Here is a 60,948-nt window from a genome sequence, read left to right as displayed (position 1 = left end):
AGAAAGAGAGAAAAAAAAAACAAAGTCACAAAAATTATAAAAAATATATATATGAAGTTTGCTTTTAAAAAAATAGGGTCTTTATTTTTGCAAAGTAATAGTAGGTTATAAAAGTGAAAATTAAAGGAGTAATAGAGGACTTAAATTTTTTTTTCATTAAAAAAAATAAAGAATGATCGTAAAAATAGTAAAAATATATCTAGGACTTACTTTGGTGTTGTTGTGGGTATTGTGGGGTCAGTTCATTTTCGGCTAGTTTCTTGGTCCGGCTTATATTTCTTAAGATCTATAGGCCCCTTCCTATGTAGTCAGGAGAAGGCAATGGCACCCCACTCCAGTGTTCTTGCCTGGAGAATCCCAGGGACAGGGGAGCCTGGTGGGCTGCTGTCTATGGGGTCGCACAGAGTTGGACACGACTGAAGTGACTTAGCAGTAGCAGTAGCAGTCCTATGTAGTCAGTACTAACCATAGGGTTAATCTATTGCACCTGTCGCTTCCAAGGCGGTTCCCTCTGTTTTAGCTTCTTCTGTTTGCTGGTCTCTTTAGTGTCTGATTCCCGCCCTGACACAAAGCGGGCGGTGGTGGACACTTGTTTTGTTTTGTTTTTTTAGGCTCACTTGTTCGGTCGCACTGTGGGGAGGGAGGGATGCTGCAAACAAATAACACTGGCGTGTGCTCACAATGCCTCAGCCACACTGGGCCTGCCCCTACTCACGGCACATGTGCCCTCCCTGCCCACACTGCTCAGGCTCTAGGTTGCTCTACCAGGAACCATCCGAGGCCGGCCCTGGGCTGCATGCACATCCCAGGTCTAAGCCACTCAGGTTCAGGCACTCGGGTAGTCCTCAGAGGTGCAAACTCGGTTGGGCCTGCGTTTTGTGCCCTTCCCAGATCCAAGCAGCTCAGGTGATGAGGTGTTTGGCGAGTGCAGTCGCTGCAACTTATCGCCTCCCTGCCACTCAGATTTCTGGGTGTACAACCGGCGCACCTTCTCAGGTGGATGTTGACCGTCCAGAACCCCAAGAAGTCTTAGTTAGCAAAGAAGCCTGCTTACAGTTTTGTAGATAATGTCTCTCTGGGGCTGTGATTGCCCCCTTCCGGCTCTGGCTGCCTGTCACCAGAGGGGGATGGTCTGCAGCCAGCTATCTCTGTTCAGTCCTTTGCTCTGTGCGCGGGCCTGGTGGTGTCTTAGGTTAGGGCTGGCTTTTCGTGTGGTAGTTACCCAAAGTCGCTAGCCCAAGTTAGTTCGCTCAGATAGTGCTCAGGGCTTCAGGCCAGATCCTTACTCTCAGCGTTGCAGCCTGCGCCTCCCTGCCCAGCCCCCGCTGGCTAGTGGCGGGTGCAGGCGTCTGCGCTGCTTCTCTGCTGGGGGAGTTATCGTTGGGCTCGTAATCTGTGGATTTTAATTGTTTATTTATTTTTCCTGCCTGTTATGTTGTCCTCTGTGCTTCCAAGACTTGGCAGTGAGAGTGCTTCCTGGTGTTTGGAAACTTCTCTCTTTTTAAGACACCCTTCCCAGGATGGAGCTCCGTCTCTCCCTCTTTTGTCTCTTTTTTTGTCTTTTATATTTTTTCCTACCTCCTTTCGAAGACAATGGGCTGCTTTCTGGGTGCCTGATGTCCTCTGCCGGCATTCAGAAGTTGTTTTGTGGAATTTACTCAGTGTTTAAATGTTCTTTTGATGAATTTGTGGGGGAGAAAGTGGTCTCCCCATTCTATTCCTCTGCCATCTTAGCTCCTCCAAGACTTATTTTTAAATAAATGCATACATCAAACTCCCATTGGCTGTTTATTTTACATATGGTAATGTACATGTTTCAATGTCAGTCTCTCAAATCATCCCACCCTCTCCTCCCACTTGTCCACAAGTCTATTCTTTATGCCTGTGTCTCCTTTGCTGCCCTGAACATAGGATCATTGGTACCATCTTCCTAGATTCCATATACATGCATTAATATATGATATTTGTCTTTCTCTTTCTAACTTACTTCACTCTGTATAAAAGGCTCTAGGTTCATCCACGTCATTAGGACTGACTCAAATGCATTCTTTTTATAGCAAAGTAATATTGCATTGTGTATATGTACCACAACTTCCTTATTCATTGGATGGGGAGGGAGGTGGGAGCCCCTGGTGTTCAGGAGGGAAGGGATACATATATGCCTACGGACGATTCATGTTGATGTATGTCAAAAGCCATCACAATATTGTAAAAAATTTTCATCCAATAAAATAAATTAAAACAAAAAAAGCATAAATTCATATTTGGAACACTTTAAATACATCAAGGAAGCTTTTTAAAAATTGAGAGGTATTATGTAACAATCTAAATGGGAAAAGAGCTTCAGAAAAAAATAGGTACATGTGTATGTATAACTGAATCCCTTTGCTGCACACCAGAAATGAACACAACATTGTTAATAAACTACACTGCAAAAGAAATTGAGATATAATTGACGTATAACATTGTGTAAGTTTAAGGTATACAATGTGCTGATTTGATCTATTTATATATTGCAGTATGGTTACCACTTCTTAGGGAAATTAAATGAATAGTCTTGTTTAGGCTTCAGAGACAACACAGAGCAGGCTTCTGACCTTGCTTCTAACCTGCCTGGACACTGGCCTGACTGGGAGTGATGGTGATGATGATGATGATGATGAGCCTGCTGTGAGTGCAAGACTTGCACACCTTAGATAAGGCGAGGAAGAAATCTCAAGGTTGTTGAGCCCTTGGAGAGGGCCTGGCCAACCAAGCCCCAGGCTTGGCAGCATCCCAAGTTTTACACAACAAAACAAACAGCATTAACATGAAACCAGAGCCTTCATTTGGTCACAGATTGACGATGATATCAGTTTTTGACCATCCTGGGATTATAAGCAGGAAACCACCCCACACCACCACCACCACAACTGCAATCTTGGAGATCTCAACCATGGAGCGGACATGCTGCCTGGGACCCTTTCCCAATTGGGATTCCAAATGTGCTGTGACACAGGGCTTCCCAGCGCTATTTAAGTCTGGATGTTGGTCAGAACCCAATTTGGTGATTCTCTGCTCTTTCTATTTCTCTTTTCGAAAGTTATCAAGATAATTCTCTAAGAAATATTTATGTTATTTATTTGTATATAAGAGTGGCTTATTTTGTTAACAAATCCTTAGACCTGAGATGAAAGTGAAACCTTTTGGCAAAACACCACTGTAGTGTTTGCTAATAACACCTCTATTGTATCACGTAATTTCCTCTTTTTTTTTTTTTTTTTTTTTTGTAGTGGGAATAGTGTCTTAACAACTCTGAAGTTTATAATAGTATTACTGCCTATAACCACTATGCTGCAATAAACATTATCTTGTTCATCTACTGGTTGTGTTACCGATCCAGGTTCTTGGACCAATTGAATTGAAATTCATTCAGTTGTGTCTGACACTTTTGTGACCCCGTGGAATTCCAGGCCAGAATACTGGAGTGGGTAGCCTTTCCCTTCTCCAGGGGATCTTCCCAACCCAGGGATCGAACCCAGGTCTCCCACATTTCAGGAAGATTTTTTTACCAGCTGAGCCACAAGGGAAGACCAAGAATACTGGAGTGGGTCATTAGAAACTGAGAAGAGGTCAGACAAAATATTCAGGCAAGGCTTTATTGGGACTCGTGCTGCAGCATTACTCAGTCATAAAAAAGGAACAAAACTGGGTCATTTGTAAAGACTTGATTGGAATGAGAGTCTATCATACAGACTGAAGTAAGTCAGAAAGAAAAACCTTGCATATTAATGCATATATGTAGACTCTAGGAAAATGGTACAGATGAACCTATTTGTGGGGCAGGAATAGAGAAGCAGATGTAGAGAACAGATGAGTGGACATGGAGGTGGGAAGGATGTTGTTGTTCACTCGCTAAGTCGTGTCCAATTCTTTGTGACCCTATGGACTGCAGCACACCAGGCTCCTCTGTCTTCCACCGTCTCCTGGAGTTTTCTCAAATTGATGTCCATTGAGTCAGTGATGCTATCTAACCATCTCATCCTCTGTTACCCCCTTCTCCTTTGGCCTTCAATTTTTCCCAGCATCAGAGTATTTTTCAGTGAGTCAGCTCTTTGCATCACGTGGTGAAAGTATTGGAGCTTCAAGCTTCAGCATCATTCCTTCCAATGAATATTTAGGATTGATTTTCCTTTAGGATTGACTGGTTTCATCTCCTTGCTGTCCAAGGGACTCTCAAGAGTAACCTTAAATCCCCCTTAGTGCAAATGGGAATATTTAAACTGATGTGACCACGAGACATACCTTCATTTTGGGCTCTGCACTCACTATTGTGAGTCAACAAAGAGTTCCCCCTGGTGGCTGTGCCACTTCACACTCTTACCACGGCAGGCAATTTCTCATGATGGGACTTTTTCCCTTGAACTAATTATACAGACTTCTCTGTCTCTCTGCAGCTGCTTGAGATTCACACTTGAAACATGGAGATTTCCTCAACTTTTTCTGAATCTACACATTGGTGGTGGTTGATGCTCAGTCATCATGTCCAACTCTTTGCAACCCTCCATTGACTATAGACTGCCAGGCTCCTCTGTCCATGAAATTTTCCAGGCTAGAATGCTGGAGTGGTTGCCATTTCCTCCTCCGGGGATCTTCCCCACCTAGGGATCCATGGAACCTGAGTATCTTGTGTCTCCTGAATTGCAGGTGGATTCTTTACCACTAGTGCCACCTGCATATTATCATTGCCAACTGCAACTGCACAGATCACCAACGCTCAAATTTAGACTGCTTCGCTTTCCTCTGCTGTAATCTGGTTTAGTCTGCCATAGTCTCAAAATCGGAGAAGGCAATGGCACCCCACTCCAGTACTCTTGCCTGGAAAATCCCATGGATAGAGGAGCCTGGTAGGCTGCAGTCCATGGGGTCGAGAAGAGTCGGACACGACTGAGCGATTTCACTTTCACTTTTCACTTTCATGCATTGGAGCAGGAAATGGCAACCCACTCCAGTGTTCTTGCCTGGAGAATCCCAGGGATGGGGGAGCCTGGTGGGTTGCCATCTATGGGGTCGCACAGAGTCGGCCACGACTGAAGTGACTTAGTAGCAGTAGCAGTAGCAGTCTCAAAACACTTGTGATGTAGCTACCTGTTGCTGCCTACAAGATGGTGGAGACCTGACATCTTCCATTTCTCTTGGCACTATGGGTTTATGGTGATGGGAGTAATTACACCACCCTGCTTTCTCACAGGAGAACAAATTCCAAGTTTAATGGTACCTGACAAAGTGCTCTGAAACAGATAAGAAATCAATGAATCTGACTTTCTGTGTATTATCATCTCATACATCTTTCCACCCTGCATATATGCATGACACTGTTTAACCATTTTTGCAAACACATAGATATAGCCTACAAATGTCCCTGTAAACCATAAAGCATCAGACAAACACAGGTTATTACATGCTTACAGGTGCCATCTCTGATGGTAGCATCAGGTAATCCAGTTTGGTCAGTTCCAAGGAAGTCCTCCCAGATAATCACATTATTTTTCTGGCTAGAGTTTGCTGAGGAAGGTCTTCTTCATGGCTTCCTTCAGCTCCTTGTTCCTGAGACTGAAAATGATGGGGCTCAGGAAGGGAGTGAGGGCCGTGTAGGTGATGCCCATCAGCGTGTCTCCTTCCAGAGACTGGGGACCCTTGGGCTTGAGGTAGATGACAGAGGCAAAACCATAGTGCACGACCACCATGGTGAGGTGGCACGCACACGTGGAGAAGGCTTTGTGCCGGCCCTCGGCTGAAGGGATCCTCAAGATGGTGGCAACGATGAAGGCGTAAGAGTGCAGGATGAGGAGACAGCAGCCCAGCAGGGTGGCGATACACACCAGGCCCACGCCCTTGGCCACAGTAGAGACGTTGTCCCCACAGGCCAACTTGAAGAGAGGCAGCACATGGCAGCCAAAATAGCGAATCTCATTAGACCCACAGAAAGTGAGTTGGAAAATGGAAGATGTCACCACTAGCCCAACGACTAAGCCTCCAGTCCAGGACCAGACAACCAGGCAGGCGCAGCCTCGGGGGCTCATGAGCACGTTGTAGCGCAGGGGGTGGCAGATGGCCACGTAGCGGTCGTAGCCCATGACGGTGAGCAGGAAGGAGTGGGTGAAGCCGGGCGTGAAGGAGAACATCTGGCTGGCACAGGCCACAAAGGAGATGGAGAGGTCGGTGGAGAGCAGGTCGGCCAGCATGCGCGGGATGATGGCGAAGGTGTAGAGGATCTCAGAGATGGAGAGGGCGCACAGGAAGAGGTACATGGGGGTGTGGAGGCTGCACTCGCTCCAAACGGTGGCCATGATGAGCAGGTTCCCCAGCAGCGCGAACAGGTACACAAGCAGGAACAGCAGGAAGAACATCAGCTGTAGGTGGGGGAAGGAGGAGAAGCCGATGAGGATGAATTCAGTCACTGCTGAGAAGTTGGCGTCCTGCGTGGAGGCTGTACCTGAAGTGACATGTGATGTGGAGAGGTCAGCTACTGGATGGAGGGAGGTGATCAGCTTCCATCACTCCTGGCTCTGCCCCAGGGGCTGCTCCTGATAAATGACAGGTGACATTGGCTGAGTTCCTACTCTGTGCCTCCTACAATTTAATCTTCTCATCAATGTAGTGAGGGAGGTGCTGTTTTGATCACTCTCTTGAGTATCTTGAGACTACCTGTTGAGAAAATTGGAAACGGTCTAAGAAACTTGTTTATGGTAAAGCTTTCAAAATGCCAGAACCCGTGACTGGCTGTCCCCAAAGTTGCTACCTTTCTATCCCTCTAGGTTGCCTCCAAAAATCAAAATGTTCCTTCACCAGAGCTTCCTTCCACCGCTGCTCTGCCCTTCTGCTTCCTTCTGATAAATTCTGTTCTTCCCAGAGCTTCAGAAATCACAAGATCCCTACCACATGGCTACAACACTTGGGACCAGTGGGCTTCTTTAACTTAACATGCACCAATCAGATTCTTCCTCTGGAGTTATCTGTGCAAGGCACCTGAGGCAAGACACTGTGTAGAAATAATGTTGTGGTTGTTTTCCTGATTCCATGAGGACCATCTATGTGTTCTGAGGCAATGCAACATAGTCATCTGACAAATGGATGAGAGAGTCGGCTGATAGACTTCAAATCCCTGCTCTGCCCACACTGTGTGAAACTGAGCAATTTCTTCACCTCTTTGCACCTCCATTTCTCTCCACCTGGCTCAAAGAGCTATTATGAGAATTAAATGAATTATTCTTGAACTGTGATCTGGAAAACAATAGGAGCTATCTATGATAAGTGAGAAAATGTAACTGGTCTGTGCTCAGTAAAACTTCAGTTTAATGAGCTTTCAATGTCTTTTTATAAATAATTTGCCTGTTTTTACATGATCTTTTAAAATTAGGAATGTCAAGTTTAAAAGGCAGTAAACCACTAATCTACTTTTTGTGTCTATAGATTTGCCTGCTCTAGGCAAGTCATCTAAATGCAATCATACATTATGTGGACTTTGGGATCTGGTGTCTTTTACTCACCATGTTGTTTTAAAGGTTCATCCATGTTGCAGCATGTATAAAAACTTCATTCTTTTGTAAGGCCAAATAATATCCTTTTATGGACAAACATGAAGAAGGGCATGGCACCCCACTCCAGTATTCTTGCCTGGAGAATCCCATAGACAGAGGAACCTGGCAGTCTACAGTCTGTGGGGTCACAAAGAGCTGGACACAACCGAAGTGACTTAGCACACATGCACACATGGATAAACAAGATTTTTTTTCTGCCCATTCGCCCACTGATGAACATTTAGATTGTTTTCATTTTTGCACTCTTGTACATAGTGTTGCTATGAACCTTTATGTAGGAGTTTAAAACATACCAGTGGTTCTAGAGGCTGTGGGGAGGGGAGAATGGAGAGTGACTGCTAATGGACATGGGGTCTCCTTTGTGGGTTCTGAGAAGATTCTGAAACTAGTTACAAGAGGTGGTCGCACAATACTGTGAATGTACTAAATGCCACTGAATTGTATGCTATAAAATGGAGACATGGTAAGTTTTATGTTATGTGTATTTTACCAAAATGAAAAAAATAGGAAAATGTAATGAATGTTCTCTCTATTCAGTGGGCTCATGCCCTAAATGAAACCCTGATGGTCTGAGAGCAAACCAAACTGGGGGAACCAGACACTTGGGTGAATGGAGGCTGGACTCCCCCAAACATCCCTGGTTTCCAGGGTTTCTCAGCCTCCCTTCCTTGGAGTCCTGTGCATCTTTCCCTCAATTTTGGGTCAGCACCTGCTGTATGCCCCCAGGATGGTAGCCGTAACAGTCCCACTCAGTCCTGATACTCTGAGATCACAGAGCGGGTGGGTCAAGGTCAATGATTAGAAACAAGAGCCTCCAAGAAGAGACTGAATGCATGAGACTGGGATCATGTGGGCTGTGCCCTCAACTTCCTGAAGCTCTCCAACAGCTAGTGCGAGGTTTCTCAATATTTGGTGCCAGATCGTCCGTTGCTTTGGGGTCGGGGGGCTCTCCTGTGCACTGTAAGGTGTGTAGCAGCACCCCTGACCTCCACCAGCTGGATGCCAGTAGCCCCGCTCAGGAGTGACAACCAAAATTATCTCCAGACATTGCCAATGTCCCCATGGGGAAGGGGGCAAAGTCATCCCAAGTTGAGAACCAATGATCTAGACAGCACAGTTGTAATTCCTTAACCACTCTTTCTGCCAAATTGAGGTTCTTCTCCTTCTCCAACTGACCAACATTTGTCCATTTTTAAGACTCAGCTTAAGTGTCACCTTCTCTGTGTAGCCTTCCTGGATATCTCTTTCCAAAACAGATCTAGTAATTCATTCCTGGGTGCTTCCAAAACAACTCCTGAGTGAGTCTTAAAATCCTTGCTTCTGACTTTTTCATGGCCATCATTATAGTGTGTCGTCTTAGAGATTCAAATGTCTCTGGCACTGGATTTTGAGTGATTGCTGAGAATAGCTACTCTTTATGGGATGTTGGCACCTGTGCTCATGTGTGTCTTATTAAACCATTATCCTAATACTATGAGGCACCTGCTTTGATCCCTGTTTTACAGAAATGGTTCAGTTGGTAAAGAATCTGCCTGCAATGCAGGAGACTCGGGTTCAATCCCTGGGTCGGGAAGATCCCCTGGAGAAGGAAATGACAACCCACACCAGTATTCTTGCCTGGAGAATTCCATGGACAGAGGAGCCTGGCAGGTTATAGTCCATGGCATTGCAAAGGGTCAGACACAACTGTGTGACTACCTTTCACTTTACAGATGTGGCAGCTGTATCCACAGAGGATACATAGCTTTGCCAAGGGACCATGGCTCCTGAGTGGGGGAGCCTGGATCTGAACCGACATCTGAATGACCCCAAAACCTATCTTCTGCTCACTTCTCTGTTATGCTTATCACTTACTGGTGGCTGCTAATGAATGTTAGAGCTACTCCCCAGGACCGGGGAGTTTTTAGCTTCACCATACCAGACCATCCACAGACTCCCTCTGTTTATTAATTAAGATCCACAGTCATGAAGGCAGAAAGAGAGGAACTATAAGAAGAGAAGAGCTCACCACATCCTGGGGAGGTGGCCCAAGACTTAATATACACCTTCTGGGATGACAGGGATACAGAACACAGCTAAGATTGGTTTCTGTTCATTCTAGGAAAAGGGAGACAGTAAAGAGACTGGTGGTTGTCAGGGACTCGGGGGGAGAGAGGAAGGGATGAAACTCCAATTCCATTAGGTGGAACTCCATTTTTTTTAAGCTGATGAAATAATTCTGTATGATACTATGGTGAATATATGACATTTCCCCTTTGTCAAAACTCATAGGTTGAACAGCACCAAGAGTGAACCCTAAGGTAAACTGCGGGCTTTAGTTAATAATAATGTGTCAGTATTGGTTCAGCAACTGTAACCCAGTCACTTACTAATGCAGGGTGTTAATAACAGGGGAAACTGAGTTTAGGGGGAGAGAGGGTATGTGGAAATCCTCTGCACCATCTGCTCAGTGTTCTGTGAACCTAAAACTGCTCCAAGAAGTAAAGTCTCCTAATTTTTTAAAGCAAAACAAAAAGCCTTAGAACCCTGATGGGTTTGAGTTCAGGATGGCAGAGAGGTGGACTGACATCTCTTGGCATTGATCTACCAGGAGAACATTTAGGGGCTCCTCTGCAATTAAACTGAACAACCCCAGAGAAGGAGTGTGACCCGGGACTTAAAAGAACTCACAGAGGGGCCAGTCCCCTCTCAGAACTCAGAGGTCAAACCCACCTGTGGACAAACCCTGTCTACATGTACCACTGCAGCAGGGTTTTCCAACTTAGCATCAGGAACATTAGGGGCTGATCATTTTCTATGGTTGGCGGCTGCTCTGGGCATTAGAAGATATTGAGCAGCATCCCTGTCACTCTTTAGATGCCAGTAGCATCTCCAACTATGACAATCAAAGGTATCTCAGGTATTGCACAGTGTCCCCTGGGGAGGAGAACCGCCCCTGGTGGAGAACCACAGGCTAGGTCTGTTTGTCTCCAACTTGCCTTACCTGTCTGCCCCCATCCTGGCTCTCTCTGCTCATGAAGCTGTTTGTGTTCCCCTTTCTGCATCCCCTCCTTCCCATCTCAGCCACCTGCTGCCTCCCTTTATCCTCCCTATTTTCATCCTTGACTCCTTACCATCACAGCACCTGTCCACCCTGGTGCCTCCCTAATACTTTACAATCACAGGGGGTGACTGGATCCTAAATCAGTTTTTCTCTTTTCTTTGCCTCCCTGCAATCAATTCACCATTGGTTTTTGGCTAGAACAGAGAGGGAAATATATTGCATGAATATAATATGCTAAAGTTAATACATTGACTGTTGACACACTGTTGGGCATTTACTCTTCTTATAACTAAAAGTTTGTAGCCTTTGACTAACAGCACTATTCAACACACACACACACACACACACACAATCATTCTAAGAATAGAACAAGTGATGTATTAAGTAGTTCTTAAGGCAGTCTCTTTCTATTGACTATTTCACATCCAGAGATAAAATTGCCCTCTATCTCCATCTCTTCCTCCTCCTTCCTTCCTTCTCTCCTAACCTACACACAGCTGCTGCTGCTAAGTCTCTTCAGTCGTATCCAACTCTGTGCGACCCCATAGTCGGCAGCCCACGAGGCTCCCCCATCCCTGGGATTCTCAAGGCAAGAACACTGGAGTGGGTTGCCATTTCCCTCTCCAATGCATGAAAGTGAAAAGTGAAAGTGAAGTCGCTCAGTCGTGTCCAACCCTATGGACTGCAGCCTTCCAGGCTCATCCTTCCATGGGATTTTCCAGGCAAGAGTACTAGAGTAGGGTGCCATTGCCTTCTCCAAACATCATCTTTAAAAAGGAATATCCTTCAATATCAAATCTCTTCAAGATGGTAGGGAGTCATAAAATGCAAACTACTCTTCTTTATTACAAGTAGCTTTTCCTATGAAACCAGATATGTTAGAATCAAAATGGAAAGTTATATAAAGCATGAACATATTAGATACTCCATATGCAGTGGCTGTCATTATTGGAGGCCAAAAACCCATTATCTGGGCTTCCCTGGTAGCTCAGTTAGTAAAGAATCAACTTGCAATGCAGGAGATCCTGGTTAGATTCCTGAGTCAGGAAAATCCACTGGAAAAGGGATAGGCTACCCACTCCAGTATTCTTGGGCTTCCCTTATGGCTCAGCTGGTAAAGAATCCACCTGCAGTGCTGGAGACCAGGGTTTGATCCCTGGGTTGGGAAGATCCCCTGGAGAAGGGAAAGGCTACCCACTCCAGTATTCTTGCCTGGAGAATTCCGTGGACTGTATTCCATGAGGTCACAAAGAGTAGGATATGACTGAGTGACTTTCACTTTCACTCCATTATCTGACTGCCACATGCTGCCCAGTGGACACTGAAGGGCAGACACTCACTGGTGGAGCCCATATGGTTTCAGTTCTTGGTTCTACTCCCTTCTTTGAGCCTCATTCTTCTTGGTGAAACAGAATAATTTGGGTCCTCATCAGATAATACAGCTCTAATGACAGAAAGTGAAGAGGAACTAAAGAGCCTCTTCATGAGGGTGAAAGAAGACAGTGAAAAAAGCTGGCCTGAAACTCAATATTAAAAAAAAAAAAAAAAAAAAAAGTCATGGCATCCAGTGTTATCACTGTATGGAAATAGAAGGGGAAAAAGTGGAAGCAGATTTTATTTTCCTAGGCTCCAAAATCACTGCAGATGGTGACTGCAGCCATGAAATTAAAAACACTTGCACTATCAGCAATTACATGCCAATAAAATGGACAACGTGGAAGAAATGGACAAATTCTTAGAAAAGTACAACTTTCCAAAACTGGACGAGGAAGAAATAGAAAATCTTAACATACCCATCACAAGCACAGAAATTGAAATTGTATTCAGAAATCTTCCAGCAAACAAAAGACCAGGTCCAGACAGCTTCACAGCTGAATTCTACCAAAAATTTAGAGAAGAGCTAACACCTATCCTATGCAGGATCCTTTAATATCTGCATATCAATCAATGTAATACACAACATTAACAAATTGAAAAATAAAAACCGTATGATTATCTCAATAGATGCAGAGAAACCCTTTGACAAAATTCAACATCCATTTATGATAAAAACTCTCAGGAAAGCAGGAATAGAAGGAACATACCTCAACATAATAAAAGCTATATATGACAAACCCACAGCAAACATTATCCTCAATGGTAAAAAAATTGAAAGCATTTCCCCTAAAGTCAGGAACAAGACAAGGGTGCCCACTTTCACCATTACTATTCAACATAGTTTTGGAAGTTTTGGCCACAGCAATCAGAGCAGAAAAAGAAATAAAAGGAATCCAAATTGGAAAAGAAGAAGTAAAACCCTCAGTGTTTGCAGATGACATGATCCTCTACATAGAAAACCCTAAAGACTCCACCAGAAAATTACTAGAACTAATCAATGAATATAGTAAAGTTGAAGGATATAAAATCAACACACAGAAATCCCTTGCATTCCTATACACCAATAATGAGAAAATAGAAAGAAAAATTAAGGAAACAATTCCATTCACCATTGCAATGAAAAGAATAAAATACTTAGGAATATATCTACCTAAAAAAACTAAAGACCTATATATAAAAAACTATAAAACACTGGTGAAAGAAATCAAAGAGGACACTAATAGATGGAGAAATATACCATGTTCATGGATTGGAAGAATCAATATAGTGAAAATGAGTATACTACCCAAAGCAATCTATAGATTCAGTGCAATCCCTATCAAGCTACCAATGGTATTCTTCACAGAGCTAGAACAAATAATTTCATAATTTATATGGAAATACAAAAACCTCGAATAGCCAAAGCAATCTTGAGAAAGAAGAATCAACTTGCCTGACTTCAGGATCTAACTACAAAGCCACAGTCATCAAGAGAGTATGGTACTGGCACAAACAGAAATATAGATCAATGGAACAAAATAGAAAGCCCAGAGATAAATCCATGCACCTATGGACACCTTATCTTTGACAAAGGAGGCAAGAATATACAATAGGTTAAAGACAATCTCTTTAACAAGTGGTGCTGGGAAATCTGGTCAACCACTTGTAAAAGAATGAAACTAGAACACTTTCTAACACCATACACAAAAATAAACTCAAAATGGATTAAAGATCTAAATGTAAGACCAGAAACTATAAAACTCCTAGAGAAGAACATAGGCAAAACACTCTCCAACATACATCACAGCAGAATCCTCTATGACCTACCTCCCAGAATATTGGAAATAAAAGCAAAAATAAACAAATGGGACCTAATTCAACTTAAAAGCTTCTGCACAACAAAGGAAACTATAAGCAAGGTGAAAGACAGCCTTCAGAATAGGAGAAAATAATAGCAAATGAAGCAACTGACAAACAACTATTCTCAAAAATATACAAGCAACACCTACAGCTCAATTCCAGAAAAATAAATGACCCAATCAAAAAATGGGTCAAACAACTAAACAGACATTTCTCCAAAGAAGACATACAGATGGCTAACAAACACATGAAAAGATGCTCAACATCACTCATTATCAGAGAAATGCAAATCAAAACCACTATGAGGTACCATTTCATGCCAATCAGAATGGCTGCAATCCAAAAGTCTACAAGCAGTAAATGCTGGAGAGGGAGTAGAGAAAAGGGAACCCTCTTACACTGTTGGTGGGAATGCAAACTAGTACAGCCACTCTGGAGAACAGTGTGGAGATTCCTTAAAAAACTGGAAATAGAACTGCCTTATGATCCAGCAATCCCACTGCTGGGCATACACACTGAGGAAACCAGAATTGAAAGAGACACATGTACCCCAATGTCCATCGCAGCACTGTTTATAATAGCCAGGACATGGAAGCAACCTAGATGTCCATCAGCAGAAGAATGGATAAGAAAGCAGTGGTACATATACACAATGGAGTATTAGCCATTAAAAAGAATACATTTGAGTCAGTTCTAATAAGGTGGATGAACCTGGAGCCTATTATACAGAGTGAAGTAAGCCAGAAAGAAAAACACCAATACAGTATACTAACGCATATATATGGAATTTAGAAAGATGGTAACAATAACCCTGTGTACGAGACAGCAAAAGAAACACTGATGTATAGATCAGTCTTATGGACTCTGCAGGAGAGGGAGAGGGTGGGGAGATTTGGGAGAATGGCATTGAAACATGTATAATATCATGTATGAAACGAGTCGCCAGTCCAGGTTCGATGCACGATACTGGATGCTTGGGGCTGGTGCACTGGGACGACCCAGAGGGAGGGTATGGGGAGGGAGGAGGGAGGAGGGTTCAGGATGGGGAACACAGGTATACCTGTGGCGAATTCATTTCGATATTTGGCAAAACTAATACAATATTGTAAAGTTTAAAAATAAAATAAAATTTAAGAAAAAAGAAAAACACCAATACAGTATACTAATGCATATATATGGAATTTAGAAAGATGGTAACAATAACCCTGTATACGAGACAGCAAAAGAGACACTGATGTATAGTAAAGTCTTTTGGACTCTCTGGGAGAGAGAGAGGGTGGGATGATTTGGGAGAATGGCATTGAAACATGTACAATATCATATATGAAACGAGTTGCCAGTCCAGGTTCAATGCACAATACTGAATGCTTGGGGCTGGTGCACTGGGACAACCTAGAGGGATGGTACTGGGAGGGAGGAGGGAAGAGGGTTCAGCATGGGGAACACGTGTATACCTGTGGTGGATTCATGTTGATATATGGCAAAACCAATATAATATTGTAAAGTTAAAAAATAAAATAAATTTTTAAAAAAATTTTTAAAAATAAAAGACACTTGCTCCTTGGAAGGAAAACTATGACAAACCTAGACAGCATATTAAAAAGCAGAAACATCACTTTGCCAACAAAGGTCCATATAGTCAAAGCTACATTTTTTTTCAGTAGTCATGTACAGATGTGAGAATTAGACCATAAAGAAGGCTGAGCCCTGAAGAATTGATGTTTTCAAATTATGGTGTTGGAGAAGACTCTTGAGAGTCCCTTGGACTGCAAGAAGATCAAACCAGTCAATCCTAAAGGAATCAGCCCTGAATATCGGATGGATTGATACTGAAGCTGAAGCTCTAATAGTTTGGCCACCTGATCCAAAGAGCCAACTGATTGGAAAGTACCCTGATGCTGGGAAAGACTGAAGGCAAAAGGAGAAGGGGGCTGCTGAAATGATTGGATAACATCACCAACTCAATGGACATGAATCTGATCAAACTCTGGGAGATAGTGGAGGACAGAGGAGGCTGGTGTGCTGCCTCATAGGGTTTAGCTACCATGGGGTTGCTAAAGAGTCAGACAAGACTTTACAACTGAACAACAATAACCATTTGGATACTTTTGTATGGTGGGCTCCGTGATGAATTAGAAAGAGTCATGTGCGAGATTTATGGAGGCAAGGTGGTGTAGTCAGTGATTCCAAAGGTTGAGTAGATTCTCCCAGAATAATGCTGTGGTAATAGGGCAGCTCAGACTCCAGAGTAGAGCTGCTACTAGGCTGTCTTATGCTCAAAACCTAGAATGAGTTTGCAGAGATGCAGCCCAGTCTTCTACTAAGGCTTCATGAAGCTAGTGAGGTGAAATCTAAGGCCAGGAGCTCTCTCAAACATTCACAAAGGCTAAATCTGGTTTATCTCTCAGCTCTGAACATGAGGAAAGGGAAAGGGAAGCTTAGGGACCCATCTCCCTCAAGACCTCTCCTCTTATTCCTTGAGCCCATACTCTGCACTCTCATACCTTTTTACTTTTATTCAGAGTTCTCCTTGGTGGCTTGATTTTTTATTCATTCTCTTGGAGAACCCCTACTGATTCCTTATGCTGCCAATAAAATACCCCTCCTTCATTATTTTTCAACATCTCCTAGCACACCACCCTTAGTGTGGTTTTATTCTCATGGGTCTGGTCCTCTGACAAAGTGGGAGTGTATGAAAAGAAAAAATGGCACCTAATTCATCTCTGTGGTCCTGTGACTATTCCAGAGCCTGGTCCTCAAGATGTGTTGAAGGCTAGATATATTCCCCTGGAAAGGAAGACAGAGTACAATGCCCTGTTATCATACTCCTAGAACCCCTTCTGTGAGTATTTCCTAAGTGTCAGGCATTGTTCACACATTAACTCCTTGAATCCTCACAACAAACTATGAGGTACAGTCCTATTTTTACCACTGTGTTCCACCGAAGGAAACTGAGGTTAGGTAAATTCCATAATGTGCAAGGTCACACAGCTGGAGCTAGTCTAAAATGCGTGTGTGTGTGTCTACGGTGAGAGCACTCAACTCTTACTGGAGGTTTTCATAAGTTATCACATCTCCCCAAAGAGTCTTGGTGCCCTGGACTTGACAGACCAAGGACCTAATACATCCTATGTATTGTACATGCACAGGACTTTCTGTCCTTACAGATTGGTCTTTCACCAAAGGGAAAATTGAAGTTCAGCAAAAACAAGTCACTTGTCCAGCTTCACAAAGCTGGGTCCAGGATTTAGTTTCAGGCTGTTGCAGACAATTAAGGGGATTGCACCACACACACCAGAAGAAAGACAACCATAAGCTGGGCATTCAGAGGAGGCACCATGACAGACTGCATGATGAAACAGCAGGACCTACACCAGGTTACTTCCTCTTTCTGAGTCCCAGTTTCTTCTGAAGAGCTAGTGAGGTTGACAAATTGGCTGCTCTGAGATGTGCTATGAGTTGAGGATTCCTTTTTGAATCTTAGTTACCAAAGAGACCAGAATTTTGCTTTGATGGAACAAAATCATATCTGTAATCCTGGAGTCAAGAAGGGAATTTTTTTTTTCCTGCCTACAGTTATCTGTGTCTTTTCAGAGATGTGTTAACATTGTGAACAAACAACACCTAAGAATCTGAAGATTGCATCAAGATGCTCCATCATAGTCACTAGGATTACTTCCTGTAGAACAGTCATCTGGACAAGGGGATCTGCGAGAAGAAGCAGAGCCCCTGCCCCTGACCTATCTCTTCTCCATCCCTGAGATTGTATGATATGTTCCTTTCTTCTCTGACTTCTGGGTACCAGAGACATCAATGAAGAATGAGTTCATGAACCCCAGCAATTCTTTTGTTGACAGAATGTATGGCCCTCTCCCAGCTCCTTTCTGATTTTTGTTGAGCTGAGGAAACCTGATATCAATGTACATATGTGAGCCATGTCATATTCTCCATAATTTCTTAGATCCAGGACAACGTGTATTACCTGGAGCTTAGGTGAAATGGATGGCCATGTTGCAGGAAGTGGGATCCCTTCCAGGGTCCAAAAGTGGAATTTTGTCTAACACTCAAAAATGAATTGTCTGCAGATTCATTTTGATATTTGGCAAAACTAATACAATTATGTAAAGTTTAAAAATAAAATAAAATTAGAAAAAAAAATGAATTGTCTGAGGAGACTTACATGCTGACAAAGACTTTATTGGGAAGGGGCGCCTAGGCAGAGGGCAGTAGGGTAAGGGAACCCAGGAAAACTGCTCTGCCACATGGCTCACAGCCTTGGATTTTATGGTGCCAGGACTAGTTTCCAGGTTGTCTTTGGCCAATCATTCCGATTCAAGACTCCTTCCTGGTGGCTCACATATCGCTCAGCCAAGATGGGTGCCATTGAGGAGTCTCCTGGGAGATGATCAGACATATGGTGTCTCCCTTTGACCTTTCCCAAACTCTTCTGGGTAGTGGTGGCTTATTAGTTCCGTGTTCCTTACTAGGACCTCCTTTCATACACAACTCATGCAGATGGTTACTATGGTGCTGGCCAAGATGGGCCTTTTCAGTCCCTATGCTTCCCGTAAAAACCATGTAGGGATCTAATTCTACCTTCTAGCTGTCTATACCTTTTACCTGCTTCTTTGTGGGAGCCAGAGCAATTATTCTTTGTGGCCCTTCAAGCCACTGGTAATCTCTCTCCTTCCATGCTCAGCACACCTGCATGCCTTTGCTCAAACTATTCCTTCTGCTTTAAATGCTATCAGAACATTGCTTGGGGATCTCTTCCTTGTCCATCAAAATTCTCCAGTTGAAATGACCAAGAAGATGACAGACTAATGTGTCATTAAAACCATTCTATGGAGTCTGGATGCCAGGTTCTTTTATAGATTAGAGATGAGCAGAGGGAAGGAAACAAAGTAAAAAGGCCATTAATCTTGCAAACATCTCCTACAATGGCAAGCCTCAGGTAAGGGGTGTGCTAATATCTTCCTTCCTGCCATCTACAGGTGGACAGGATTCTGAACAAAGGCACTTTAACAGTCAGGCATAGGGCAGGATTCACTGAGGCAGGTCATTGCATATGATTATAATAACAAAGGCAATGAAAAGCAAGTCAAAGAAACAGTTCCAACATAAAGTCAGAATTTGCTTTTCTTTGCAACACTTACAGCACTTGCCGTTATTTATATAGTCACAAAAGCTTATTAAATAAGTATTTAATGTGGAAACATTTTAGGCACTCAGTTCAGTTCAGTTCAGTCGCTCAGTCGTGCCTGACTCTTTGCGACCCCATGAATCACAGCACGCCAGGCTTCCCTGTCCATCACCAACTCCTGGAGTTCACCCAGACCCACGTCCATCGGGTCAGTGATGCCATCCAGCCATCTCATCCTCTGTTGCCCCCTTCTCCTCCTGCCCCCAATCCCTCCTAGCATCAGAGTCTTTTCCAATGAGTCAACTCTTCGCATGAGGTGGCCAAAGTACTGGAGTTTCAGCTTCAGCATCATTCCCTCCAAAGAAATCCCAGGGCTGATCTCCATCAGAATGGACTGCTTGGATCTCCTTGCAGTTCAAGGGACTCTCAAGAGTCTTCTCCAACACCACAGCTCAAAAGCATCAATTCTTCGGCGCTCAGCCTTCTTCACAGTCCAACTCTCACATCCATACATGACCACTGGAAAAACCATAGCCTTGACTAGACGGACCTTTGTGGGCAAAGTAATGTCTCTGCTTTTGAATATGCTATGTAGGTTGGTCATAACTTTCCTTCCAAGGAGTAAGCGTCTTTTAATTTCATGGCTGCAGTCACCATCTACAGTGATTTTGGAGCCCCAAAAAATAAAGTCTGACACTGTTTCCACTGTTTCCCCATCTATTTTCCATGAAGTGATGGGACTGGATGCCATGATCTTCGTTTTCTGAATGTTGAGCTTTAAGCCAACTTTTTCACTTTCCACTTTCACTTTCATCAAGAGGCTTTTTAGTTCTTCTTCACTCTGCCGTAAGAGTTGTGTCATCTGCATATCTGAGGTGATTGATATTTCTCCCGGCAATCTTGATTCCAGCTTGTGTTTCTTCCAGTCCAGCGTTTCTCATGATGTACTCTGCATAGAAGTTAAATAAGCAGGGTGATAATATACAGCCTTGACGTACTCCTTTTCCTATTTGGAACCAGTCTGTTGTTCCATGTCCAGTTCTAACTGTTGCTTCCTGACCTGCATACAGGTTTCTCAAGAGGCAGGTCAGGTGGTCTGGTATTCCCATCTCTTGAAGAGTTTTCCACAGTTTATTGTGATCTACACAGACAAAGGCTTTGGCATAGTCAATAAAGCAGAAATAGATGTTTTTCTGGAACTCTCTTGCTTTTTCCATGATCCAGCGAATGTTGGCAATTTGATGTCTGGTTCCTCTGCCTTTTCTAAAACCAGCTTGAACCTCAGGAAGTTCACAGTTCACGTATTGCTGAAGCCTGGCCTGGAGAATTTTGAGCATTACTTTACTAGCCTGTGAGAGGAGTGCAGTTGTGCGGTAGTAGTATCCAGCAATAACCAAGGACAGAGCTGACCTGATGACTCAGATGGCAAAGAATCCACCTGCAATGCAAGAGACCAGGGTTGGATCCCTGGATTGGGAAGATCCCAATCTGGAGGAGGAAATACAACCCATGCCAGTATTCTCGCCTGGGAAATCCCATGGACAGAGGAGCCTGGAGTGCTATGGTCCACGGAGTCACAGAGTCAGACACGACTGAGTCACTAGCACTTTAACTTTCAACACTCATCTTCTTATGCCCCAGTGGGGAAGCTGTCATGTAACCAAAGGTGACAACACAGAGTGGCCCAAGGTGCGATGAGGAAAGCCTAAGAGCCTGTGAGAGCTAACAGTAGATCAGAGACTGGTCTGTGGCTTAACAAAGACCAGTTGTTAAGACATCACTTCTGGATGGGAGTGATGTCTCAAGTGAGACCTGAAGGGTAAAGAGGTGTGATCCAGGTGAGGTACACAGATGGGAGAGGACTTTCTAGGAAGAAGAGACAGCAAGCACAAAGGTAAATTAATTTATTTATTTTACTTGGAGGCTAATTACTTCACAATATTGTAGTGATTTTTGCCACACATTGACATGAATCCGCCACAGGTGTACATGTGTTCCCCATCCTGAACCCCCCTCCCACCTCCCTTCCCATCCCACCCCTCTGCGTCATCCCAGTGCACCAGCCCTGAGCACCCTGTCTCATGCATCAAACCTGGACTGGCAAACCATTTCACATATGATAATATACATGTTTCAATGCTATTCTCTCAAATCACCCCACCCTCGCCTTCTCCCACAGAGTCCAAAAGCCTGTTCTTTACATCTCTGTCTCTTTTGCTGTCTTGCATATAGGATCATCATTACCATCTTTCTAAATTCCATATATATATATATATATATATATATATATATTAATATACTGTATTGGTGGTTTGTTTTTTTCTGACTTACTTCACTCTGTATAATAGGCTCCAGTTTCATCCACCTCATTAGAAAGGATTCAAATGCCTTCTTTTTAATAGCTGAGTAATATTCCATTGTGTATATGTACCACAGCTTTCTTTTTTGTTTTTGTTTTTTTTTTTTTTGGTCCTAAAACATTTAATGTTACATTGATAAAATCAGCATTTAATCCCAAATTCTATTATTACACAAGCTAAAGTATAGTTTGGTGGCTAGGATACAATATTTTTGTTACCTAACTTTATTATCAATATTCTGTAAGATGTGCTAAACAATGATTAACTGTTATTTTTGTGATTAAAAGATCTTAAAATCAAAGATTATACATTTTGTGCATACTTTTTGTTATCTTAAACAGCAAGAGGGATGCTTACACCTTTCCAGAACTTGCCATTAATCTCATTGGCCCTACAATTTGAGGGCAACAGTAACAGCTAGTTCAATGTAGCAATAAGTGTATTTTTATTTATTTATTTTAATTGGAGGCTAATTACTTTACAATATTGTAGTGGTTTTGCCATACATTGACATAAATCAGCCATGGGTGTACATGTGTTCCCCTTCCTGAACCCCCCTCCCTTCTCCCTCCCCATCCCATCCCTCTGGGTCATCCCAGTGCACCAGACCTGAGCACCCTGCCTCATGCTGGCCATCTGTGAACTTTAAATGTTTACATGAATAGTGGTCTTTCCTCATCTCAGCTGCTCTGAGAAATGAGAATCAAATCAGGTACACGTGAGAAGTAAGCTTAGATGCTCTGCTTTCTAATAAACAGAGTAGTCTCACTATACCGTTTAATACTAGAAATTTAAGTAATTGGTAATTCAAAGACTATGTGTTGCGTGTGCTGTGCTCAGTCACTCAGCCGTGTCCCACTCCTTGTGGCCCCATGGACCAGGGGGTCTCCACCAGGCTCCTTTATCAGAATTTTTCAGGCAAGGATGCTGGAGTGCATTGCCATTTCTTTCTCCAGAGGATCTTTCCTATCCAGGGATCAAACCCATGTCTCTTGCATCTCCTGCACTGGTAAGTATATTCTTTCCTGCTAGTGCCATCTGGGAAGCCCAGTGGATTACAAAGCGTGTGGAGAGGCTAAAAGAAAATATAAAGAGATAACATATGGTAACTGAAATGGTAGGGACCTAACAGAAGCAGAAGATATTAAGAAGAGGTGGCAAGTATATACAGAAGAACTTTACAAAAAAGATCTTCAGGACCCAGATAATCACGATGGTGTGATCACTCACCTAGAGCCAGACATCCTGGAATGTGAAGTCAAATGGGCCTTAAGAAGCATCACTCTGAACAAAGCTAGTGGAGGTGATGGAATTCCAGTTGAGCTATTCCAAATCCTGAAAGCTGATGCTGTGAAAGCACTGCACTCAATATGCCAGCAAATTTGGAAAACTCAGCAGTGGCCACAGGACTGGAAAAGGTCAATTTTCATTCCAATCCCTAAGAAAGGCAATGCCAAAGAATACTCAAACTACCACACAATTGTACTCATCTCACACGCTAGTAAAGGAATGCTCAAAATTCTCCAAGCCAGGCTTCAGCAATATGTGAACTGTGAACTTCCTGAGGTTCAAGCTGGTTTTAGAAAAGGCAGAGGAACCAGACATCAAATTGCTAACATCCACTGGATCACCGAAAAAGCAAGAGAGTTCCAGAAAAACATCTATTTCTGCTATTGATTATGCCAAAGCCTTTGTCTGTGCAGATCACAATAAATTGTGGAAAATTCTTCAAGAGATGGGAATACCAGACCACCTGACCTGCCTCTTGAGAAACCTGTATGCAGGTCAGGAAGCAACAGTTAGAACTGGACATGGAACAACAGACTGGTTCCAAATAGGAAAAGGAATATGTCAAAGCTGTATATTGTCATCCTACTTATTTAACTTCTATGCAGAGTACATCATGAGAAATGCTGGGCTGGAGGAAGCACAAGTTGGAATCAAGAGATAGATGGAGAGGAAGGTGAGACTTTCCAGTGTGGCTAGAAGACATTGAGCACTTACCTTGTGCAAGAGAAACCACTCCCTAGGAGCCAGCTCCAAAGTACCCTTGTTCTGGACAGCTTTCCAACTGGCCTTACCCAAGGGCACAGCCATGGATTCTTACTCTGGGCTCCTTCAGTTCCTGACTTCCCTCTGACGCTTTCTTTACCCACAAGGGGTCGAGGGCATCTGTATCCAGCCCTGTATCCCCCAAGACTGAGAGCTCAGCCCTCAGCAGCAGCTGCCATCACACTGGGCAGAGGGAGGCAGTAGGGAATCTCTGTTGTGTGTGAATAGCTGAGACTGAAGATCCCAGAAGCTCCCCCTGAGGTCCCGCTCAGCCTCTCCAGACCCTGAGGACTGCCCTTGCAGTTGGTTCCATGAAGATGCTCTTGGGAACAGCCTGCTGGAGGCTGCAGCAGGGATAAAGCACACTGTATATCAGGTCATTTGGGAAATTCTAGATCTCACTCCACCTGCCTGGGGGTGCTGCTGACAGCAACAAGCAGGAGAGCTTCTGCTTACCCCGACTGACCATTTCTGGAAGAGGCAGCCCAGGCAGAGGGAAACCAGGACAGAAAGCTACGGAGGCAGAACCTACCATTGTGAGCAGTGCTTCTCAGCCTGGGGATGAGACCGGGGCTGGGGAAAAGAGTAGTAAGAGAGAAGCTTGGTCTTGGAAAGCTGCTCGGGGTCTTCTCATTTTGCCCACTCTGGGTCCTTTCTTCTCATTTAGCTTAAGTGTCCTTTGCAGCTTCTAGGTCAGCAGTTGTCAACCCAGGATGATTCTGCCCCATGGTGGACATCTGGACAAATCTGAAGCTTTTTGGTCATCAGAATTTATGGTGGGGAGAGGATGCTGCAGGCCTCTGGTGAATTGAAGCCAGTGAAAGAAAAAGTGAAAGTGTTAGTTGCTCAATTGTGTCCAACTCTATGACCCCATAGCCCGCCAGGCTTCTCTGTCCATGGAATTCTCCAGGTAAGAATACTGGAGTGTGTAGCCATTTCCTTCTTCAGGGGATCTTCCCAACCAGGGGACTGAACCTGGGTCTCCCATACTGTGGGCTGATTCTTTACCATCTAAACCACCAAGGAAGCTCTTGGGGGAGAATGGAAACATGTATATGCATGGCTAAATTCATTCGCTGTTCCCCTGAAACTACCACAACATTGTTAATTGTCTATACCCCAATACAAAATAAAAAGTTTAAAGTTTGCAAAACAGAAACAAACATCACTAATGCTGAAGCTGAGAAATCCTGTTCTAGGTTATCTTGTCTTTGTTGCTCTGTCCTGCTCTGGCCCAGCTAACCTGGAGGGGAGGCTCCGGAGGAGACAGAAGTGTGAGCAGGCTTCACTCCTGTGATGTGTCTGATGTTTGCTCAGCACTGGTGCACAAGCACTCCTTCATGAGACCAAAGGAGACAAAATTCTGTCCACCTATTAGAGAAGATGGGAGAGGCCAGCCTTAATAATCATGGTGTTCCACCATGCAGGACGTGGAAAGGTAGACTGCAGGGGTGAGGTAGGGGCTGGAGAAGAGAGTGGAGGTTGAATCAGTTTCCTGGGGGGAACTGTGTTGTGTGGTTACCAGAGAGTCTAAGTCCTCTGGGGTCAGAGACCACAAGTTTAGAATGGGGTCAGCTGGTGATGTATCAAGTACAGAAGGATGACAACAAACCAGATCAGAAGAAGGAACACAGTCTCTCAGTCAGTGACAACTACATTTCTTAGGTAAACTTTAAGCCCTTATGTGGACTTCCCACTGGCTTAGCAGGTAAAGAAGCTGCCTGTGATTCAGGAGCCTCAGGAGACATGGGTTCGATTCCTGGGTGGAGAAGATCCCCTGGAGAAGGAAATGGCAACCCACTCCAGTATTCTTGCCTGAAAAATCCCATGGAAGGAGGAGCCTGGCAGGCTACAGTCCAAACGTTGCAAAGAGTTGGACACAACTGAGCACAAGCACCTAAGCCCTTGGGTGAATTTCATGGATCCACTGAAGGCAGTCCTCTGTGTGCTCTTGGTTGGGGAGAGGGTGGATCAACACTGCAAAGTTCTTTGATTTTGAACCCTGCACCTAATGACTGCAGACCCTGTGCATATTTCAGAAAATTCACTCTAGGAGTCAGAGTAGAATGGGACCAGAGAAGGGTACATGGGAGGAACCTGGGGCAGTCATCTAGGAAAAAGGAGATGGAGCCATAAGGATGCAAGGGAGCTGGAACTACTTGGTAGGGAAAGAGAATGCTGAGTGAAGGGAGGGATGAAGCATGGAAGGCAGCTGATGCCAGTGTCTTGGCTTCTGCGTGGGGAGCTTAATTAGGTGGTCAGAGGACGTGTTTTTCAGGTCCAAAATGCAATCTTCCTCACTCTAAAGAGCACCCCCAACTCCTGCCAAGTTCCTCACTGTCCAGATGATTCTGTGTCCTCCAAGTTCCAAATGACTGCTACTGTGGGGGATTCTTAGAGACGATGTCCTAACGAAATGGCTAGGGGTCGTTACGTCAGGGATGGGAGGGCTGTCTCAGAGCCAGGAGTTCAGGAGCTCTGGATAGCAATGTGGCTCAAATTATTCATAGAATTTTCTTCTAATTTTATGACGGAGTTCAGGTGCAGAGGTTTGAGCAATGATATCTCCAGTTTATGGCTTTTGATCACCATTGGTTTGTGCGAGGTCCTCCTCATATTTCATTAATTAATTCCCTTTCTTTCATCCCATTGTCTTTTTGTTTCAACAAACACTTAAAATTCTTCATGTGTACCCTTTGATTTATATACGTTTTGACAAGTTTGTATAAATCCTTTAAATTAATGTTTTAATTTCTTAAATGAATAGGCTTCATTTTATTATAGGAGTTTTAGGTTTATAGAAATACTGATCAGATAGTATAGCAGGTTCCCACTTAACCTCCTCTGCCAGCTCAGTTTTCTCTATTTTCACATCTTGCATCATGTGGTCCATTTGTTACCATTGATCAACCAATAGAGATATGTCATAATTAACCAAAGTCCACATTAAGCTTCACTCTTTCTCTGTACATTTGATGGCTTTGACAAGTATGTAATGACATGCATTCACTGTTCTGGTTTGATACAGAGTAGTTTCATGTACTAAATTTTTAATGTGCCCAAAAGGGATTATGGTAGAGAGTTCATCCTGGCCTTTGCTTCATTCACTCAATATTATTTTTTAAATCCCTTTATACTGCTATGTGTATATCTAACACCTGTTTGAGGCTCCAATGTTTGCATCCAATCCTTCTTACCTCCCCTCCCCCCAATTCCTCCACTACAACAATGCTGCAAGAAGCAAACTCTTAAATGCTCCCCTATAAATAGGTTTGAGAAATCAAGACAAGCCCTTAGGTCCAAATTTGCTGGTGTACATAGCATGTATATTCTGAATTCTCATCATTCTACATTCTCACCAGCATTGCAAGAGTATTCCTTTCTCCCCATAATCCAGCCAACACAATGTTTTCTAATTTGGGGAACTGAGTAGTTATACGATGAAATTCCATCACCCTTCCCTCTCTTCCTACCTTCCTCCTTCCCCATGTTCCTTTTTACCAGGCATCTTTCCATTTGCCTGTGTAACTCTTTCCATGATTTCTCCGCTTGTTACCTGTACTGAGATTCTTACTCTTTGTTCGTTTTTCTGGATAGCATTCCATCGACAGTCTCCCACAGTGATAATTATTCTTCATAAAGTTTCATCTGCCTGATAACTGTACCTATAATTTCCTTTGTGGAACAAAAGTCCTTCATGTTGATGTTTCCGTGTCTTTCTTTTAAAATATCACCTTAAATTTTGTGCTTTTTAAAATCAAAAAAAGTAACTCTCCTGAGTGCGTGCATGCTCAGTCGCTTCAGTCCTGTCTGACTCTTTCCAACCCCAAGGACTGCAGTCACCAGGCTCCTCTGTCCATAGGATTCTCCAAGCAAGAATACGGCAAGAATACTGGAGTGGGTTACCATGCCTACAAGAGCATTGAGGAGGGCATGGTAACCCACTCCAGTCTTGAATCTATCTGGATTCCACTTTTGCATGTGTTCTTGGGCAGATATTCAGATTTACTTTGCTTCCTAAAATGAACATTTTCCCCCACCAGAAAGTAGCAGGCAATCTTATATTCTCCCGTTGATTTGTGCTCCCACCTTTATATACTTTAAGTTTTGAACCATACAGGGGTATTTTCTGAGACATAGAATCAATTTAATCAGTGCCCATTTAATCCAGGATCACACTATAAGAAATGACTATGACTCTATAATGTGTCTCATTATCCAGGAGGATATACCTCTCCTGTTTACTCAATTTTTAAAAGTTTGTTATAGTTTTATATTGATTCAGTTCTCAGAAGAAATTTTAGGCAAGTTTCATCACATTCACAATCAATTCCCTGGAATTGCTAGTGCAACATAATTTAGGAAAACTTGACATCATGATAATATTAGCTCAACTCATTCAGGGGAGTAGACTGTTTTCAAGTATTCAGATCACCTTCTACATTGTTATTAATGCTTTAAAGTCTTTAGATGTATTGCATATTTTGTGTTAATTTCTAGATATTGTAATTACAGTGCTTTTCAAAGCAAGGTGAGAATCCCTAGGGGTCCCAGAGACATTACCTGGGGTCTTTAGGTCATTAGGTCCTTATTTAACTAATTACATGTGTGGATGTGTTTTAATCATATACTTCAACTAAAACACTACAAGGCTCCTCTTTCCATGGAATTCTCCAGGCAAGAATACTGGAGCGGGTAGCCATCTCCTTCTCCAGGGGGATCTTCCCAACCCAGGGATCCAACCCAGGTCTCCTGCACTGCAGGCAGATTTTTTCCCTGTCTGAACCATCAGGGAAGCCCAAAACAATATGTTACCACAGACTAAATGAAGAAATAGATATGAGCATTAGGATGTTTTCTATCAAGGCAGACATTAGATATATTTTCAAACACATAATAAAAGACAACTCTTCTCACTAAATGTTTTTGAACAATGTAATCAATCTTCTATAAATATCTTACTAATGTTAACATGTAATAGATTTATTATTGTTTCTAAAGTGTACTAATTACTGAATGCAGACAAAGATCCGTCTAGTCAAATTTATGGTTTTTCCAGTAGTCATGTATGGATGTGAGAATTGGACTATAAAGAAAGCTGAGCGCTGAAGAATTGATGCTTTTGGACTGTGGTGTTGAGAAGACTCTTAAGAGTCCCTTGGACTGCAAAGAGATCCAACCAGTTCATCCTAAAGGAAATCAGTTGTGAATATTCATTGGAAGGACTGATGCTGAAGCTGAAACTGCAATACTTTGGCCACCTGATGTGAAGAACTGACTCATTGGAAAAGACCCTGATGCTGGGAAAGATTGAAGGCGGGAGGAGAAGGAGATGACAGAGGATGAGATGTTTGGATGGCATCACCGACTCGAAGGACATGAGTTTGAATAAACTCCGGGAGTTGGTCATGGACAGGGAAGCCTGGTGTGCTGCAGTCTATGGGGTTGCAAAGAGTTGGACGTGACTGAGCAACTGAACTGAACTGAATTACTGAATATTTTTAAAGATTCTAGCTTTAATATATAATACAGTAAAAACTGATAGTTACATTCCACCTAAACAAATACCTTTTAGGAGCCTCAATAATTTTTTAGTACGAAGGCATCCTGAGGCCAAAATGCTTGAGAACTCTTCCTATACCATCTGTGTCACTTGAGACTGTTGTCTTACTTTTTACTTAAAAACTAAATTTTTATGATAACTACTGATTTAAGGGCACAAGAAATGACTGTGGTTTTGGGAAGTTAATCTTGCCTTCTGCATCACTGCACTCTCCTATGGTTCTAACGTATTACATCTTGATTCTCTAATCTTTCCAGACAGGTGATCAGTTCTCATCACTTCAATCCTTCTGTATCTCCTTCCTCTCTTTCCTTGTAGCCCCACTCATGACTTTCAGTTCCATGTTAAAGACCAGCAGAGACAGTGAGTATCCTTGGCTTCTTCCTGATTATAAAATAATGTATGTAAAGGTCCCTACATAGTATACTATTTGCTAGTTTTCTGGGATGTATTCTTTATCTAGCTAAGAAAGTCCCCTTCAATTTCATGTTGCAAAGGGGCTTTTAAAAATCATAAATAGACAAACATATGTGAAATCATTATGTTGTACACCTAAAGTAAGGTAAGGAAGTGTTAGTTGCTCAATCCTGTCTGGCTCTTAGCGACTCCATGGACTGTACAGCCTGTTAGGTTCCTCTGTCCATAGGATTCTCCAGGCAAGAATACTGGAGTGGGTTGCCATTCCCTTCTCCAGATCTTCCTGACCCAGGGATAGAATTCAGGTCTCCCATGTTATAGGCAAGTATTACATGAACATTTAAAATGTCAGGAATAGAAGTTAAATTTAAGAAAATACATTTTTCCTTGGTCAAAATACTTACATTATTTTTTTTAATTTATTTATGTGAACCACATGATGCTAAACCAACAACACTTGATCATAATTTACTAATTTTAACACATCATTTCATTGATTAGGTGATGTCATAAATAGATTTCAAAATCAAAAATTGATAGGTAAAGTGAGCCAGTAACTGTCATTTCTTATAACATTTTTACCTGGTTTTAGAATCAAGATTGCATTAACCTGATGAAATAAGCTCAGCAGATTTCAATTTTTTCCATTTTTTTCTTTTATTTGAAGAACATGTATAAGATATTCAATTGTTCCTAAAAGGTATATGTGCACATTCATAAACCCACTGGGGCTGATAATTATAGGAAGGAGAAGATTTTTAACATTTCAATTTCTTTAGAATTGTTTTTGAATACCCAGGGTCTCTATTTTTCTTTTTGCACCAGTTTTGGAATTTTATGTTTCTATGAATTTATTCATCTTTTATTTCAATTTCTTAACTTACATTTTTCTTACTATTTTTATTCATTTTAAATATCTATATTTCTATAGTTGTCTCCCAATTTTAATTTTATGCTTTCTCATTGGCATTTTCTCCTGTTTCTATCTTATTAATTTTCATCACTTGATTTTAGTTGTAGTAAGCATGCTTTTTCTGGGTAAAGTTTCTTTATATATATATGTATGTATGTATGTATATATATATACACTTCTTAATATATAAAATTGCATATTCCCCTCAAGGTATTTTTTAATTGACATTTGATGCTTGAATTATTTTTTATAAATATCTCATTTATTTTATGACTTACTACTGAAGCAAGAGGTTAATACTACATCCTTCTAACTTATGGATTTGGAAAGCTATTCCTTCTCCAGTGATTTTTGACTTTAGCACATTATAATCTATATATTATTTATACTTTGAAGTAGATGGAGAATTTCTCTATGTCTGAAAATAAGGTAAAATTTTGTTATAAAGTCCTCTATGTACTTGAAAAAACATGTTTAATATTGTTTTGTGAAGAGCTTAAATATATATAGGAGCTAATGTCTGAATATTATAGTGCATTATAATTAATAACACCCAAATTGCATTTCTGAACTCTCTTAAAATTTCCAACTTTCATTTCTTATCTATCTAGTATTGATTAGTAATTTCTATTTTATAATTATCTCACTGAAGTTGTGTTGAACATTAATTTCTAACATTCAAGTGTACGTTTTTATATAGGTTAATTATATACATGTAGGTTCTTTTAACCTTCATGAAATATTCCTTTGTCCCTTGGTGTGTGCATGTGTGTGAATTTTTTTAATTTCAGTATGCCTTTATTTTTTAATTTTTGAATTATGTATTTAGTTACATGTTCTTTTAGATATCTATGAATAAATAGAATATATAGAAAATATGGATGGCAAAACAAAGAAAGACTTACAGAAAACTAATAATCAGTACTTATTTATCAGGAGTAGGAGGAAGAAAGAGGGGAATGAAGAAAATTACCAATATCCATGATTTTCAAATAAAACTGAAAGTTTTGCCCCATGGTCTTAGTAGGTCCCACTGGGGAGAATACCTGTATGCTTTTCTATGCTTGGAATAGTGACTCTGATAAAGACTGTTCGCTGAGTCTAACAAAAACGTGGCTCCAATCTTATTTGCTGGAACTTTAAATTTGTCATTTCTACTTTCATCACTTTTTATTTTTCAGTATCCCTTTAAACTACTGATATTTACCTTCACAGCCAAAAAAATTAAACCAAACAAAATATTAATAAATTAATTAATATGTACTCTGCTTAGTCACTCAGTCATGGCCAACTCTTTGTGACCCCATGGATTGTAGCCCACCAAGCTCCTCTGTCCACGGGGATTCTCCAGGCAAGAATTCTGGAGTGGGTTGCCATGCCCTCCTCCAGGGGATCTTCCCAACCCAGGGATCAAACCCAGGTCTCCCATACTGCAGGCAGATTCTTTACCATCTGAGCCACCAGGGAAACCAAAAATTAATTAATAATAACCCCTTAATATTATTTGTACTTCTTCATTTATCCATACCACAATCAAAATCCTCTATTTCCTTAAAAATACAACTAGCTTATCTAAATCAGTATCTGATCTAGTACCCAATATTGCATATTATTGTTATGTCCCCTGAATTTCTCCTTATCCTTTTCTTGATCCTGGCTTATTAATGAGACCAGACCAATTGTTCTGTGGAATGATCCACCTTGAATTTGTCTGAGTGCTTCCTTGTGGTGTTATTTAACTAGTTCTTCCATCTTCTGCATGTGATCAATCTGTTTTAACCACTGTGATTTCATTCTGTTTCTGATCTCACCAGATGCAGCATTCTTGTCTAATCAAAACTACAGCATGATGTCTGAATTCATCCTCATTGGCTTCTCCAACTTCCCTCAGCAGCTCCTGCCCACTTTCTTCCTGCTGTACCTGCTGATGTACCTGTTCACACTGCTGGGGAACCTGCTCATCATGGGCACCATCTGGAGGGAGCACAGCCTCCACACCCCCATGTACCTCTTCCTGTGTGCCCTCTCCATCTCCGAGATCCTGTTCACTGTTGCCATCACTCCTTACATGCTGGTTCACATGCTCTCCACCCATCACTCCATCACCTTGGTGGCCTGTGCCAGCCAGATGTTCTTCTCCTTCACGTTTGGCTTCACCCACTCCTTCCTGCTCATGATCATGGGCTACGACCGCTACGTGGCCATCTGCCACCCCCTGCGCTACAACGTGCTCATGAGCACCCATGACTGTGCCCGTCTTGTGTCCTGGTGCTGGGCTGGTGGCTCAGTTATGGGGATGATGGTGACACTGATCATTTTTCACCTCAGCTTCTGTGGGTCTAATGAGATTCACCATTTTTTCTGCCATGTGCTTTCCCTCTTGAAGTTGGCCTGTGGGAAGGAGACAGCCTCTGTCACCATGGTTGTGATCATGGTCTGTGTCACGGCCCTCATGGGGTGCTTATTCCTTATCGTCCTCTCCTATGTCTTCATCGTGGCCGCCATCCTGAGGATCCCCTCCACTGAGGGCCGGCACAAGACCTTCTCCACCTGTGTCTCCCACCTCACCATAGTGGTCGTGCACTATGGTTTTGCCTCCCTCATCTACCTCAAGCCCAAAGGCGCCCATTCCATGGACAGTAACACTCTGTTGGCCACCACCTACACAGTCTTCACCCCCTTTCTTAGCCCCATCATTTTCAGCCTCAGGAATAAAGAGCTGAAGAACGCCATAAAAAGAACCTTCCGCAGAACCTTCTGTCCCCTAAGTTCCTGATGGAAAGTTTGAAGGAAGGGTTGGAAATAATAATGTCTGTCTTTATAATACTTTTTTAATGATTCTGGTCTGTAAAATGCCCACACTTCATAGAAGTTAGATGCATACTAGCTTTATTTGTCTCAAATTTTTCTCCTTCTTGCATTATCTCAAGCCATCGTAGTCTCCTATTTATACCCAGTGAGATTAACTCCATCCCATTGTCTGTGCCTAAGAATATGTTCTCTATCTATAGGCAGGTGGGAAGCACCATATGGATGTGTCAGGACCCTGATGCACATGATTTTTTTTGAATGGATTAACAAGAGAAGATTTTATTTCCCCATCCCCCAAAATAAGAATAAACAAAATAACCAAAACATAATAAGAAATGCCACCAGAATTGGATCTTTTCCATGTGTCAAGCAGTGTGTCTAGTGTTTTATCATCATTACTATTTAAATCATAAGAAATACACAAAAGAAAATAAAGTATTTGTCTCCACGAAAAAAAAATTATTTACTCCATCATCTTGGCCTCTCTCCCTTGGTTTATGATTCTTTTAATGTGCTTCTGAACTTGGCTTACTAGTATTTTGTTGCGATTACTCGAATTTATATTTATCAAGGATATTGGCCAGGAGTTTGCTATTCTAGTATTGTTGTTATCTGACTTAGGTATAATGGCAAAGCTGGCATTGTTAATGAGTTTGGAAGTGTCCCCTCTTCTTCAGGATGAAGAAGGAACTAAAAAGAGTTTTTGGAAGCATTTGAAAATGATTGGCATTGATCCTTTGGTAACATTTACCTGTGAAATCATTTTGTTCTGGGCTTTTCTTTGTTGCAAAATTTTTGATTGCTTGTTCAATTTCTTTACTTGTTATTGATCTGTTCACATATTCTAATTCTCATGAGTCAGTCTTGGTAGGTTTTGTGTTTGGAGGAATTTATCATCTCTTCTAGGTTGTCCAATTAGTTGGTGTATAATTGTTCATAATAGTCTTTTCTGATTTTTTGCATTTCTATGGTATCAGTTTTAATGTCTCCATTTACATTTCTGATTTTATTTGAGCCTTCTTTCTTTTTTCTCCTGAGTAGTCTAGTAAAGTTTTGTCAATTTTGTTTCTCTTTTCAAAGAGCCAACTCTCAGTTTCATTGATATTTTCTATTGTTTTTCTAATCTATGTTTTATTTGTTTCTGCTTTGATTTCTTTTTAGTTCCTCCCTTCTACTAATTTGGGGCTTTGTCTGTTCTTTTCCTAATTCTTTGAGATGTAAAGTTCAGGTGTTCATTTGGGATCTTTCATGGCGGAGAGGTCTGAAAGAATGTGTTCCACTGGAGAAGGGAATGAAAAACCACTTCAGTATTCTTGCCTGGAGAGCCTCATGAACTGTATGAAAGGCAAAAAGATAGGACACTGAAAGATGAACTCCCCAGATCAGTAGGTACCCAATATGCTACTGGAGATCAGTGGAGAAAAAACTCCAAAAAGAATGAAGGGATGGAGCCAAAGCAAAACCAGCACCCAGTTGTGAATGGGACTGGTGATAGAAGCAAGGTTCAATGCTGTAAAGAGCAATATTGCATAGGAACCTGGAATGTTAGGTCCATTAATCAAGGCAAATTGGAAGTGGTCAAACAGGCAATGACAAGAGTGAATGTTGACATTCTAGGAATCAGTGAACTAAGACGAACTGGAATGGGTGAATTTAACTCATATGACCATTATATCTACTACTGTGGGCAGGAATCCCTTAGAAGAAATGGAGTAGCCACCATAGTCAACAAAAGAGTCCAAAATGCAGTACTTGGATGCAATCTCAAAAATGACAGAATGATCTCTGTTCATTTCCAAGGCAAACCATTCAATATCATGGTAATCAAAGTCTATGCCCCAACCAGTAACGCTGAAGAAGCTGAAGTTGAACAGTTCTATGAAGACCTACAAGACCTTCTAGAACTAACACACAAAAAAGATGTCCTTTTCATTATAGGGGACTGGAATGCAAAAGTAGGACGTCAAGAAACACCTGGAGTAACAGCCAAATTTGGCCTTGGAGTACGGAATGAAGCAGAGCAAAGGCTAATAGAGTTCTGCCAATAGAATGCACTGGTCATAGCAAACACCCTCTTCCAATAACACAAGAGAAGACTCTACACATGGACATCATCAGATGGCCAAACCGAAATCAGATTGATTATATTCTTTGCAGCCAAAGATGGAGAAGCTCAATACAGTCAGCCAAAACAAGACCAGGAGCTGACGATGGCTCGGATCATGAACTCCTTATTGCCAAATTCAGACTGAAATTGAAGAAAGTGGAGAAAATCACTACACTATTCAGGTATGACCTAAATCAAATCCCTTATGACTATACTGCTACTGCTAAGTCGCTTCAGTCGTGTCCGACTCTGTGCGACACCATAGATGGCAACCCACCAGGCTTCCCCGTCCCTGGGATTCTCCAGGCAAGAACACTGGAGTGGGTTGCCATTTCCTTCTCCAATGCATGAAAGTGAAAAGTGAAAGGGAAGTTGCTCATTCGTATCCGACTCTTTGCAACCCCATGGACTGCAGCCTACCAGGCTCCTCTGGAGTGGGGTGCCATTGCCTTCCACTGACTATACAGTGGAACTGAGAAATAGATTTAAGGGACTAGATCTGATAGATGAGTGCCTGATGAACTATGGATGGAGGTTTGTGACACTGTACAGGAGACAGGAATCAAGACCATCCCCAAGAAAAAGAAATGCAAAAAAGGAAAATGGCTGTCTGAGGAGGCCTTACAAATAGCTGTGAAAAGAAGGGAAGCAAAAAACAAAGGAGAAAAGGAAAGATATGCCCATTTGAATGCAGAGTTCCAAAGAATAGCAAGGAGAGAAAAGAAAGCTTCCTCAGGGATCAGTGCAAAGAAATACAGGAAAACAGTAGAATGGGAAAGACTAGAGATCTCTTCAAGAAAATCAGAGATACCAAGGGAATATTTCATGCAAATATGGGCTCAATAAAGAAAAAAAATGGTAGGGACCTAACAGAAGCAGAAGATATTAAGAAGAGGTGGCAGGAATATACAGAAGAAATGTACAAAAAGATCTTCATGACCCAGATAATCACAATGGTGTGATCACTCACCTAGAGCCAGACATCCTGGAATGTGAAGTCAAGTGGGCCTTAGGAAACGTCACTATGAACAAAGCTAGTGGAAGTGATGGAATTCCAGTTGAGCTATTTCAAATCCTGAAAGATGATGCTGTGAAAGTGCTGCACTCAATATGCCAGCAAATTTGGAAAACTCAGCAGTGGCCACAGGACTGGAAAAGGTCAGGTTTCATTCCAATCCCAAAGAAAGGCAATGCCAAAGAATGCTCAAACTACTGCACAATTGCACTTATCTCACAAGCTAGTAAAGTAATGCTCAAAATTCTCCAAGCCAGGCTTCAGCAATACATGAACCGTGAACTTCCACATGTTCAAGCAGGATTTAGAAAAGGCAGAGGAACCAGAGATCAAATTGCTAATATCTGATGGATCATTGAAAAAGCAAGAGAGTTCCAGAAAAAACATCTATTTCTGCTTTATTGACTATGCCAAAGCCTTTGACTGTGTGGGTCACAATAAACTGGAAAATTCTTCAAGAGATGGGAATACCAGGCCACCTGACCTGCCTCTTGAGAAATCTGTATGCAGGTCAGGAAACAACAGTTAGAACTGGACATGGAACAACAGACTGGTTCCAAATAGGAAAAGGAGTATGTCAAGGCTGTATATTGTCACCCTGCTTATTTAACTTATATGCAGAGTACATCATGAAAAATGCTGGGCTGGAGGAAGCACAAGCTGGAATCAAGATTGCCAGGAGAAATATCAATAACCTCAGATACGCAGATGACACCACCCTTATGGCAGAAAGTGAAGAGGAACTAAAAAGCCTCTTGATGAAAGTGAAAGAGGAGAGTGAAAAAGTTGGCTTAAAGCTCAACATTCAGAAAACTAAGATCATGGCATCTGGTCCCATCACTTCATGGCAAATAGTGGGGAAACAGTGGCTGACTTTATTTTTGGGGCTCCAAAATCACTGCAGATGGTGATTGCAGCCATGAAATTAAAAGATGCTTGCTCCTTGGAAGGAAAGTTATGACCAATGTAGACAGCATATTAAAAAGCAGAGACATTACTTTGCCAACAAAGGTCCGTCTAGCCAAGGCTATGCTTTATCCAGTAATCAAGTATGGATGTGAGAGTTGGACTGTAAAGAAAGTTGAGTTTTATAGAAGAATTGATTCTTTTGAGCTGTGGTGTTGGAGAAGACTCTTGAGAGTCCCTTGGACCTCAAGGAGATCCAACCAGTCCATCCTAAAGGAAATCAGTACTGGGTGTTCACTGGAGGGACTGATGCTGAAGCCGAAACTGCAATACTTTGGCCACCTGATGTGAAGAGCGGACTCATTTGAAAAGACCTGATGCTGGGAAAGATTGAGGGCAGGAGGAGAAGGGGATGACAGAGGATGAGATGGTTGGATGGCATCACCGACTCAATGGACATGAGTTGGAGTAAACTCCTGAAGTTGGTGATGGACAGGGAGGCCTGGCATGCCATGGGGTCACATAGTTTGACATGATTGAGCAGCTGAACTGAATTGAATGATTTCCATTGCTGTGCAAAAGCTTTTACATTTAATTAGGTCCCATTTGTTTATTTTTCTTTTATTTATTCTGCTGTAGAAGACTGAACCAAGAAAATATTGCTATAATTTATGGCAAAGTGCCATAAATGTTTTCTGCCTGTTTTGTACTGAGTTTTATGGCTTCAGATCTTACATAAAGACATTTAACCCAATATTAATTTTTAATATAGTGTTAGAGAATGCTTTAATCTCATTGTTTTACATTGTTTTACAGTTGTCCAGTTTTCCCAGATTGTCTTTCTCCATTATATATTATAGATTGCTTTTGGTAGTATAGACTTTAAAACAATATTATTCTTATATCCATGAACATGGGTTATCTTTCAATTTTTTGGTCGCATCTTCAATTTTTTTCATCAGTGTTTTATAGTTTTCAGAGAAAAAAGTCATTTACCTCTTTGGTTAAGTTTATTCCAGGTTACTTTATTCTTTTTGATGTGATTTTGGTATAAAGAAAAGCAACAGATTTCTAAGTCTTGTAAGTTAGATAACTAAAATAACTTAGTCTTATAAGTTAAATAACTAAGATAACTTAGTCTTATAAGTTACAAATCTACTGAATTCATTTACTAGTTGTGATTTTTTTTAAGTAGTGATTTTAAGATTTTATATATATATAGTGCTATATCATCTGCAAATAGAGAAATTTTTACTTTTCTTTTCTACTTTGGATGCTTTTATATCTTTTCCTTGTCTGATTGCTGTATCTAGGATTTCCAATATTATGTCAAATAGAGGTGGCAAGAGTGGTCATCCTTGTCCTGATTCTGATTTTAGAGGAATAGTTTTCAACTTTTCATTCAGTTGTAATGTTAGCAGTGGGACTGTAACAATTGGTCTTCATTATGTTGAGATATGTTCCTTCTATACCAACTTTGATGAAAATTTTTAATCATGAATGGATGTTGAACTTTGTCAATTTTTTCTGCTTCTAATGAGATAATGTGAGTTTTATCCTCTCTTTTGTGTATGTGGTGTATCACACTGGTTGGTGTGTGGATATTGAACCTGGAATTAATCCAACTTGATAGTCATGTATAATCCTTTTTATAAATTGTTAATTTTGGTTTGCTAATATTTTTGAGGATTTTCATCTGTATCATCATGGATATTAACCTGCAACTTTCTCTTTTCCTTGTAGTGATTTCATCTGGTTTTGGTATCAGGGTAATTATGGACTCTTAGGATGAGTTTGGAGTGTTCCATCCTCTTTACTTTTTTTGCAGTATTTTGAGAAGGATAGGTATTAGTCTTCCTTATATATTTGGTTGAATTCCTCTGTGAAGCTGTTCAGTCCAAGAGATTAATTTGTTAAACAACTATTGGGTCAATAAAGAAACCAAAAGAGAAATTAAAAATTATCTTGAGCTGAATGTAAATGGATAATAACATTACACAACTTGGAATACAGCAAAAGTAGTTCTAAGAGGGAAGTTTATTGTGATAAACACTACATTAAGAGAGAAAGTTCAGTTCAGTTCAGTCACTCAGTCATGTCCGACTCTTTGTGACCCCATGAACATACCAGGCCTCCCTGTCCATCACCAACTCCCGGAGTCCACCCAAACCCATGTGCATTGAGTTGGTGATTCCGTCCAACCATCTCATCCTCTGTTGTCCCCTTCTCCTCCTGCCCTCAATCTTTCCCAGCATCAGAGTCTTTTCAAATGAGTCAGCTCTTCGCATCAGGTGGCCAAAGTATTGGAGCTTCAGCTTCAACATCAGTCCTTCCAATGAACACCCAGAACTGATCTCTTTTAGGATAGACTGGTTGGATCTCCTTGGGATCCAAGGGACTTTCAAGAGTCTTCTCCAATACTACAGTTCAAAAGCATCAATTCTTTGGTGCTCAGCTTTCTTTATAGTCCAATTCTCACATCTATATATGACCACTGGAAAAACCATAGCCTTGACTAGACAGACCTTTGTTGGCAAAGTAATGTCTCTGCTTTTTAATATGCTGTCTAGGTTGGTCATAACTTTCCTTCCAAGGAGTAAGCGTCTTTTAATTTCATGGCTGCAATCACCATCCGCAGTGATTTTGGAGCCCCAAAAATAAAGTCAGCCACTGTTTCCCCATCTATTTGCCATGAAGTGATGGGACCAGATGCCATGATCTTAGTTTTCTGAATGTTGAGCTTTAAGCCAGCTTTTTCACTCTCCTCTTTCACTTTCATCAAGAGGCTTTTTAGTTCCTCTTCACCTTCTGCCATAAAGGTGGTGTCATCTGCATATCTGAGGTTATTGATATTTCTCCCGGCAAACTTGATTCCAGCTTGTGCTTCCTCCAGCCCAGCATTTTTCATGATGTACTCTGCATATAAGTTAAATAAGCAGGGTGACAATATACAGCCTTGACATACTCCTTTTCCTATTTGGAACCAGTCTGTTGTTCCATGTCCAGTTCTAACTGTTGCTTCCTGACCTGCATACAGGTTTCTTAAGAGGCAAGTGAGGTGGTCTAGTATTCCCATCTCTTGAAGAATTTTCCAGAGTTTATTGTGACCCACACAGTCAAAGGCTTTGGCATAGTCAATAAAGCAGAAATAGATGTTTTTCTGGAACTCTCTTGCTTTTTCGATGATCCATCAGATGTTAGCAATTTGATCTCTGGTTCCTCTGCCTTTTCTAAATCCAGCTCAAACATGTGGAAGTTCACGGTTCACGTATTGCTGAAGCCTGGCTTGGAGAATTTTGAGCATTACTTTATTAGCGTGTGAGATGAGTGCAATTGTGGGGTAGTTTGAGCATTCTTTTGCATTGCCTTTCTTTGGGATTGGAATGAAAACTGACCTTTTCCAGTCCTGTGGCCACTGCTGAGTTTTCCAAATTTACTGGCATATTGAGTGCAGCACTTTCACAGCATAGTCTTTTAGGATTTGGAAATCATTAACAAACTAAAAAGACAAACTACTTTGTGGGAGAAATATTTGCAAATGATATAACCAATAAGTGGTTAATATCTAAAATTTATAAATAGCTCATGCAACTCAATGTAAAAAAGAATCCAGTTCAAAATTGTCAGATGATCTGAATAAAAATTTTCCAAAGGAGATATGTTGATGACAAATTGGCAAATGAAAAAAATACATAACATCACTAATCATCAGAGAGCTACAAATCAAAACCACAATGAATATCACCTCACACCTGTAAGAAGAATATCATCAAAATGTCTATAAATGGCCAATGTTAGTGAGGATGTAGAGAAAAGGGAACCCTACTACACTGTTGGTGAAAATGTAAGTTGGTGTAACCAGTACAGAAAACAGTATGGAAGTTCCTCAAAAAACTAAAAATAGAAATACCACATGACCCAGAAACCTCACTGCTGAGTATATAGCCAAAGAAAGCAAAAACACTGATTAAAAAAGATACTTGCACCCCAATATCCACAGCAACATTATTTATAATACAATAGCTAAGATATGGGAAAACTAAGTACTACTCAACATATCAGTTCAGTTCAGTCGCTCAGTCATGTCCAACTCTTTGTGACCCCATGAATTGCAGCACACCAGGCCTCCCTGTCCATCACCAACTCCCGGAGTTCACCCAAACCCATGTCCATCGAGTCAGTGACGCCATCCAGCCATCTCATCCTCTGTCATCCCCTTCTTCTGCCCCCAATCCCTCCCAGCATCAGAGTCTTTTCCAATAAGTCAACTCTTCGCATGAGGTGGCCAAAGTACTGGAGTTTCAGCTTTAGCATCACTCAACATATATATATATATGTTATATGTAAACAGTGTCTTTAATAAGTGATGCTATTTATATATAAACATTGTTGTATACACACACACACACATTTATATACATATATACACACAGTGTCTTTAACAAGTGGTGCTGGGGAAATGGGACAGCTATATGTAAATAATAAAATTAGAACAGTTTCTTGCACCATATAAAAAAATAAATTTATAATGTGTTATGAATGGGTCCCTGAAACCATAAAACTCCTAGAAGAGAACATAGGCTGAACAGATTTGACATAAATCACAGCAATATTTTCTTAGAATAGTCTGCTTGGAAAAAAAAATAAATAAATAAGCAAATGGGACTGACTTAAAAGACTCAACAAAACAAAAAGACAACCTATGATATAGGAGAAAGTACTTGCAAATAATATGACCAATAAAGAGTTAATATTCAAAATATATGAGCAACTCACACATCTCAAAAAAAAAACAAAAACTTGATTTTTAAATGGGCAGAAGACCAAAAATACAGTTTTCCAATGGAGATATACCTATGGCCAAGGGACCAATGAAAAGGTGTTCAACTAGAGAAATGCAAACCAACACATCAGTGAGATATCATCTTACACCGGTCAGAATTGCTATTGTCAAAGGTCTACAAATAACAAGTGTTGGCAAGGCTGTGGAGGAAAAGGACCCTGCTGCTGCTGCTAAGTCGCTTCAGACGTGTCCGACTCTGTGCGACCCCATAGACGGCAGCCCACCAGGCTCCCCCGTCCCTGGGATTCTCCAGGCATGAACACTGGAGTGGGTTGCCATTTCCTTCTCCAATGCATGAAAGTGAAAAGTGAAAGTGAAGTCGCTCAGTCGTGTCCGACTCTTTGTGACCCCATGGACTGCAGCCCACCAGGCTCCTCCGTCCATGGGATTTTCCAGGCAAGAGTACTGGAGTGGGGTGCCATAGCCTTCTCTGAAAGGGACCCTAGTACCCTGTATATTGGTGCAGCCCCTATGGAAAACATATGGCCTGCGTGCATGCTAAATTGCTTCAGTCCTGTCCAACTCTTTGTGACCCTATAGACTGCCGCCCGCCAGGTTCCTCTGTCCATGGGATTCTACAGGCAAGAATACTGGAGTGGGTTTCCATGCCTTCTCCAGGGGATCTTCCTGACCCAGGGATCAAACTTTCATTTCCTGCAACTCTAACATTGCAGGAAGATTCTTTACCGCTGAGCCACTGGGAAGCAAACAGTATGGAGGTTTCTCAAAGAAACAAAGTAGAACTACCATGTGATCCAGAAATTCCATTCATGGGTATATATCTGAAGACAGCGAAGCACTAATTTGAAAAGATATTTTCACCCCAGTGTCCATAGCAGCATTATTTGCAATAGCCAAGATATGGAAGCAACTTAAGTGTTCCTCAACAGGTAAGTGGATAAAGATGTGGTGTATATATGGAATGGAATATTACTCAGCAATTAAAAATATAAAATTTTGCCTTTGCAACAACATTGATGGGCCTGGAGGATATTATGCTTAGTATTATACTTTCTTAGACAAAGAAAGACAAATACCTATGTTACCACATATATGTGGAATCTAAAAAATAAAACAAAGAAATAAATATAACAAAACAGAAACATACAGATTGAACAATCTAGCAGTTCCCACTGGGGAGTGGGAAGAGGGACGGGGCAATACAGGGGTAAGGGATTAAGAGGTAAAAACTACTATGTATAAAATACAAGTAAGTAAACTACAAAAATACATATACATCACAGGGAATATATAGCCAGTATTTTTTGTTTACTTAGAATGTAATCTATAAAAATACTGAATCACTATATTGCACTCCTGAAACAAATATTTATTTTGTAAATCATCTATACTTCAACTTTAAAAATTAATTTACTCAACTAAATTTATCCTAATCTTATTCAGTCCTGATTGTTTTTTCTCAGCATCGCTTTCTCATAAACCTTTTATAACTCAGATTATCTTCAGATTTTGTCCTATGCTTTGTGTATTTCTCTCTCTCTTTCATAACCTCTCTTTAGGACAAAATTATTTTCTTTCCTTTTAACAAAATACATTTCCATTCCTTATACATTTTTTTCCACACAAAGTTTTTAAAAAAAAAACAATGGTAGTTTTGATTATATGTATTAGTTAGAATCCTTAACCTTTAAAACCTAAAATGAAAATTAAGAAGTATGCAATTATAAACTGTCTTTTACTTTAGCATTCTATAGATTAGAAAAATTTTAAATGCTATTTATAATTTTTAAAAGCAAGCTTTCTTATTGAAAGCTTCTCGTGTGGAACGAAGCATATTTATTAATAGCCATAAAAATAGTTTCTCTTTAAAAATAAAGCTTATGTTCCATAATTAATGTTTCAGTATCATTTTATCTGGGAATGATCTAAATATTCAATAAATTTCTAATATTTAACTTATCAAAATTCTACAGTTTCAAGTTATCAAAAATCCGAAAAAAATTGTTTTTAAGTAGACATACCATTCAGATCAGATCATATCAGTCGCTCAGTCGTGTCCGACTCTTTGCAACCCCATGAATCGCAGCACGCCAGGCCTCCCTGTCCATCACCAACTCCCGGAGTTCACTCAGACTCACGTCCATCGAGTCAGTGATGCCATCCAGCCATCTCATCCTCTGTTGCCCCCTTCTCCTCCTGCCCCCAATCCCTCCCAGCATCAGAGTCTTTTCCAATGAGTCAACTCTTCCCATGAGGTGGCCAAAGTACTGGAGTTTTAGCTTTAGCATCATTCCTTCCAAAGAAATCCCAGGGCTGATCTCCTTCAGAATGGACTGGTTGGATCTCCTTGCAGTCCAAGGGACTCTCAAGAGTCTTCTCCAACACCACAGCTCAAAAGCATCAATTCTTCGGCGCTCAGCCTTCTTCACAGTCCAACTCTCACATCCATACATGACCACAGGAAAAACCATAGCCTTGACTAGATGAACCTTTGTGGGCAAAGTAATGTCTCTGCTTTTGAATATGCTATCTAGGATGGTCATAACTTTCCTTCCAAGGAGTAAGCGTCTTTTAATTTCATGGCTGCAGTCACCATCTGCAGTGATTTTGGAACCCTGAAAAATAAAGTCTGACACTGTTTCCACTGTTTCCCCATCTATTTCCCATGAAGTGATGGGACCGGATGCCATGATCTTCGTTTTCTGAACGTTGAGCTATAAGCCAACTTATTCACTCTCCACTTTCACCTTCATCAAGAGGCTTTTTAGTTCCTCTTCACTTTCTGCCATAAGGGTCGTGTTATCTGCATATCTGAGGTTATTGATATTTCTCCCTGCAATCTTGATTCCAGCTTGTGTTTCTTCCAGTCCAGCGTTTCTCATGATGTACTCTGCATAGAAGTTAAATAAACAGGGTGACAATATACAGCCTTGATGAACTCCTTTTCCTATTTGGAACCAGTCTGTTGTTCCATGTCCAGTTCTAACTATTGCTTCCTGACCTGCAAACAAATTTCTCAAGAGGCAGGTCAGGTGGTCTGGTATTTCCATCTCTTTCAGAATTTTCCACAGTTTATTGTGATCCACACAGTCAAAGGCTTTGGCATAGTCAATAAAGCAGAAATAGATGTTTTTCTGGAATTCTCTTGCTTTTTCCATGATCCAGTGGATGTTGACAATTTGACCTCTGGTTCCTCTGCCTTTTCTAAATCCAGCTTGAACATGTGGAAATTCACGGTTCGCGTATTGCTGAAGTCTGGCTTGAAGAATTTTGAGCATTCCTTTACTAGCGTGTGAGATGAGTACAATTGTGCAGTAGTTTGAGCATTCTTTGGCATTGCCTTTCTTTGGGATTGGAATGAAAACTGACCTTTTCCAGTCCTGTGGCCACTGCTGAGTTTTCCAAATTTGCTGGCATATTGAGTGCAGCACTTTCACAGCATCATCTTTCAGGATTTGAAATAGCTCCACTGGAATTCCATCACCTCCACTAGCTTTGTTCATAGGGATGCTTTCTAAGGCCCACTTGACTTCACATTCCAGGAATCTGGCTCTATGTGAGTGATCACACCATCGTGATTATCTTGGTCGTGAAGATCTTTTTTGTATAGTTCTTCTGTGTATTCTTGCCATCTCTTCTTAATATCTTCTACTTCTGTTAGGTCCATACCATTTCTGTCCTTTATCGAGCCCATCTTCACATGAAATGTTCCCTTGGTATCTCTAATTTTCTTGAAGTGATCTCTAGTCTCTCCCATTCTATTGTTTTCCTGTATTTCTTTGCATTGATCACTGAGGAAGGGTTTCTTTTCTCTCCTTGCCATTCTTTGGAACTCTGCATTCAAATGCGTGTATCTTTCCTTTTCTCATTTTTTCAGTTAGTTGGGAAAGCCACAACCAGCTGGTGGAAGCTATGTCCCTTATCTTTAGATCTGAAGGCTCTCATATGATATTTTCACTTTTATTCTGACAAACTGTTAATGTAACCAATTCAAGGAAAGATACCAGGTCAGCCCTTACCTAATCACCCAGTCAGAACCTTCCCAGTGTCTTTCAACTGGGGAATCCAGATACCTCTTCTTGAGTTTAAGTTCAAGGAAATCCATTTCTTGCAGTGAGGAGTTTATAACCACTGAATAAATCTCAGGATAATCATTCAAATCAAGAGATTTGAGGCCCAGAAGAAACCCTCCAGTCTGGACTTGCCAAGAAGATGGACAGACACAAGAAGCCCTTGCTGGTACCAAGGCTCTGGATACTCATAGGGTTCAGGCAAAGGAGAGAAGTCTGTTCTGTGTCCCTTCATGGTCTCCAAAAGTGTTAAAGAAAAACACACATGAGAGTTGTGAGTTTAGTTTTATTCAAGATCTTACTGAGGATTTTAGCCCAGAAGACAGCCTTTCAGTAACTCTGAGGGGACTGCTCTGAAAATAAAGCAGAAGGAGCCAGTATGTGTGTGTGTGTGTGTGTGTGTGTGTGTGTGTGTACATATACATATATATGTATATATATGATTTTTACCAGGGACTATGTGGAGCATAGTCCATACTAAGTAAAAGTTTACTGCTAGTCACAAGGATAAAAATCTGTTAATGGTTTTAGTATATATTCTATGTAGGGGATGATTCAAAAATCTAGGTTCATTAAAATTCCTTTTAGGGTGTACTACTGAAACTGCACTCCTTCTCAAATGGGACTCACACTCAGCCAAAACTCATATTGGAGCTTGAACCCATGGGCTGAGACTCAAACCCAGCCACACCTCAGATAGGAGCTTGATCCCACAAGCTGGAGCTGAGGAGCAGACTTGAACCCACTACCTTTTCATTGAAATTGCTCACCTGGTGTCAGGACCTACTGAAGCTCGGGTTCTTTTGTCTCATCACAGAAAGAATTCAGAGGGAGACAAGGCAATGGACAAAGAACGAGTATATTAGCATAGGATGCTTGCGAGAGATACAAGCAGTCAGGCAAGGGAGTGCAGCCCTGAGAACAATGAGGGCTACATTTTTATAATCAAAGGAAAAGAAAGGAGGGGGAGACCACCTTCTTTCTCATTTTGGGACAGACGTCAAGGGTTAAATCCTTAATTCTTCCTTTGACCATATATATGGTCTAACCAGGACTATCATGGCATTATTTAAATCATATATATATTAGCAGAAGTGTGGTAACATATGCTATGATGCCCCCTTTTGCCTAATTTCTTGCCCCTTTCACCTATATTCCTATCTTGGCTACATTCAAAAATGCAACTCCTCAAGGTCCATTAACTCCTTGACTTTATGTAACAAGATATAGACAGTATATCTATTGTCTTGTGCTTTAACTACATGTGTGGACTATGGCTTGGTTACCGGATTCTTTTATTGAGTGGTCATTAATTTACAATCTCCTAAACTCCCTTAAAGTTCCGTCTCTGTATTCAATCCCCTAGTGGGACTTTCAAACTACTATTTACTTATCCTACTCTATCTCTTATCACTATCCACCCGTAGTTCCCTGACCAGGGGCTGAACCCACGCCCTGGTAGTGAAAGTGCTGAGTCCTAACCAATGGATTTCTAGGGATTTCCTAGAGTTACATATTTTGATTGAGATTTGATTTGTGGAACTTCTTTGCAACCCTTTGGACTGTAGCCCACCAGGCTCCTCTGTCCATGGGTTTCTCCAGGAAAGAATACTGGAGAGGGTAGCCATGCACTCCTCCAGGGGATCTGCCTGACCCAGAGATCAAACCCATGTCTCCTGCATTGGCAGGTGTATTCTTTACCACCAACACTGCCTGGGAAGACCATCCATACTTATCCATACTTACTATTTGGCAGTAAAGAGTAATGAAGTTCTGGTACATTCTACAACATAGAAGAACCTTGAACTATGTGCTAAATTAAAGGATCTACTCAAAGAGACCACATTGTGTACGATTCCATTTATATGAAATATCCAGAATAGGCAAAACAGATAAATCATCAAAGCCATTTCCTGAGTCTGGGAGGTAAGGGCATTGGGAAGAAGTGGGAAGTGATTGATAATAAAGGACGGGACATGGGTTTCTTCTCAGAGTGACAAAACTATTTTTAAATGATTAAGGTGACAACTGTATAACTCTATAAATATACTAAAGATCAATTGAATTGTGTACTTTCAATATGTGAATTATATCTCAACAAAGCTGCTTGATTAAAATACAAAATTATCAGACACACAGACAAAGGTAGGGGGAGGAAAAAGTTAATATTTATTGAGCACCTACTCAGTAGGTGATAAGTACTGTCACTCACACACACACACACACACACACACACACCAATCTACAACAGCCATGCACGGTAGTCATTATTAATCCCATTTACAGATCAGGGTATGCTCATCTTTCTACCATATTCTGACCACCTCCACACCGGCCACTCAGACGCTGGAAAGATAGTTTGCTGAGGAAAGTCTTCTTCATAGCGTTCTTCAGCTCCTTATTCCTGAGGCTGAATATGATGGGGCTCAGGAAAGGTGTGAGGACCGTGTAGGTGATGGCTATCAAGATGTTGCCTTGCTGAGAGTGGAGACCTGTGAGCTTGACATAGATGACAGAGGCGAAGCTATAGTGCACAACGACCACAGTCAGATGAGACGCACACGTGGAGAAGGCTTTGTGCCGGCCCTCGGCGGAAGGGATCCTCAAGATGGCGGCCACGGTGAAGGCGTAAGAGAGCAGGATGAGGAGAAAGCAACCCAACAAGACCATGCTACAGACTAGGCCCACGCCCAGGGCCACTCCCAGTACATTATTTCCACAGGCTAACTTCATTAGCGGAGGCACGTGGCAGAAAAAATGGTGAACCTCACTGAGACCACAGAAGGGGAGGTGGAAAACGGCAGATGTCACCAGCAACCCCATGACTGAGCCTCCAGCCCAGGACCAGGCCACCAGGCAGGCGCAGCCTCGGGGGCTCATGAGCACGTTGTAGCGCAGGGGGTGGCAGATGGCCACGTAGCGGTCGTAGCCCATGACGGTGAGCAGGAAGGAGTGGGTGAAGCCAAACGTGAAGGAGAAGAACATCTGGCTGGCACAGGCCGTGAAGGAGATGGAGCGGTCGGTGGAGAGCAGGTCAGCCAGCATGCGCGGGATGATGGCGAAGGTGTAGAGGACCTCAGAGATGGAGAGGGCGCACAGCAAGAGGTACATGGGGGTGTGGAGGCTGCGCTCGCTCCAGACGGTGGCCATGATGAGCAGGTTCCCCAGCAGCGTGAACAGGTACATAAGCAGGAACAGAAGGAAGAAGACGGGCAGGAGATGCTGAGGGAAGGTGGAGAAGCCGATGAGGATGAATTCAGACACGGAGGTGTAGTTTAGCCCCAACATGGCAGCATACCTGCTTGGGGAGAGAGTGAAGACCCAGTGCGAAGGAATTTAGAGGCTCTAATGAGCCCTACCTGGGAAGACTTCCTGGAGAGGCTCCTTAAGCGCTCCAAGCCAAGTTTAATCCATCTGCAAAATGGTGTTCATAATAATGATCATGCATCTTAAGTGCCCTAACACACATACTGCCACATAGCAAGAACTTAATTTAAAAAATACTGATAATAACAATAAGACTACTATTATTACTATAATTAACTCCATGCAGGACCACCCCCACCATGCTTTTCTGTCTTTGAGCATGCTGGTTGCTCTGTGCTTATCCCCATCTTCATGAGACCAACTCCTTCCGAAATTTGAAGGTCAGGCTACCCCCTAATTTCAACTTTCAGCTAGAAGCCAACTGTCCCCTACCACATGAAAAGGACCTAGGCTCAGTTTATCTCTCAGCAACCCTACTTACCAGCTCACCTGGAAAAGGAGTAATATTCCTTTTTCCATAGAGAGTCTGTGGTGCTTAAATGAGGTAATGGACCTTAAAGCTCTTAGCTACTACTGACTGCTGTGTGGTCTAACTTGCATGAGTCCCTCACAGGACGTGGTCCTGACTGACATCACAATAAAGTCCTGTTCTCTGATCCCCGCTGGGCTCTCTTTCTCTGGTCACTTCCCAGTGCTATTCTCTGAAGCTCCCTGCCTCTCTTCAACTTCTATGCCACTCTCCTGTCAATAACCTTATGCTTATAAGGTTAACCAGGCACCTGCTCCATCAGCTGTACTTCTCTCACTCCCTCTGGTTCTCTCTCTCTCTCTGCCACAAGCAAGGTTGATGCAAAATAAAATACTTTTAAAAACTGGAAAGTGCATTAGTGAATGAGTGGATGAACAAAATGAGCTATATCACTACAATGGAATACCATTTAGCCATACAAATGAATAAAGAACTGATACATACTACTACATGGGTGACCCTTAAAGAATTTATGCTGAGTGACTGTTTACAATAGCTAGGACATGGAAGCAACCTAGATGTCAATCGACAGATGAATGGATAAAGAAGTTGTGTTACATATATACAATGGAATATTACGCAACTGTGAAAAGGAATGCATTCGAGTCAGTTCTAATGAAGTAGATGAACCTAGAGCATATTATACAGAATGAAGTAAGTCAGAAAGAGAAAGATAAATATCATGTATTAATGCATATGGCACCCCACTCCAGTACTCTTGCTTGGAGAATCCCATGGACAGAGGAGCCTGTTAGGCTGCAGTCTATGGGGTCGCTAAGAGTCAGACATGACTGAGTGACTTCACTTTCACTTTTCACTTTCATGCATTGGAGAAGGAAACGGCAACCCACTCCAGTGTTCTTGCCTGGAGAATCCCAGGGATGGGGGAGCCTGGTGGGCTGCCGTCTATGGGGTCGCACAGAGTCAGACACGACTGAAGTGACTTAGCATAGCATGGAATCTAGAAAGATAGTACTGATGATTCTACTTTTAGAGGGCACCAGAGGAGATGCAGACATAAAGAACAGATTTTAGACACAGTGAGAGAAGGAGAGGATGGGATGATTTGAGAGAATAGCATTGAAACATGTACATTACTATATGTAAAATAGATAGCCAGTGGTAATTAGCTGTGTAAGGCAGGAAATGCAAATCTGGCTCTCTGTGATAACCTAGAGGGGTGAAGTGGGGAGAGAGGTACAAGGAAGGTTTAAGAGACCAGGGACATATGTCTACCTAAGATTGGTTCATGTTGATATATGGCAGAAACCATCACAATATTATAAGTAATCATCCTCCAATTAACAATTAAAATTTTAAAAAAGAATTTATGCTGAGTGAAAGAGTCCTGTAACAAAAGACCACACATCATTGTATGATTCCATTTATTTAAAATATCAAGAATAGTAAACACATTAAGATAGAAAAGAGGTTAGTGGTTGCCAGGGAATAAGGACAGGTTTAGTGGAGACTGTTAATGGGTTCAAAATTTCCTTTTGGGGTGATGAAATGTCTTGGACCTAAATGAAAGTGATCAGTTCAGTTCAGTTCAGTCACTCAGTTGTGTTCGACTCTTTCTGACCCCATGAACCGCAGCACACCAGGCCTCCCTGTCCATCACCAACTCTCAGAGTTCACCCAAACTCATGTCCATTGAGTTGGTGATGCCATCCAACCATTTCATCCCCTGTCATCCCATTCTCCTGCCTTCAATCTTTCCCAGCATCAGGGTCTTCTCAAATGAGTCAGCTTTTTGCATCAGGTGCCAAAAGTATTGAAGTTTCAGCTTCAACATCAGTCCTTCCAATGAACACTCAGGACTAATCTCCTTTAGGATGGACTGGTTGGATCTCCTTGCAGTCCAAGGGACTCTCAAGAGTCTTCTCCAACACCACAGTTCAACAGAATCAATTCTTCTGTGCCCAGCTTTCTTCACAGTCCAACTCTCACATCCATACATGACTACTGGAAAAACCATAGCCTTGACTAGATAGACCTTTGTTGGCAAAGTACTGTCTCTGCTTTTTAATATGCTGTCTAGGTTGGCCACCTCATGCGAAGAGTTGACTCATTGGAAAAGACTCTGATGCTAGGAGGGATTGGGGGCAGGAGGAGAAGGGGATGACAGAGGATGAGATGGCTGGATAGCATCACTGACTCGATGGATGTGAGTCTGGGTGAACTCCGGGAGTTGGTGATGGACAGGGAGGCCTGGCGTGCTGCGATTCATGGGGTCACAAAGAGTCAGACACGACTGAGCGACTGAACTGAACTAGGTTGGTCATAACTTTCCTTCCAAGGAGTAAGTGTCTTTCTACTTCATGGCTGCAATCACCATCTGCAGTGACTTTGGAGCCCATAAAAATAAAGTCTGACACTGTATCCCCATCTATTTCCCATGAAGTGATTGGACCGGATGCTATGATCTTAGTTTTCTGAATGTTGAGCTTTAAGCCAACTTTTTCACTCTCCACTTTCACTTTCATCAAGAGGCTTTTTAGTTCCTCTTCACTTTCTGCCATAAAGGTGATGTCATCTGCATATCTGAAGTTATTGATATTTCTCCCAGAAATCTTGATTTCAGCTTGTGCTTCTTCAAGCCCAGTGTTTCTCATGATGTACTCTGCATATAAGTTAAATAAGCAGGGTGACAATATACAGCCTTGACGTACTCCTTTTCCTATTTGGAACCAGTCTGTTGTTCCATGTCCAGTTCTAACTGTTGCTTCCTGACCTGCATACAGATTTCTCAAGAAGAGGGTCACGTGGTCTGGTATTCCCATCTCTTTCAGAATTTTCCACAGTTTATCGTGATCCATGCAGTCAAAGGCTTTGGCATAGTCAAGAAAGCAGAAATAGATGTTTTTCTGGAACTCTCTTGCTTTTTCCATGATGTAGAGGATGTTGGCAATTTGATCTCTGGTTCCTCTGCCTTTTCTAAAACCAGCTTGAACATCTGGAAGTTCACAGTTCACGTATTGTTGAAGCCTGGCTTGAAGAATTTTGAGCATTACTTTACTACTATATGCCACTGCCACCAAGTCGCTTCAGTCGTATCCGACTCTGTGCGACCCCACGGGCTGCAGCCTACCAGGCTTCTCTGTCCATGGGATTCTCCAGGCAAGAACACTGGAGTGGGTTGCCATTTTCTTCTCCTTACTAGCATATGAGATGAGTGCAATTGTGTGGTAGTTTGAGCATTCTTTGGCATTGCCTTTCTTTGGGATTGGAATGAAAATTGACCTTTTCCAGTCCTGTGGCCACTGCTGAGTTTTCCAAGTTTGCTGGCATATTGAGCGCAGCACTTTCACAGCATCATCTTTCAGGATTTGAAATAGCTCCACTGGAATTCCATCACCTCTACTAGCTTTGTTCATAGTGATGCTTTCTAAGGCCCACTTGACTTCACATTCCAGGATGGAGGTGATAGTCCCACAATATTGTCAATTTCTTAAATGCCACTGAATTGTGCCATTTAAAATGGTAAAACTGTGGAAAAAATTATAAAATCTGTGCACCATTGGTGGCATTGTAAAAGAGTACAACAACTGTGAGAAACAGTATGGATATTCCTCATAAAATTAAAATTAGAACTACTTTATTCATTTATGGATGCGAGAGTTGGACTGTAAAGAAAGCTGAGCACTGAAGAATTGATGCTTTTGAACTGTGGTGTTGGAGAAGACTCTTGAGAGTCCCTTGGACTGCAAGGAGATCCAACCAGTCCATTCTGAAGGAGATCAGCCCTGGGATTTCTTTGGAAGGAATGATGCTAAAGCTGAAACTCCAGTACTTTGGCCACCTCATGCGAAGAGTTGACTCATTGGAAAAGACCCTGATGCTGGGAGGGATTGGGGTCAGGAGGAAAAGGGGACGACAGAGGATGAGATGGCTGGATGGCGTCACTGACTCAATAGAGTGAGTTTGAGTGAACTCCCGGAGTTCACTCGGCCAAAGTATTGGAGTTTCAGCTTCAGCATCAGTCCTTCCAATGAACACCCAGGACTGATCTCCTTTAGGATGGACCAAACTAGATAGCATATTCAAAAGCAGAGACATTACTTTGCCAACAAAGGTCCATCTAGTCAAGGCTGTGGTTTTTCCAGTGGTCATGTATGGATGTGAGAGTTGGACTATGAAGAAAGCTGAGGGCTGAAGAATTGATGCTTTTGAACTGTGGTGTTGGAGAAGACTCTTGAGAGTCCCTTGGACTGCAAGGAGATCCAACCAGTCCATCCTAAAGGAGATCAGTCCTAGGTGTTTATTGGAAGGACTGATGCTGAAGCTGAAACTCCAAAACTTTGGCCACCTCATGTGAAGAGTTGACTCATTGGAAAAGACCCTGATGCTGGGAGGGATTGGGGGCAGGAGGAGAAGGGGACAACAGAGGATGAGATGGCTGGATGATCACCGACTCGATGGACATGAGTTTGGGTAAACTCCGGGAGTTGATGATGGACAGGGAGGCCTGGCGTGCTGCGATTCATGAGATCACAAAGAGTCGGACACGACTGAGTGACTGAACTGAACTAAACTGAACTGTTCATAGCAGCACTGGTCACAATAGCCATGAGGCAGAAGCAAACCAAATGTTCATCCTTGGATGAATGGTAAGCAAAATGTGGTCTATCCCTCTAATGAAATATTATTCAGCTTTAAAAGGAAGAAAGTGTCATGATATGCTACAACATGAATGAACCTCAGCAATATTATGCTAAGTGGAATCAGCCAATTCTCCCCAAAAGAAATCCTGTATGATTCCACCGTATGAGGTCTCTAAAGTAGTCAAATTCAGAGAAATACAATGTAGAATTGCAGTTTCCAAGGGCTGAGGGGAGAGGAAATGGGGAGTTTTTGTTTAACAGGTTTAGAGTTTTAGTTTTGCAAGATAAAAAAACATCTGGAATTCTGCCACAACACAATATGAATAGATTTAACCCTAACAAACTGCATACTTAAATACAGTTTTCTTTTTTGCAGCAAAAAAGAAAAAAAAAATTGCAGTACTGATACCTGCTACAACTTGGATGAAACTTGTAAACATACTATGTGGAAAAAGCCAAGCTCAACTATTGTCTGATTCAATAGTTGAGAAATGAAATGAAATATGCAAAATATGTGACCAGCAAACCTGTAGGAACAAAACGCAGATTAAAGGTTGCCAGGGGTCAGGAGCAGGGTGGATGGGGCATGACAGCTAAAGAGAAGAGAACAAGGTTTCCTTTGGGGTAAAGACAATATTTTATAACTAGACACAAATAATGGTTGCACAGTGTGAATGTACTAAATGGCACTGAAATGTACACTTTAAAATGGTTAATTTTTGGTATGTGAATTTCACCTCCATTTTTTTATAAAGTAAAACGATCCTCCTTCAGCTCACTTGTACGTCTGCACTACCTCCTCACAGCCCAGCTGGTCCCCAGAAAGGGAGAGAGAGAGCCTCAGAGTGCCCTGAGGCCAGCCCTGAGCCAAGAGAGAGAACGCACCTTTTCTGGTTCAGCGGCCCTCCTCTTGCTCTGGGCAGCCTGTGAGCCTCCACCTAGGCATGAGTGAGACAGAAGGTAAGACCCCTTAGGACAGCTCTCCTGAAATGTGGGCACCTTCCTGTCCTTACAGAGCTGGTCTGGGTGCCCCTGTCTCACACACACTACACACAGGTGTCCCCACACCTCCACATGACTGCCTTCCACCACTCATGTCTCCCCTCAACACTCAGTACCTTAGGCTTTTTCTTCTGCAAGCAAATATGCATGCGGCAGTCTGACTGCACCTGGGTCATGCAAAGATCTGTGCACTTCTAGAGATGCAGAGACCGCACACTCGAGAATGGACCTGCCCCTGCAGAGACATAGTCTGCACACCCAGCAGTGCACTCAGACTCACAGTCTCACAGCTTGATGCTGCTAAGAAGATGACTAATGCCTGTGTTACCAATAGGCATCTTGAACTCTGACATCTGTGCGACAGCCATAGTGTCCCTAATGGCTCAGATTGTAAAGAATCTGCCTGCAATGCAGGAGACCCGGGGTCAACCCCTGATTTGGGAAGACCCCCCAGAGAAGGAAATGGCAACCCACTCCAGTATTCTTGTCTGGCGAATCCCATGGACAGAGGAGCCTGGCTGGCTATACTCTATGCTGTTGCAAAGAGTCAGACAAACTGAGTGAATAACACTTTCCCTTTTTTTCATGAGTTCCCAGTGGAGGATTCAGGAGTAAGGAGCCTTTCCTCAGGCACGTCTTGCCCTGAAATTTGTTCAGCTGGGTTCCTGATACTAAGATCCACAGGGAACACTCCTGTTACCCACCCCCTGTCCGGGGCATACATCACCTCGTCCAGGAAGGCATCCAGGGGTGCCCACTCCACTTTATTGGCAGCCACCAGACGCTCTAAAGAGGTAACAGAGGAGGCCTTGGGCCCCCTCACTCACACAGGGAGCTCAGAAGGAAGTGGATGGGGCAGAAGGCTGCTCCCTCACTTATCCCTTTCTTCTCCAGAGACATGCTCTGAAGGCATCCCAGGGGAGCCTGGTGCAGGATGCAGGAGGGGCTCCCTCAGGGCCCAGAGTCAGGTCGGAGCCTTGGGGGCACTTCGGGACACATCAGGCTCCCCTGGGATCAACCCACAGAGGTACAATCAGTCTGCAACCTTCCCTGACAGCCCTGTGTACTCTGCTGGTGTTGCAGAAACCAGTAATCAAGAAACCAAGCACCGCACTCGGAGAGTTGGAGAACTCAGGTTTTTAAGCCGGCGGGCCCAGAGGAGTTAACACTCCAAGCTCTGAGCCCCTAACAAAGGGGTTACAGAGTTTTTGTAGACAGACTAGGGTGAGAAACACTAGCTGCTAACAGGCTGGTTTAAACTAAAGGGTTTCACACACGTGGAAACAGCAGTCAAGATGGGGAGGGGCATGCCTGACCTTTACACAAACAGGCATGATTAAGCAGGCTTGCAGGGCCTGGGCAATTTCAAAGAGCAAGAAAAGGGTGAGTGAGATAAGCTCCAGTTTGTAGTACTTTAAGTCCCTACTTTCTGAGACTACTTTGCAAGGAGCAAGCTGAGTTACAGAGGCAGAACAAACAGGAGGTTATGTACAATTTTAACTTTTCCTCTTCACTGGGAGCTGGGCTATTCTGTGGCACCAAAAGGGGATGATTAGGTTGGGAGATAGATGTGACAGGACTGCCCCAACTAGACCAGGGAAGAAATAGAAAAGAAGTAGGTGCCCCTCCCCTAATCTCTCAACCCAGGGGCTCCTTCCCTTCTTGGGAGGGTCCAGTGTGGACCTTGCAGCTCAAAAGGCCAAGACCATCCACACCCCACATAAGGCACCGCTGGGCCATCCCAGATGACAGCACAAAGCTCCAAGACCATACTTGCATGGACTTTGGTGGGGAAATTCTGGCTCCCAGCTACAGGGAGTGTGCCAACAGAGAGACTAATGTCTGACCTCTGTGGGAAGGAGAGGGGCTAGGTCAAGAATGGAATCTCTAAAGCATGAACTTGCTCTGGACCTAGGCCCTTGAAACTGAAGGACTGGAGAGGGAAGAAACAGACAGTGTCAGGCCCTGACAGCCATGAACAACCAGGCTTCCAGGTTGTTGGGCTAAAATGCAGCTCAGTGTTTTCTCTCTTCCCATTTTCCACGTTCTCATTTCCAAGACCGCAGCCTGGTTGGTGAAAGCACATAGAACCTGGAGGACAGCATCAACCCATGTATTAGTGTCCTAGGGCTGATAAAATGAATGATCACAAACTCGGTAGCTTAAAGGTGTGCACACACGTGCTCAGTCATGTCTGACTCTCTGTGACCCCATGGACTATAGCCCACCAGGCTCCTCTGTCCATTGGGTTCTCCAGGCAACAATACTGGAGTGGGTTGCCATTTCCTACTCCAGGAGGGCTTCCTGACCCTGGGATCGAACCTGAGTCTTCTGTGTCTCCTGCATTGGCAGATTTATTCTTTACCACTGAGCTACCGGGGAAGCCCCAGAAATTTGTTGTCTTCCAGTCCTGGAGGCCAGAAGTCCAAAATCGAGGTTTTGGCAGAGATGCTTCTTCTGGAAGCTCTGAAGGAGAATATGTTCCATGCCTCCCTCCTAGTGGCTGCTGGCAACACTCAACTGCATCAATGCAATCTCTGCCTATGTCTTCACCTGGACTTCTCCTTGTGTCTCTGCAGGTCTCCTCTTTTATAAGGACAAAAGTCATTAGAGTCCACACAAAACTGAGGATGATTTCATTTTGAGGTCCTTAAATAATTACATCTTCAGAGGCTCTATATGCAAGTGAGGTCACATTCCAGGTGCCAAGTGGGCATGAGTTTCTAAGTCACTCAATCCTAAAGAAAATCAACCCTGTATATTCATTGGAAAGACAGATGCTGAGGCTGAAGCTCCAATACTTTGGCCACCTGAAGTGAAGAGCTGACTCATTGGAAAAGACCCTGATGTTGGGAAAGCATGAAGGCAGAAGGAGAAGGGGGCGACAGAGGATGAGATGGTTGAATGACATCACTGACGCAATGGACATGAGTTTGAGCAAACTCTGGGAGATGGTGAAGGACAGGGAGGCCTGGTGTACTGCAGTCCATGGGGTCACAAAGAGACACAATCTAGTGACTGAACAACAACATTTTAACCCTCAATAGTATCCTTCGTGATATAGTTCTCTGTTTCAGGCCTCATCTCTACATTCACTTCCTAAACAAAAGTAGAGGAATCCTGCTAAACTAACCAGATAACATCCTTCCTCTGCTTAGAACCAGCCATGGCTCCCTGGTGCCCAGATGCTTCTCTGCATTCTACAGGGTTCTGTGCAGTCTGGTCCTTGTTAGCTTCCCCAGTTCCCAATCTCAACTCCCTCCCCCTCATTCAATGTAGCGCTCTCACTTCATATCTCTAGTCGAAAATGAAATTCAGTTTTGAATTTGCCAGATTCTCTCTCACCCCAGGGACCCGGGCATACCTCACCCTTCATTCTCCTCTACCTCAATCAACTGGTCTCAGATTACATGTCACCTCTTACAGGAAGCCTTCCATGATAGCACCAAAGCTGACCAGATAAGGTGCCTTTCTGTCACCTAGCTTCCCCTGGAGTCCCCTATCATAAGGTGGTGTTGTTGCCTGGTTATGGGTCAGAGTCTCCCATGAGAGTGGGAATTCCTGAGGGCAGGGTTTGTGTCTCGCTGGTTTCATGTTGTTTTGCAAAAACTCAGAAACTTTCTGCACATAGTAAATATTCAATAAATATGCATTTAAGCAAAAAATGAATGAAGGACAGCATAGTGCCCTTCGGACTTTATCATGTAGGCAGGGGGGTGAGGAAGTGCCATTTAAACTGAGCTTATAAGGATGAACAAGAGTCCTTGGGTACATGGTGTCAGGGAGGGAATCCCAGGCTCAGGAACCATCCTGAGCAAAACCATGGAGAGATGCTCAGAATTGGGTTAGAGGAGTCAGAGAGATCTGGCTGGAGCCAAATTGTGAAGGGGTCTGACAGAAACTGAGAACACCCGTCCAGCCCCCAGGGAGAGAGTGGGCTGGAAGGAGAGGTCAGGAGAGGACCAGGGCAGCTAGATGGCATGGGCAGTACTTTCCACTAAGCTGTACCCCCTGGGACAGCAAGAAGACCCAGGATTTGAGGGAATTTCCCTGACACTGCACATATCACTAAAGAACAGCAGAGGGACAGATGTTCAGCTAAGAAGTGGAGCCAGGACTTGAGGAAAAGATTCTTTCTTATTGCATCTGTGTGACCAGAGATAAGGAAATGGACTAGAGTCACGGAATGGGGTCAATACTAAGCCTGGAGATGGAATGTGGGAAATCAAGGTCACAGTGAAGCTGCAGCTTGCAATCTTGCCTGGAGGGGGCACTGTGACTAGGACACGTGGCTTGGCCTCTTTGGGCCTCATTCTCTCTTTTGTAAACGGGGCTGAATTATACAGATGAGAGACACAATGCGTGTAAGGACGTTGGTTTGTAGGCACTTGGTGGAGGTGACCTCCCCTCCCTCTACTCTCATACAGAGCTTTTTCTTTAACTGTGGAGAGGAGCCTAATGGGCTACTGTCTATGGGGTCGCACAGAGTCGGATACAACTGAAGCGACTTAGCAGCAGCAGCAGCAGCTCTTCTCTCATTTGGCTCACAGATATTTGCTGAGTACCCACCATGTGCCAAGCATGATGTGGCCAGTAGAGAAACAATGATAAGTAACCAAACTCCATTTGAACCACAGCCTGGTAGCTTTACTCAGCTTTTCTCCCAGGAAGGACCGTTCTCCACTTGGATGATCGATAAATATTAGTTCAAGTTATTTTATTTCCCAAACATTTCCCAGCCCCTGCTGTGTGCCAGAACCTGTGCTCACAGCTACCCATGAGTGTTGGGTCAGATCCATCACTCCTTCAACTTCTCCAATATGGAAACTCCTTAAAAACCTAGGAATAAAAATGAAAACTATCATATGACCCAGCAATCTCACTACTGGTTGTACACCCTCAGGAAATCATAATTGAAAAAGTCACATGTACCCTAATGTTCATTGTAACACTATTTATAATAGCTAGGACATGCAAACAAGCTAGATGTCCATCAACAGATGAATGAATAAAGAAATTGTAGTACATATAAACAGTGGAATATTACTTAGCTATAGAAAGCAATGTATTTGAATCAGTTCTAATGAAGTGGATGAACCTAGAGCAGAGTGCAGTGAATAAGAAAGAGACAAATATATAAAACACATGTATATGGTAGCTAGAAAGATAATATTGATAATCCTACTTCTACAAGACAGCAAAGAGACACAAGCATAGAGAACAGACTTATGGTCACCGTGGGGAAGGAAGAGGGTGGGATGACTTGAGAGAGTAGTATTAAAAGATATACATGACCGTATGTAAAGAGGATAGCCAGTGGGAATTTGCTGTATGACACAGGGAACCCAAAGCCAGGGCTCTGTGACAGCCTAGAAGGATGGAATGGGGAGGGAGGTGGGAGGGAGGTTCAAGAGGGCGGAGACATATGTATACCTATGATGGACTCATGTTGATGTATTGTTGTACATCACAATATTGTAAAGCAATTATCCTCCAATTGAAAATAAAATTTTATCAGTTGCTTCATTTGCTATTATTTTCTCCCA

At 42.4% G+C, this 60,948-nt stretch overlaps 3 protein-coding genes across 3 annotated transcripts; 1 reads left to right on the top strand and 2 right to left on the bottom strand.

The window, feature by feature from the left end:
* Positions 1 to 5,534: 5,534 nt before the first annotated feature.
* Positions 5,535 to 23,439, bottom strand: LOC133251779 (olfactory receptor 10H1-like). The gene is made up of 2 exons (XM_061424570.1): positions 23,347 to 23,439; positions 5,535 to 6,530 (listed from the first exon to the last, which is right to left on the bottom strand). The coding sequence occupies exons 1-2, from the start codon at positions 23,437 to 23,439 to the stop codon at positions 5,535 to 5,537; spliced, it is 1,089 nt and encodes a 362-aa protein (XP_061280554.1).
* Positions 23,440 to 24,802: 1,363 nt separating this feature from the next.
* On the top strand, positions 24,803 to 33,063 carry LOC133251777 (olfactory receptor 10H4-like). The gene is made up of 2 exons (XM_061424569.1): positions 24,803 to 24,845; positions 32,102 to 33,063. Exons 1-2 carry the CDS (start codon positions 24,803 to 24,805, stop codon positions 33,061 to 33,063), a joined length of 1,005 nt encoding a protein of 334 aa, XP_061280553.1.
* A 15,235-nt stretch (positions 33,064 to 48,298) lies between these two features.
* Positions 48,299 to 49,723, bottom strand: LOC133251776 (olfactory receptor 10H2-like). The gene has a single exon (XM_061424568.1). The coding sequence runs from the start codon at positions 49,286 to 49,288 to the stop codon at positions 48,299 to 48,301; it is 990 nt and encodes a 329-aa protein (XP_061280552.1). The 5' UTR covers positions 49,289 to 49,723.
* Positions 49,724 to 60,948: the final 11,225 nt, after the last annotated feature.

This window comes from Bos javanicus, chromosome 7 (genome assembly GCF_032452875.1).
Source record: "Bos javanicus breed banteng chromosome 7, ARS-OSU_banteng_1.0, whole genome shotgun sequence".
Classification (NCBI taxonomy): domain Eukaryota; kingdom Metazoa; phylum Chordata; class Mammalia; order Artiodactyla; family Bovidae; genus Bos; species Bos javanicus.
This window is presented reverse-complemented; position numbering and strand designations above follow the sequence as displayed.

Coding starts and splice junctions, on each gene's coding strand:
- LOC133251779 (XM_061424570.1), bottom strand. CDS start 23,439: ATGGCTGTGCCCTTGGGTAAGGCCAGTTGGAAAGCTGTCCAGAACAAG. Junction 6,531..23,346: donor AGTGGTTTCTCTTGCACAAG/GTAAGTGCTCAA, acceptor GAGTGATGGAAG/CTGATCACCTCCCTCCATCC.
- LOC133251777 (XM_061424569.1), top strand. CDS start 24,803: ATGGTGTTCCACCATGCAGGACGTGGAAAGGTAGACTGCAGGG. Junction 24,846..32,101: donor TGGAAAGGTAGACTGCAGGG/GTGAGGTAGGGG, acceptor TGATCTCACCAG/ATGCAGCATTCTTGTCTAAT.
- LOC133251776 (XM_061424568.1), bottom strand. CDS start 49,288: ATGTTGGGGCTAAACTACACCTCCGTGTCTGAATTCATCCTCATCGGC.